This window comes from Cryptomeria japonica, chromosome 11 (assembly GCF_030272615.1).
Source record: "Cryptomeria japonica chromosome 11, Sugi_1.0, whole genome shotgun sequence".
NCBI classification, from domain to species: Eukaryota; Viridiplantae; Streptophyta; class Pinopsida; order Cupressales; family Cupressaceae; genus Cryptomeria; species Cryptomeria japonica.
In genome coordinates, this window is record NC_081415.1 from 643,126,065 (window position 1) to 643,198,153 (window position 72,089).

The window sequence follows — 72,089 nt, forward strand, 5'->3', positions numbered from 1 at the left end:
TCCACTATTGAGCCTAGAATAGAAAAGGAAGCTTTTGGAGATGATCACTGGATCAAGGCTATGGAAGAAGAGCTTGACCAGAATGAGAAGAACAATACATGGACCTTAGTACCCAGACCGGTGAGCAAGAATGTAATAGGTACTAAATGGGTATTCATAAATAAACTGAATGAAGATGGAGTAGTGGTAAAAAATAAAGCCAGACTAGTATGCAAAGGATATGCACAAGAAGAAGGAGAACACTATGGTGAGACATTTGCACCAGTTGCAAGATTGGAAGGTGTCAGGACTCTACTTGCATTTGCAGCATATAGAGGATTCAAGGCATATCAGATGGATGTGAAGTTATTCCAAGGTATGTTAGACTCAATCATAATCTTGATCAGATTATTGGAGATAAAGATGTTGGTGTGTTAACTAGAAGAAGAATAAGAGAGAGTTCTTGTATGATCTCCACTATTGAGCCTAGAATAGAAAAGGAAGCTTTTGGAGATGATCACAGGATCAAGGCTATGGAAGAAGAGCTTGACCAGATTGAGAAGAACAATGCATGGACCTTAGTACCCAGACTGGTGAGCAAGAATGTAATAGGTACTAAATGGGTATTCATAAATAAATTGAATGAAGATGGAGTAGTGGTCAAAAATAAAGCCAGACTGGTATGCAAAGGATATGCACAAGAAGAAGGAGAAGACTATGGTGAGACATTTGCACCAGTTGCAAGATTGGAAGGTGTCAGGACTCTACTTGCATTTGCAACATATAGAGGATTCAAGGCATATCAGATGGATGTGAAGTTAGCATTTCTAAGTGGAATATTGGAAGAGGAAGTCTACATTGAATAGCCAGATGGTTATGCTTTGACTGAAGCAAAGGATATGGTGTGCAAACTACACAAGGAACTTTATGGTTTGAAGTAAGAACCTAGGGCATGGTATGAAATACTACATTCTCACTTGGTGAAGATAGATTTTCAGAGAACTAGTGAAGACAACAATATATATCTCAAGACTGAAGGAGATAAGATACTGGTTAGTGAGGTATTTGTGGATGATATCATTTTTGGAGGCAATGATGACATGTGTGATGACTTTGCAAATGAGATAAAAAGTGAATTTGAGATGTCTCGTGTAGGAGAGATAAAATTATTTATAGGTTTGCAAATTCAACAGATGAAGAATGGTATCTTTATCACACAGTCCAAATATGTGAAAGAAGTATTGAAGACTTTTGGAATGGGAAATTGTAAACCAGTTGGAACACCAATGGTTACAGGTTGTAAACCATCTAAGGACGATGATTCTGCATTAGTGGATGGGAAGGAGTATAGGTCAATGATAGGGAAACTACATTATGTTGTCCATAGCAGACTGGATATTGCTCATGCAGTTGGATTAGTTGCCAAATTTTAGAAGAGGCCGAAGGAGACACGCATGGTAGAAACTAAAAGAATTTTTAGATATCTGAAAGGCATAATTGATTATGGATTATGGTATCCATATGCAGGTAACTTTCATTTGAAAGTCTATACAGATACAGACTAGGAAACAAATGTTGATGACAGGAAAAGTACAACCAGAGGAGCTTTCTTTCTTGGAGGAAGGCTAGTATCTTGGAGCAGCAAGAAACAAAGTTGTATATCATAGTCAACTGCAGAAGCTGAATGTGTTGCAACATATATGAATTGTACCCAGGCAATCTAGATGAAACACATTCTGGAAGGTTTCAAGTTGAAGATTATAGAATCGGTAAGGTTTTTATGTGATAACACTATTGGAATACAATGAATCCAAGAACACTGAGAGGGGGGGTGAATCAGTGTTCAGTCGGTAACATAAGATTTTACCTTATTACAACATACATGGGCAAGTGCAAGGTAATGAGTCACAAATTCGTGGAAGTCCGCGCATTGGAAAATGCGCTCTTATAAACGGGGGCCCATTTTCAAAAAACGGGGGCCCGTTTGTGCTTCGGGCTCCCGAGCCGAAAGGTAACGGGGGCCCGTTTTGTTTAAAAACGGGCCCCCGTTTTGCTATAAAACAGGGGCCCGCTTTTAAACAAAACGGGGGCCCGTTTTTTAGAAACGGGGGCCCGTTTTAAAAAACGGGGGCCCGTTTCTAAAAACGGGGGCCCGTTTCTAAAAACGGGCCCCCGTTTTGTTTAAAAGCGGGCCCCCGTTTCTAAATGGCATTTTTCCTTTTTTTCCACAATCCGCCCTTGTTTGAAAACAGAGGCCCGTTTTGTGGAAGTTGATTCCACAACCCGCCACTTGGCTCGGGATTAGGCCCGGGATAGGCCTGGGATGGCCACACCTGAGACATGGACCTGCAAATTCAAATCTCCATGAATGAAAGCACAAATATGAACTTTAGAAATAGTTTACGCGCCTCTAATTAGAGAATTTTTATACGAAATTAAAACCCATTTCAGATTATACTGTCTAGATTCTAAATATGTAAGTTTATTTAAAAATTGATTATTTTAACTATTTTTCATTTAATTTATACTAAATCGGGTCCATAAATTTGAAATATTAACTAATTTTGTTAATTTAATAACTTTTTTATTTTAAAGAATTTTGGAAAAAAAATTATATGTCATCAATCTACACAAAATTCTTTTGTATTTAAAAAAAAAAAAAATCAAAAAATGTTAAGTTTACATCAAATTATGTGGGTCGTACATGTCAAATTTTTAAAAAGATAATTACGGCCATTAAAAAATTAATTAAAAAAAAAATATTAGAAAAAAAAATACAAAAAAATATGCTCATCAATCTTCAGTGTGTTACAAACCATTTCCCAAAATGGTTTGAGAAAATAATTTTAATTGTGTCAAAAAGTGTGGGTCGTACACATGCATGGTATGGTCCTGAAACAGGCATTTTTAAAACATAGTTTTCAGAACTCCATTTAAAAAGTTATTTTTTATTATGTGGGTATTAAAATAAATTATATATTTGGAAACTACACTCAGAGGGCTATCTTTTATATTACTGACTTTTTCCAAGATTCAATCTCTAAGTGTTTCAAAATTTAAGCTCAAATGAGACAAAATCTGAAAATCAGGGAAAACACTTCCACTTTTTGGCCAAAAAGTGGACTCATCTTCTTGCACTGACCCACATATATAAACTGGTAAATTAAGAAACATATAACATGAAGTAAATAAACCAGTCACATGAATTAACACAATAACACACTGAATTTTATACGTGGAAAACCTCAAAGAGGAAAAACAACAGTGGGAATTATGACCCACAATATCAATTCACTGGCCATATGAAAGATATTACATAGTATGGGGGCCTCCACATGCAGGAAGGCACATTGCCTAGAGCACACTGCTTAACACAAAAGAGTCTCACTGACTACAAGCTTCAGGTGAGATAAAACAGTAATGGTGAACTCACAAGATGCATCTGCAATGCCAAAAAGAGTTTCGATTATAGCTCTGTCCTACACCGGTTCATAAACCCTAAACCTTTTTACTGGTATTGCCTTTCCTCCAAGAATGCTTTACAAACCATCTACAGATCATTTCATGATATAACTTTTGCATACAAATGACCTACATACATATCCTTTGCATCACACTATTCTGCTTCCTCGTCATATCACAAAATGACCTAATAACTAACTTATATACCCTTTACAAACAATATGCCTTATGTTGGCTTATAATACATTACAAAATATATTCAATGTCGGTCCTATACAATAATTATAAAATGATTTTACAAATAAAACCTTTTGGATGCCAAACAGATGTCAGCTCCACTGAAGTGCTAGATGTCGGTACCGGTGCCAGTGATAACCTTGAATACTCCAATGTCGGTATCTGTCGTTGAATGCCTCCAAATGTTGGTGTATGCCTTCTATAGAATCTTGTTGCCATCAATGACAACATATGAATCCAATGAGTGTCAATTGCCAACAATCTCCCCCTTTGGCATTGATGGCAACACTCGTGTGAAAAATGGATTCCCTGTCGGTTCAACTGAAACATGCTCCCCCTGAGCTGATTGACTATGTTTGCAATATACTCTCTGTTTGATATCCTTCCTCTAGGATTGTATACATATTTTTTGCATACATATCTCCCCCTTTGGCATCAATGCCAAAGACCGGTGAAAGAATTGTTATAGATTACTTTACCGGAGTTGACCAATTTCAAGATTTTCGGATAAGCTTTCTCTAGCAACTATGTATAGGTATCCTAGTCGGTTTTGAATGTTTCAGATATGGATACAAATCCACTCAGTAAATGTGTAAGTGTTTCATTCTTAGTGACTTCTATCGGTGTGGGCTTTGCAAGCATATCCATGCATTCTTCCTTATGTACACCAAGTGAATCCAATCTTGGACTCACCAACCCTCTAAGACTCCTTGCTCTCCGAATGATCTTGTCTCTTTCCTTTTCAAAAGAAAAAATTTGGTTCTCCAAAGTTAAAATTTGTCCATCAATAGATGTTGTAAGTGAAGTTAGTCCATTAAAAGAATTAGCAATATTAGCAATCTTTTCTTGTAATTCCTTTATCCTCTTATCTACATTTGTGGTAAGAATCTCTATTTTACAAAAAACCCTGTAGATGTTAGTACATTGTTTCAAAGAATTTTCAATAAGTAAAAGTTTCTCTTCAACCTTCCTCTTTTTTGTCTCAATAATCTGGTCAAAAGCGGCTTTCTTAGCCAAAGTAAATCTTTCAAGTGCTTTCTGGTCAGAAATCTGTTGTAATCATTGAAAGTTTTTAGATATGTGCTCTATCAATACCTTAAGCTTGCCGGAAGGGCTTGCTTTATTTTCAATCATACATTCAGGAATCAATTTGTGCAAAACTGTTATTGATTGATCTATTATTCCTTTGTCTGCAGATCCCTCCTTCATTAGCTTTTGAGCAACTATCATCATTAGCTCTGTGGGACTCATCTCTGTGATTGATTTCTTCTCAACTTGAGAGTGTCAATTGCCAAAAATTTTACTGAGGAATCAACTGTCGGTTCAATCTCCTTTTCCTTTTCTCTCTTCTCCTTATCCTCTCCCAGTGTATCCCTTATCTCAGTCTCTTTTTCACCAGTGGCTTCGCCACTTGGTGCAGTATCTATTACTGTCAGTGGACTATTATCCATAATATTATCTGTATCCTGTACATTATCTAATATACCTTTCTTAGACTGTACAAATGTTGTCTCTATCGGTTTAGTTTGTACATTCTCATCAATTTTAGGTTTATCTGTCAGTTCACTCAAAAATTTGATCTGAACTTCCCAAAATTTATTTTCCTTAAGATTTGTCCGGAATGGTGGGAGCTGTTGCCTTAGTAAATTCTTCTTGAGAAGTAAGGAAATCATGATTCTTTTGGAAGAATTTAGCCCAACCATCTCTGGTCTCATTTATTATTTCATTGAATCTACCCATCATTAAGCTTATTTGTCGGGGTTTGCTACTAAAGATTGTTCTATTTGCAACTTCTATACATCTTTTCATTTCCTCATTATTTATAGTACCACAAATGCCCAAAAGTTCAACTTCCTTAATCTCTTTGTCCCTCTTGATTGCATCTAATCTCCTTGCATCTAACTTATTATACAATGATAAAGGAATTGCCTTCAAAATTTCTACCAAAGCCTTCTTATATATGTCTAAATGTAATAAAATTGCTTCTTCCATTTCATTTTGCTCATTATCATCTAAATATTCATAGAAATTTGACACATTCTTCAGAATTCCATCTTTAGTTACCTCATCCATCAATTTTGCACAAGTCATTTGGGGGATGATGGTAACATTACCAGATTCAATTGCTTCATCTATCGCACTCTTTTTCTTCTTGCTGGGGGTTGCAGGAGAGGATGGAGCAGGCTTCCTCTTCTAAGTAGATTTCCTTGCCGGAGGTGTGGATGTTGTTGTTACCTTTCTTACTAGCTTCCTCCTTGGCTCCACCTTCTTCTCTTCTACCAGAGGCTTGTCAGCTTTCTTCCTCTGTACCCTTCTAAATGCAAGAGGTTTATTATCCTCTGCATCAGAGTTAGAAGTGATAGAAGATATGAAAGATGTTGGCCTTTTTACCATAGGAGCACTAGCCGCTACCGGTTGATCTACTGGTTTAGATCTAGAACCTAGTTCTGTATCTATCCTGTGAATTACATTCTGAATGAAGGAAGACATTTTGTCTATTTTCTTTTCTTTCCTTTTCTTATTGAAGCCAATTTTAACTTTAAGAGCCTTCTCCTCCACAGTACCAAAGTGTTTTGTTGGCATTATGGATGAATTGATTGTGTTGCATTGATGTTTTGTCATTGATGTCAACACTAGCTATTATGGTTGGTTACCGGTAGACTAGTTTTAGTTACCGGTAGAAGATCTAGTGTTATCGACAAAAGAGACTATCTGTTGGACACTTCCGACAAGTTTGGGCAGTGAATTATGTTTGATTTCATGTGTTATATGCTCCATCAGCATGTTTTGGTCAGTTGGTATTGGCTTCGTAATCAGATGCTATCATACACTCTGGTAAACCCTTACCGACACTAGTTTAAGGCTTTACCGACGAAGCTTTCATTGAGGAATCATGACAAGATGCATAATTGGTGTTGGTGCAACTTCTTCATGGATTTCAGGATGTTGAAGATGTTCTTTGATCATGCTTCAACTTCTTGAAGACATCGCTTTGGCATGGTGGACCCATAATAGGTCTGGTACCTATCTAGGTTATGGACTGGTATCATGCTAACATGTACTCTACACATTAGCAGGATGTTTCAAGATGACTTATGGATTTGTTATTGTTTTTTTGGTCTTAAGTCGGCATGGCATATCATTGTAATAAGGAATTATGTAATGATCTTATTGTAATATCTTTTAGGTGGCTGACCTAATTGATTTAGGCCTTAGGGTTGATATAAATAAGAGGTAGAAACTCTTTGTTGAGTATCATGGCTAAGGAGAAGGTCATGGTCAAGGGATGTAATGTGCGAATATTGTAATACCATTCAGGCAGAGGAGTTGGTCGATCATTGGTGATATAATTAAATTTAAAAGAGGATTTACTTCTCTGGCATTGAGCTTAACCAGGATTGTAATCAGGCATGGTAGATGTTATTTCTAGTAGTTCACTCTATTGGATTGTTGTCCATTTATCTTGAGATGGTTGTAGCCTCTCTATAGTCAGTGAGACTCTTTTGTAATGAGCAGTACGCTCTAGGTAGTGTGCCTTCCTACATGTGCAGGCCCCTCATTGTATCACATACTTTCTGTAGAAGTATCATTTGACTGTGGGTAGGCTTCCCATCGTGGTTTTTCCCTTTTTTGGGTTTTCCACGTACAAATCATGGTGTTATGTGGTATTTTTGCTTTGCATTGATTATCTGTTTAATTGTTAAGTTGTATTGTTTACCGGTATCTGTTCCTACCGACATCTGTATGTGCTTTACCGGTACTTGATTTTTTTAAAGGTTGTATTATGGATTAAAAGTTATAATATGTTAACAACTTATTCACCCCTCCCCCCTCTCAGTTGTTCACCGGTTATCCTAACATGTTTAGCTTTATTATCCAAAGGAGAATCAATCAACATTTTAGCATATAGTTCCAGAATGTTGTCATCAACTTCATACCCCAATTTAGTGACCCATATTGTTCTAGGTTCCACTGCTTCCATGAGAGTCTCATTTGTTTTTACCATGAAGCAAATTTTAGTGGAGTATTTCTTCGCAATGTGTTTGGAGATTCTCTCTTTTAGTCTCATGTTCTCTTGAAAAGCTTTAAAGAATCCCCAAAGCTTCTCATCCCTATTGCTGCCAAGATTGGTGATTGCATCTTTAATCTGCATGCCTACCGGTATGTCATGAGCCCATTGTTTCTTTCCCAAACTCGGTAGATCATTCATGAAATACAACATTAAGCAGACAATAAGATTTCCAAACCAGAATGTTCCTTTCTTAACACCTTTTATTTTGCCAAGATTTAACATTAATTCACTTCTTAACCATTCACACAAATCATACTTTCCATTATTCTTTATCATTTGATATGTAGCATGGATAAAGGAACTGACAACAGAGTTCAATCAACTTGATTGTGTTACCTTGTAGTTGATGATCAAGCTAGAAAATTTCACATCTATATCTTTGATGGTGCTGACCCTCAGTAACCTTCCATCATGGGTTGTGTCGGTGAGCTTTTCAACCTCAGTATTGGAGATCTTCTTCCCTAGTTCCTGCCCAACTTTAGGTAAGCCGATGACCGCCTAATTTTCTTCTTTGGTGATCATGTGAGGCCGGTCTAGCTAGATGAATTCATTATGGACCCTGCTCAGAACATATCTGATCATTTCGTCCTTGAATTCTGGTATATATAGGATTCCGGTTAACCCTAGGTCTTCAATGATTTGATATTTTGGCTTGATTGTTCTAGAGCTACCTAGTATCACAGATTGATACATTCCCTTGATTTCTTCAGTGCCTAAATCCTCCAAGGTGTAGTGAATATAAGCCCTGACATCTTCCACATAAACTACACCATTGGGAACCCGCGAGAATGTGTTCATTACAATTTGAGGAACTTCCTTGAAAACAAGTCTAAGCCTATCCTTAACCTCAACAACAATGGGGTTCACAATGAAAGTAGGAGCAGATGATGATCCAGATGCCATTTCAAAGAAATACCTAGATAACAATTGTTGGTTGAAAGATCTTGATCACTTCTCAGATAACTGCTGGAAATCTTTTAGAATGCCTTTGCTCACTCTTGATTGCCTATGATTCACCTTTGCTTCACTCTGGTTTTCTCAAGTGTTGGGTGAGTGAAAATGAGTTCATTTTCCCTTTTTATCAGCGAGCAAACCCTAATTCATCACTGTCATAAATGCTTGGCGGTGTGCCCTACCGGATGTTGGTTTCATAGTTTTATGTTGGATAAACCTCCATCAATGATCAATACCACTCTCTAGATCTCTTTCCAGATCTCTTTCAGGGAATATGCAAGATTTGCAATGAATTTTCCAACCCCTAAGGCGTATGCCTCAATTATTGGTTGAATTTCCTACCGGTGCAAGAATGCTCTATTCTATCGATGGAGTTATTGGTGCAGATACCAGTTTAGTTGCATCTCCACTTGGTTCTTTAGACTTTCTAACCCATCTCTTGGTGTGAACATGTTGTAATTCATCTACCTTCTACTTTCCTTTCTCATTTTCTTTGTCATTGCTAATCGGTTTAGTCTTGCTTTTGCAGTACTTAGCAATATGACCTATTTTGTTGCATGCATAACATGTGACATTGTTCTTTTGAATTGCTTTGACATATTTGGTGTCATTCCTTGATTAGCCAAATGTCCAAACTTTCCACATGCATGACATTTAACATTCATTCTGCAATCTTCTGACTTTGGACCATATTTCTTGTAATTTGTGCATTGACCAGGAACTGAATTGTAGTTTTGATTTGCTCTATTTCTACATTTTTTAGCCATATTCCCAAGTTTATTACAAACAAAGCATCTACCATTGAATTTGTAAGCATTAGATTGCCTTACCAGTTTCCTCTGGTCTGATGAGTTCTATGTACCGGTTAGCTAATCTTCATTTGCAGTACCGGACCTTTCGCCTTGTACAAATCCATGTCCTCTAGAATCTTCACTCTACCTTTGTCTTTTCAATAAATCATCCAACTGTGAAACACTAATCCTAAATTTTTCTTTATACTCACTTGCAGTAGTCAAATCATCTCTCAGAGTTATTATTTGTCTTTCAAGCTCTTGTTCATTATTCCAGGATTGTACCAAATTAGTTTTCAACATATCATTCTCATGAGCCAATTTGCCACATTCTTTAGATTTGTTCTTTGGAGATACAACAAGATTTTCTTCCTTCTTCTTTTTGTCCTCAATATCTTTTGACATCCTCATAGTCAGGTCTTGCATTTCATTCTTCATTAGCATGTTTTGTTGACTCAACTTCTGACATTGTTCCTTAAGTGCATTTTTCTCTTCATCATCTTGGTTTTGCAAAAGTTCCTTCCTCCTAGCTTGAGTAGATGATAACCTTTCTTGCAAAAAAAGAATGAATTCATTAGCAAAATTCAATTCATCTTGCAGTTTTAAGTTCTTCAACCTTTCAACATCATAATCCTCAAGTGCCATCTCAAGTTGCTTCTCCATAGCCATATTCAATGATTCTGGTTTCAGGATCTTCCTCATGTTGTTAAACTTCCTCTGAGGTACCAAGCTCTGATACCAATTGTTGGAATGCAATGAATCCAAGAACACTGAGAGGGGGGGTGAATCAGTGTTCTGCCAATTATTTTGAAAACCACTTTATTCAATACAAAATAGAGCTCTAAAAAGCTAGTATAACCATGCATCGATACAAATAAGAAAAGATCATAAAATTCTTATACAGTGTGGTAATCAAATTGTGTTTAATACATTTTCATGGTATTAGAACCTTCTAGAAATATAGGTTTGTGTAGGCTGTGATATGTGAATTGGGATTTTATTGAATTGGGTGAAAAGTCTGCGGAGAAAGCTATGTTTAAGCTTGAGCTACAATTGTTGAAGATATTGTCTTGTTCTATTTGTCATTTAATAAGAAGATTGAATTTGGTGGTCAGCGTAAATAGGAGCATGTTGCCTGTAGAATGGATTAAAATGACATATGGAACTCAGAAGATGCTGGTATGATGCGACTTGAGCATAGGCCAACTATAACTCGTGGAAATGCAGCCGTGGATTCTTGTAATATAGCACAGTCTGATGACGTTTGGTTCTCAATAAAGAATATCCATAATCAATAAAAAGAATAATTTGTGTTGTGATGCTTCTTATTATTTTTAGTTTCAATGTTGTGTGTTGTTGATTCATATAGCTATTTTATGTACCTTGTTTATGATAGTTCTAAATAAATTCACTTTATCATCCCATCTATATATCTCTATCTCTATATCATTCTATCTCACCATATATATCTCTCTCTATCTCCCCCTCTTCCTCTATAGATCTATCTATCTCTTCCTCTTTATCTCACTCTTTATCCCCCATCTTTCTATCCTTATCTTCTCCTCTACCTTGCTCACTCTATCTATTTTATCCCTCTTTCTCTCACTTCATCTTCATCTCTACCTCTACCTTCCTCCCCCTTTATCTTTAGGCATGTCTCCCTCTATTTGTTTGCCTTTCTCCCTCTACCTCTTCTTAGACCTCTATATCTATATTCCCATATTTCTTCTTTCATCTATCCCTATATCTTTATCTAGTCATCTCTCTATCTCTCTCTATCACATATATCTCCCTCCCTCTCTATATATCAATTCTTATCTCTATCTTTATTTTTTGTCTTTGCCTTTCTCGTCTATTTATTTTTCTCTTCCATCTCTATCTATTCCTCTCTTATATATATATACACACACCTCTCTCTCTCTCCCTCTCACTATGAGTCAGTTGGTAATGGAAATTATTATTTTTCTGATTAAAAGGTTTTATTTCAATTACGATTGGTGTTGAAATAATAGCTAGTTTGGATCAAATATAAGTATTACTTGTATTGGGCTGGACCCAAACACATTATGTAACTTGTAACCATTAAGGATGTTGATATGTGTATGTAACTTGCAAATATGAAAATTGGGTGTGACCCATAATGTAACTTGTGGGTGACTAATTGGCCTATCAGCCTTCATCACATTAAATGTGCAAAATTAAATATAACTTGTAATTTGGTTTCTCCCTATAATGGGTGATGTAACTTGTGGATAGGGCTAACCCTATATTGAACATTGTAACTTGTAAATGCAATGGGGTTGACCCTATATTGGGGCGCCAAGTTTAGGTCATCATATTATTATTAATTGATTATCCTTGTGAGGTGACCTAGGATGAATTAGATGGCTAAGATCACATATATAGACAAGATTCATTCATTCATCATTACACACAATGGAAGACATCAAATTACATCCTTGATCAACAACGAAATTATCCAGTTAGCGAATATAACTACAAGGACAACAAATTGCATCATAAAGATTAGCGAGCATATCCCTATGGCAGTGAATTCATCTCTAAGAACAACAAACTAATTCTGGAGCAGCAATTATCATTCATGGTCAGTGAACTGACTCCTTGATCAATGAATGGTCCTATGATCAGCAGCAACAAATCATTGATCAGTGAATGGTCCTATGATCAGTAGTAGCAAATCATGGTCATATGATCAGCAACAACAAATCATCTTTAGTCAAGTATATTGTAGATAAGTTCATCATATCAAGCTGTGTATATGTTGATGTTCATATTGCTTCAAGTGTTGAATTAAACTTGTAAAGTCACATATTAATTATTGCCTAATATAAACTGAGATTAATTGCTAGGTTTTTCACCTCCAAGAGGGAGGTTTTCCTAGGGTACTCTTGTGTTCTGTGTGTTCATTGTGTTATTTCTGATTATTGCTATCAAGCTGATCTAAAATTAACATGGTATCAGAGCCAAGTTCCTTCTATAAGGCCTAATAGCTTGAAGGAATAACATGTACTTCTCTTGTGCAAATTAGGGCTAAAGAAGTCTATGGTGAATCAGAAAGTTCAACAACAATGTCTTCTTGACAAATTGAAGGCATTGATGGGATGATAGAAATAATAAGATTTCAGGAGTTCTCATTCCTCTATTCTCAATTGTAGGGTCCACTTGGTTTGGAGATTTGCATCTGATTGCCTTATTGTTATCGGTGTCTTATCTAGTGCACAAGGTTATCTTGATTGTTAACTACTTCATCTGAGGGTTCTTTCATATGTCAGTTTGTGCACTTGTTTTTCAGATCTTAGTATTCCTTTTATTCCTTTAAGGGTTGCATAACTATCTTCCTCTAGGGTTTGTAACAATCACCCTAGATCGAGCATTGTTCTTATGTTAAGAATTTGTTCTAATCCAGTTTGAATTATTGAAGTTAGTATTTGGTTATGCCCTACTCTCTACTTTGAGTATGTTTATCTCTCAACCTATTTGATATGGTTTGCTATGAATATGTAATGATCTGAATTGATGCATTGATCTAAATACATCCTTGGCACTTAAGTTTTCAGCATGTGTATTTAGATATAAAAGACTGTTTTCTTAATGTTGTCTATATTGAATAACTAGAAGGTTATGAGAATCAAAATAGAGAATTGCATTAAATAAAATCTCTTTATGGCCTCAAGCAAGCTTCTTGAGCTTAGTATGAGAAGATTGACAAGTATTTGATTAGTTTAGGATCTTGCAAGAATGATGTTGATTCTAACCTTTACTTTAAAAGTATTCAATGGTGAACTTCTAATTCTATTTCTTATATATATGTGGATGATTTATTTCTAACTGTTGGAGATAGTCTCATCATTAGATGTAAGAAAGAATTAGCCACTAAATTTGGAATGAAGGATCTAGGCCTAATGCATTATTGTCTAGGACTAGAAGTATGGCAAAGATCTTATCCTTAGTCAAGAAAATATGTAATTGATATGATGGATTGTAAATCTATGTGTACTCCTATAGAAATTGATTTTATCTACAACTAACTTTGATTTTGCAGATCCATCAGAGTACAGGCACTAGTACATTTGGGGTTGATTTCCGACGGCCTATCATCGAAATTTTGATTTTTTTCATCAAACTGCTAACAAATGAAGTCATAAAAAACTCATCGTCAGTAATTCCAATGGTGCCATCTAACATCAAAATTCTGACGAGATCTTGAACTCTTTCGGTGACGGCCATGATCGCTCATCCAGCCAAAGAATATTGTCGAGCATAAAGCATCCACGTCAGATGGACGTCGGAATTCTGACGCCTACCAGGAACTTGTAGTGACGATGACTACGATGAGCATCCGACAATAAAGTGTCATTGGACATATAAAATCCTCGTCGGATGTTTCTTCAATTGGTGTCGAAATTCCGACACCTGCTAGGAACTATGCGCCGACGAGGATGTTGTTTGTCCGACGATTTGCTCGTCGGTGCAAAGTTCGATCGATGTCGAAATTCCAACGGTGATTTATTTTTTAAAAAAAGAATACGCATGCCAATTACAATGGTGCTTGTTGGTTCCCTTTTAGCATGTCCTACTAGATGGACCCAAGTAGTTCAATTTCAATTATATTGTGATGAATTTCAATGCCATTTGGAATCCCACATGAAGCCACATTGAAATTTTATTGATAAGACTTCCTATGCACTACTTCATACAATACAAAATTGACTTGATTCTCAAATCTCTTATTCCAAATATATCTTTAACACATCATTTTAGGAGAACAAAATCAACACAAAGTCCAAAAATTAGCAAATTCAAGAAGTATCAAGTCAAGTTCATCCTTATGGTAGTTTGATTATGCTTGCACCCAAGAAAGACGACATATGGTGACTCTATATTGACTCTTATGTCTCAACAAGATCTCAATGAAGAACATGTATCTCTTTCTACACATCAACAATCACTTGGGTCATCTCTAGGAACACTAAACCAAATCAACATATCATCAAGTTTCGATCCAATAAAAATAATTGGAAAACTATATTCAAAATGTGAGGACTCTATGAATGGATGGCTATGACTTTTAACAATTTCTAATGCTCTTGTGACACTCGTACTTGATAAAAAATGTTATCATTGTCTACATGGATGACATCCTAATCTTTAACAAGATCTTAAAAGAATGCATGCTACATGTTGCACAAGTACTAAATACACTACATTAACACAAGTTGCAAGCTAACCTTGATAAATGCATTTTGGCACCACACAAAATGAACACCTTGGTTACATAATCAACCACACTTGCGTTCATGTTGATCCAGAGAAAATCAAGGTGATTAAATACTAGCCCATCTCATACAATATTGGAAGAACATATGTTACACATTACACATGTACCACATATGCTATGCCAATACAAGTTGCAAACCAACCTCAACAAATGAATTTTGGCACCATGCAAATTTAGTTACATTATCAAACACTCTCCCATTCAATTTGATCTTGAAAAAATCAAGGTGACATGATACTAGCATACCAATGCAAACTCAAATAATTGCACATCAACATGAGTATGCATTAGGGAGGACCATACATCCATGAAGTAATCATGTTGAAAGCACAACATGATGAGTCAACCCTGTAAAGGATGAAGTATTTAGATAAATTATGAAATATACTTTTGACACATATAGTGCGCAAGACACATAAATACACATAAGATATCGATCAAACATAAATCTTGGATCATACCAATACAGAAGTACATATAAATACATGAATATATTTAAGGCATGATTTGAATAAGGATCATACATGTGAATATATGTATCTTATAAAGCATGGGTTGTTCATTATAACACGTAGAGTGTCCATGAATTCACTTAAGCACACATGTTGTGCATGGAGCATGAAGAATATACTTGAAACATGAGGAATACAAATGAATACACATGAGTCATAAGGCATACAAATAAATACCGTGAAGCATGAAGCATACTATGAGAACTTAAAGCATGAATCATGCAAACAAATACACTTGAATTATGAAGCATACAATGAATACTTAAATCATGAAGCATACTCATGAATATACTTAACACATAAAGCAAGAAGCATACATAAAGCATGAGGCATCTGGATGAATCCACTGAAGTCATAAATCATACACTTGAACATATGTAGAGCATGAATTCTCTTAAGTCATGAAACATACATATCATTACACGCAAGGCAGGAGCATGAAGCATCCATGCAAGACATGAAGCAATACAAACAAATACCCCCTAAGGTACAATGCATATATATGAAAAAGTACATGTATAAATCATATAATGAGGAAATAATGTTGAAGACACAACAGACACATTAATATCCATAATTTATCAAGTATATATACATAAAACATGCATTTAAGAGAAATATACATGAGGCACATGGATGCACTTAAAGCATGAAGTGTGCACATAAAACATAAAGAATACATATAGAGCATACACTTGAATATACTTGGGGCAAGAAGCATTCATGCAAAACATAGAGTGTACACATAAGGCACAAATACATGTAAAGCATGAAGTGTACACATGAATTCACTTAAGGCATGCAACATACACGTAGCATAAAGTATACATAAATACCATAAGATGTGCATACACGTAGCATAAAGTATACATAAATGCCATAAGATGTGAAGTGTACACATAAGGCATAAGATAATGGATACATGTAAGCAAAGAATCATCATACATGAATATATGCAAGGCATGAAGTAATGCACATAAGGCATGAAGGAGCTATGTAAAGTACAAACCATACATATGAATACATGCAAGGCATGAATCATACATGTAAACCATGAATTAATACATAAATACACATAAGGTACAAGCATATATGAGAAAGGTTCTCACAAAGTGGACATGCTGAAAACACATCGATCATGAAGCATACAAGAGAGAGATATTCATGGAATAGACATCTGAAAACATCTCATTCATGAAGTAACACAAATACACATACGATATAAAACACATATGCCAGACACATGATAGACATGGTGCAAGCATGAGGTATACATGAGGGAAGTGTACATATAAAACACCCATGGAGTAGGCATGCTCAAAACATATTAGACACTTAGCAGTTAAAGGCATACTCATAAGAATGCAATGCTGGCTAGATCAATTCAATTTTTGATTTATTTAAGAAGAGGGATAAATCATTAGTTCTAACTAAGTAGTTGTTAAGGCAAGGTCATCCAACAAGCTAGCAGAATCATGCTCTGAATATTGTCAATTATGTTTGACAATATAATTTTCATGCTCTGCATCACAATGCTCCAATGTTGACCTTACCTAATTCTTTGTTGCTCATTGAAGCTTACACAAATGCTACTGAGGATGTCATGGGAGTCATCTTGTTATAAGATGGTAAAATAGTATGCTACTATTCGAAGGTTTTCTTTTCAACAATGAGGGAATATCTAGCTTATGATAGAACTTTATGCATTAGTCTAGGCAATGAGAAAGTGTATAAAAAATAGTATGAGAATGACTCAAATTATGGGGAATACAAATAGCAAGAAAATACATGATCATCAAGGGAAAATATAAGATTGCTTGACAAATATAAGATAGCAAACATGTAGATCTACAACAGTGATAAGGAGAATGCCTAAATAATAGTCCATATGAATCACCAAGTAATAGCAACATATAGTCATAGTAATCCTAACACATAGCAACCATGGAGTCAAAGAACACTGTCTAATGTATAGTTATAGCAGGATAAGAACTTTATATCCATCTATTCTATTGATACATTATTACAGGAGATAAATAGCTATAACAGTCCCAATGATGCTATAGGGAAGTCATACTAGGTTAAGAGCATGCAACAGTGAATGTACCAGTATCAGCATAGTGCCAATGAAAAGATCATGCATGAGGATCATTCATAGCAATCAATGGCACAAAGGATAGTATAAGCCCAAACACAAAGGAAGATCATCGCACAATGTATATTTGTCACAAGCATTAGAAGTCACAAGCAAAATACAATGTTATGAGTCACAATAAGTGCCTTGGAGAGTGAGGAAACACCAAAAAGAAGGTCATCTAGATTGTAGAGCAGCATAAAATCCATAGTTTGGAAGTAGAATACAATCATGAAGGCATTTTTTTGAAAAGACGGGGTTAGAGCCCAATCATGGCAGTATCACAAGCACAATGTTGTCTAGATCATTTGACAGTCAACGGTGAAAATAAAGTCCCACACTTAATAGCTAAAGGACAGTCCCAAAGTCAGGTATATCAAAAGCATAAAAGCAACAGTTACAGTGGCTAAGGGTCCCAAAACCAGGAGATCAGTAATGTATAGAGGATCAGGTGCAAACACCATTATCATGATCATTGTACAAAAGGTCACAGTCCATTCACTGGAAAATAATGAAAAGAGAAACATCAACTTAAGATGCAAAGCACAGTCTTCCATTCATCAAGACAGTGGCATCAAAGTAAATACAATGAAAAATAGTGTCTTAGAAAGGAATCTTGATATTAATGAGGACATTGGAATTTATAGCATTATAACTGATCAAAAGTCACCATCATGGAGGTATCCTTCATAGGCATATGATATAACAAGAATGAATAATGTATTGATAGCCATCAAAGAGTTTGTCATAGTGTTTTATTGTAGTAGAACAATGATCATGATTATAATTTAAATCCAAATACCTTCAAAGGAGCAGCTTCAACATAGGATTAGCAGTCTAAGGACAGTTTGCAGCCATGGAATTTATAAATAGTTAAAAGTCCAACACAGTGAATAATCAAATACTACTACAACAATTCTTCATGGACAATCCATAGCCTTATAAAAAATACACTGATAAGGGAAAAAAGATCACTATTATCATGGGTCTGAGACAATATAAAATGATCAAAATATACAGTTATTAGCATTCATAAACCGCCTTAGAGGATTGGCAAAGAAAAACATAGGTGTTCTCCTCATAGAACATAGAGGTATGAAGCAATAATGAGATGTGATGTAACAATTATATAATTTGGATGAACTCAAAGAGACATTTACAAATACAACCTACCCTTTATAATACCTAATTGAAAAAATGGATGCAATGCAAGTCCTTTTATCAATAATGTCTGGTAGATAGTAAAAAACTAGAAAAATAAATTCCATATAAAAGTGGTTAGACTTAAAATGATAAGGAAAATTAAAAAATGCTAAAGAAAATGTCAAGTAATAAAAAAACTTACAAGGATGAGGCATATTCATAACTTTTGTAGTCCCGCCATGGATATCAACACTAGAAGCAACTCATACTATTAGTGTACATACAAGACAATATGGGAGTTCATTATACCCAACAACTTGTGGTGTTGTTGTTCGTGTTGGCTCTGTTGGACCTTGCAATTAAAATTCAATATACATTATTCAATAAGATTAACGGTGCAACATAATGAAATATTAAAAAGTGTGTTATCTTATTGAGCTTCGCTTGGTTTCAAGAATAGTTTAATATTCTCTATTTAACAGGGCCAACCACGTGAAGGTGGAAGCTCATTTGGCCTCTCTCCCCCCCCCCCCAACATCACTCTAAATTCCCTATTAACATCTAACATTCATTCATTAATATCACATAACGTTCATTAACACATAACATTGATTAACATTAATTAACACACAATATTCATCAATATTGTAGACGTATAAAAATGACCACATTCCTAAATGAATATTTTATGTTCATTTCCCTATTTAATTAAATCCAATTTAATTAAATTATCCACATTCTTCTATTTTATTAAGTAAATTACTCAATTTATTTAAATAAAATTCACTATACCCATTTAATGAATAAATTATTTTATTCAATTAAACCCCCCTATCCACTTTTAATTAAATTCAAATTTAATTAAATAGTTATCCTAAATTGAATAAATCTAATTTATTTAATTTCACCAAATTGCAACCAAATTGAATTAAATTACTTTATTTCAATTAAATCCTATTATCCCTTCATCCACTTGCAAAATCCCAAACCCCTTTCTAATCCCTTCTAGAATCTTCTAATCGCTTCTAATTAACCTAACCCCTCCTCTAAACTTTGTCACATCCCTAAGCAAGGGGAAGTCACTTCTCAAAACCTCAAAGTCTTTGATAAGCATTAAAGGCTTTCAACCTTCAACCACTTAATCCCCAAAGTCTCCAATAACCATTAATGGTTAACTCAAACCTTCCTACATGGTTAAAACATTTGTTTTGACTCAACCTCTACCCAACCCAAGGGTCTCATCAAGACTTTAATGTTTTGACCTTGATTATCTCTTAATCATTTGCACAAAGGTTTATCCTTGGATTAACTCCTAATCCAGTGGGTAATCCTAACTTAGACTTGACCCTTAGCCTCTAGATAACCATGAGGTCTTCTCAGGCATTCAATGTCTCCAACCCCTTCTCTCAACCCAACCCTATGTTGACACTTGTCACCATTTCATTGGTGCAATTTGCAAACATAGATCCCCAACTTTCAAACTCAACCCTTGATTAAACCATTCAATCTTGACCATCCATTACCCTATTTTTGCTATAAATAGAGCTCTCACTCCTCCATTTTCATAAAGAATCCTCCAAATTTGAAGCATTATACTTATGCTCAAATACTTTCAAGTTTTCATATTATTTTTATGCTCATCATTTAGCCTCTTTTTAGAATAGAAATTAGTCTAAATATGCATGTTTAGAATACTTTCTTATCATTTAGCTCAATCATAGACAAAATATAGTATGCTAGGATAGTATTCATACTAACCTTATCATCTTATCATCTAGTTTATTGCATTTCTAGAATCATACATAGCTTAACATCCATTTCATACTAAAATCTATCAAAGCATCCCTCGTTCTTGCATTTGCCATCCCCGAACCATTTTGCTCAGTGATCTGAGAGCAAAAACATTGGTTTGAGGGACATTGTGAGATAAAGAACCATGGGACCCTCCTTGGGAAGCTGAGTAATACTTCCTTACTCCATAGCTTGCACCAAGAAGTCCTGTGTGTGTGTGTGGACTAGTTATCTAACAATATTTTCACATATTAAATTCCATCAGCCCACTTTTCCCGCATACATTTCTAGCGCCCATCGTGGGGCCCGACCCCAAATAACAAACCAGTTTTTCAAACTAATCACTTTTGCAGGTCCGCGAGAAACAGGAATCAGCGAGTGGGAAACATTCCCTAGTGCATCTGATTAACAGTCTAGCGCATCCCGCTCACTGATTAGCGCATGGGGCCCATACTATAGCGCATGAAGACCTTTCTTTAGCGCATAACCCCTCTAATATTTTCCTGTAGGTCTCAACACGGGCGAAACATAGAGTAGCGCATGTAATAAATAGAATAGTGCATCCGATCCACAGTTCAGCGCTTATAGTCCATCATCCAGCGCGTGCAATTCAAACGTTAGCGCATCAAATTTTTAATTTTCCTGTAGGTCTCAGTGCGGGAGAGAGAAAAAAACAGAGCAGCGATTCCAACGCACAGAGTAGCGCATCCAGGAAATAGTATAGCACAGAGAAACATAAGTTTAGCGCATCTAGTTTTTATTGTAGCGCGTGTAGTCCATTCTATAGCGCATCACAGACAGAAAAAAAAAAAAAAAAATTATTGTAACCGAACTGAAATTTTAGACTTGTGGAAGTCCCCCAAATCATCTAACATTTTCTTTTTCTGGTTTGCTTGCAGGACTCTAACAATTTTCTTACAGGTGGAGCGAGCCATTTTCTTTTAACTGATTTCTTTTGTTGACCAAAAACATTGACTTTGCTTTGTTGACCATTTCTTTTGCATAAATCAAAAAATCATTGTTTTGGAGGGATAAAATGAACATCATGTTTTTGTGGAGCAACATCTCTGCATAGATTTTAGCAAATCACTGATTTGAAAGGATAAAATAAACCAAATTGATTGCTTTGTCTCGAAAGTGGAAGGAATATGCTCTCCCCTTAATTGGGCGATCAAAAATCCAGACCATTCTTATAGCTTTCTTTAATTCAAGCAATAAATCCTTTAGCAGGTCTGCCTTCCTGAGGAGTTGCAATCAACTCTTAAAGCCGTTTATGGCCGGTGTGAAGGGAATGACCTAAGTGGGGAACGGCTTTGACGCCAATAATTCCAACCACTATAATCAAATGTGGAAAGCGATGAAAGTCCTTTTCAACGGTTGCGCGCAGTGATTAGCCTTCCCCCAGTATCCTTGAGATACGTAAAGTCTTTGTTCTAAAGGTTGGGAAGCCTCCTGAGGGATTTTATCACTGACAGCCGATTGGGAAGCCTTATTACGAACCATAAAAATAGAAACTTTGAGCCGAGTCAGTAACCAGACATTCATAACATCATAGTGCAAGGGTGGGGAAGAATCTGCCCCCAAGATTACTCACCATATATCTCCCAAGATAACTACTCAACTGTGAAGTGATTCACTTTGGGTTAATTTCTGGCAAAAGGCAAAAAAACAGGCGCCTCCTAGGGGGTGACACAGCTGTTTGAGCTGACAGAGTATCGAGACTAGTGGGCTATGATATTATTTATGACCCTTGACTAAAGAGTCTTTCTGAAGTGTATTACTTGTATCCAAACCTGTTAAAACATTAGGGATTTGAACACATCCTCGCAGAATATACACTTTTGTTAGATTAGGCAAAAATGGTTATACTTTTTGTATCGTGCTTGCATTTATTATTTCAGAAAATCATCCATCAAGTTTGAAAAATCCACAAAAAATTTTAAAATTGACAAAAACCGAACCAAAGAAAAATCATTAGCGCATCAGAGCAATCTCTTAGCATGTGGAATACTTTTGTTAGCGCATCCAAACCTCAAATTAGCGCGTTAGTCCAAAACAGTAGCGTTTTCATCTTAAGGCAAAATAGTGCAAAGTCCTTTAGCGCATCCCAACAATAGTCTAGCGCGTGGAAGCAACATCTTAGCACGTAAAAACCAAAAATTAGCGTATAAAGTCTAAAAGTTAGCGCGTGACAGGCACAGTATAGCACGTAGCTTTTTCAAATTCGACAACAATTTTCAACAAATCCAAACTTTGGCGCGTGGAAGCAACAGCTTAGCGCGTGGCATACAGACATTAGCGCATAAAGTTGAACAGTTAGAGCGTCGAAGACCCAAGATAGCGCATAAACTTTTTCAACTGTTAGACCACCATTTTCAGAAAGTCCAAACTTTAGCGCATGTCTAGGGGCAACTTAGCGCGTGTGCTTATTCTTTTAGCGCATCAAGAAAATTTAGTAGCACATGTAAACTCTATTCTAGCGCGTGATCCAAAATAGAAAAACAGAGGGCAAAATCGAGAAAAATCTTGAAATTTCAAAATCATTTTTAGAAGACTTTTTCATCAAGAACCATTTTTCATCAAACCAGAGTGACAAAAACAAACCACTAAAACTATTTCTTAAGCAAAATTTTTGTCAAAACAAAAGTTGTCAGAATCCTAAACAAATCGCACAACAGAGGATGTCTCTCCTATCATAATCCAGAAAATTTTATCATCAGTATCAACAAAATCCTTTACCATCTTACGGATTTTTATCTCAAAAACACTTATTTAGAATTTTCAAATTGTCAAATCCAGTTTCCAGATCGAGAAGCTTTTATCCATATCATTTGACACACTTTGTCGTGAAGGGGCATCTAAACCTTCACTTTGATAAAGTAAGATTTGGAATTTTTCAAACAAGAATCAACTGAATCCAAATAAATAAAAGGAAACCATTGATTACTCATGCATGACTAATCCCCTTATTCTGAGAAGAAAGAACCTCTATCGTAACATCACGTTGAAGAAACAACAACCTAGTTTTTCCAAATTCATCAAGAGAAATAAGTTTTTATACATCAATCGTCAAACTCTTCAAATCTCATCGGGTATTCCTTCATCACGTCAAAAAGTACATCCAAAACAAATCTAGCGAATTTGAGAAAGAACCCTTGAAGACAAGAGCATACTGTCAAAAGTCTTCTTTTAATCAAACCATAAACCGCGGCAGAAAAATCAATCCAACATTCTTGCCCGACGAGTGCATCACATATAACACATCTTGACCAGAACCACCCACCCCCGAGCAACACATTGAAGAGACTTTTGTCCCTTTCATCACTGAAAGTTTCTACTAAAATGTCTATTACTCGCTCTCAACGAGACAAACAAAGCAAGACACACGCAAAATCAAGTATGAATCAAAGATTATCAAATCCTTTTGAAGTTCCACCCGTAGAAGAACTTGAAATTACTGAAGCACTTTTTTGGGAATGTCAGAAAAACCCCTCATTCCAAAAACTTGTTGAAAAACTCATGGAAAATGACAAAGAAAAGTATCTGCTCATGCTTACAAGTAAAGGCGTTAAACTTCCTGAAGATTTTGACGCAAACATTTTTCAAACTAGGTCTCGGCAATATGCATATCAAGAACAACAAAGAGAAGAAGAAACTCACATACCTGAGCAACACATTCCAGAACAACGCATACCAGAAATGCGTATACCTGAGCTCGAAACTCCAGAACAAAACATACCATTTACCACACATTTTCAACTAAGAACACATACGAGGGAAGAACTCTTTCCTCGCCAAGATAATGCGCCTTTACTTGCTCTTACTCAACAAATGCAAATGTTGCAAAGACAAATACAAGATATGCAACAAGGGACAACAATAAGGTACTCTTTAAACGAAATCTGTCCTTATCCATTTGATAGAAGATTGAACATGGTGCCTTTTCCTCCAAACTCAGACGTTCCCAAATTTGATAAATATGATGGGAAAAGTGATCCCCGAGATCATGTTCGATAATTTTGCACACTAAGCCTTGAATTTGCTCATGATGACACCTATTTAATGAGGTTATTCCCCAAAATCTTGGGAGGGCAAACCGTGCAATGGTTATCCAAAATTTCGCCACCTGTTAGATCCTTTGATGAATTGGTTAACAAATTCATAACCCACTATTCCTACAACATCCAACATGCCATAACCATGCTAGATGTTTGCAACACCAAACAAAAGAACAACGAAACATTCATGGTGTTTCTTCAATGCTAGCGATGCATGGTATCCAGATATCCTCGAGATATTTCAGAAAAGGAGAAAATGGAAATCTTCATCGATAACCTGAATGGCGAAATGAGTTATAGACTAAAACTTCAATGCATACCATCTTTCGCTAAATTAATCGAGAATGGCATTCAAGTAGAAGAAGCATGTGTCAAAAAGGGGACACTCAAATTCTACAAGGAAGGAACAAACTCATCAAATTACAATAATCAGAACAACACCAACCTTGACAAATCTCGATTTTGGACTTGAAACAAAAACAAAGGCAACAATGAATCATATGATCCCAAATCTAAGCAACCAGTGCTTGCATTATCCGAAAATCCTCAAAATACGAAAAATCCTAAAAATGCTACTCCTAGTGCTAACACATATGCACCAAACAATGATCAAGGACAACTCAACACGAACAACACCAACGATACTCAAAGCAAAAACATGAATCCAGGACCTAGCAACAATTCACGCAACAACACGAACAATTTCCAAAAACGTATCTTCACACCACTGGGACAATCATTAGAATCCACATTCAGAGAACTTTTGGCAAACAAGATTCTTTCTTTGCCTCCCATCAACAACTATGAACCCCCAATCAAACCGCCTTGGTGGAATGATTCACACTATTGTGATTTCCATCGCAACAAGGGTCATAGAACAAACGAGTGCATGAGATTGAAACACATAATATAGGACATGATTGATCGAGGTGACTTAACGGTGGATGGTCTAAAAGCAAATTGTGATCATGGAGCCTTCAAAAATCCTCTCCCAAATTACAACAAAGATGGAGCATCCACTTCAGATGATACACGCGGAGCTCGTATTAATCACATCTACAACAACACCATCAACCACATATTAGCTAAAGATCATCAAATCAATGTCATCACCATTCGAGATCGGCATGATCATGAATCTGTCAATGTAACAACCCGAACTCAAAAATATGTCTTGAAGGGACATACTGCACCTACAACTACCACACCAAAAATCCAATATGACTTGGTTAGCCAAATACGCAAGACCCCAGCTCAGATATCTATCCTGGAATTATTGAAACTATCACCAAAACACAAAGACATATTGGAGCAAGCACTATTGGAAACAAATGTACCTCAAAATCTGGATACAGACAGATTTCAAGCCATGGTCGCCCATATGACAGGACCTCATAACCTCACCTTCTCAGAGCATGACAATACTTCCTTGAGTCATCCGCATAATACTCCTCTCCATATTGAAGTCATTGTTTGCAAACACTGAGTGAAAAGAGTCTTAATAGATGGAGGAGCCGGACTTAATATATGTACTTTAAAGATTATCCGTGCATTAGGCTTCTCAAAAGAATCTATTGATCCTTGCAAGAAGATTACCATAAAAGCATATGATGATGAGGAAAGATCCTCTAAAGGAACAGTGATATTACTTATTCAAGTAGGACCAGTACAAAAGGATACTATATGTCAGGTCTTAGATATTGATTTCACCTACAATATCTTGTTAGGACGACCCTGGATACATGAAATGCAAGCAATACCTTCTACATATCACCAGTGTGTCAAGTTTCCTTATGATGGATAAGAAATCTCCATATCAACTAATCACAATCCATTTCAACATTGCAACGCAATGGGGGCAGCCCAAAATAATTTGGTTCCTCATAATAGAGAAAAGCAAAGATCTTCAATATCAGATCCACCAACAGCAAAATCCAACTCCTTATGGGGAGACTTCAAGTAGAAAATGCAAATCAAAGACCAAGGCATGGGAGAATACTCTTTGGAGCCTTTATGTTTGGCCAAATTGCCAACATCACCTAGATCGCATGGTCTGCCTACTACATCAACACATCTAGCAACTCAGCCCATCACTAAATTTGATGGTACCTTCATCCAATTGGGTACTCTAGCACATGAATCAAAAGACAAGGATGTTCTTAGCTGGTTATACAAAGATGAGGAAGAAGATAATAGAGCAGCCACTCTGGACATTGTTCTACCAACACACCTATATGGAAAAGGCTACTTAATCATGAAGCAAATGGGATATGGCAGTAAAGGACCTATTGGGAAACACAAAGGAGTTACTGAACCTATAGATCTTCCTTCACAACTTAGTAGAAACAAAGCAAGATTGGGTTCTAAGCTCACGTTCCTATTGAAACGGTCGCCACACACAACTACAAAACCTCAATGGAAGGAAAAGAAAAAGTACAAAGAAGAATCCTGGCAGGAAGCACTCTTTGAATCAGCAGAAATAATCCACAAGGCACGGGAATGTCAAGATCAAAAGTTACATCAGGGAAAGCTTCTAAGTCATAAGAAGGCCCTATCTACAGCAGTAGCTCATATTCAAATACCAATATCTCAAGAACAAATCATACCCTCTCCAGATACCATTATTCCTCCCCGAGGAAGTACAGTCTATGAACAAATCCAGAAAGTAGAAGACGGATCTGATACAAAATCAACAAAAACCATCAAAATGGTATCCATCATCAAAGATTTGTTTTCACCATACAACATACCTATTTGTAGCACAGATAGAATCTGGGATGATGCCTATGAGACAGATTCCAATGAATATGAATGGGGTATCTGCTCCAATGCTACTACAGATATCCTAGATGATATTGATTCTCTATCCCTTTCTCAAGAAGAACATAATGCAGAAGATAAACCTCTTGAATTTGGACCACAGAATATCTATGACGCCACGGAAAGCGAACATAAACATTATGCGCAAGTCTATGTGGAAGATAATACCATCGAGGACTTTGACAAAATCCTGGATTTCTTTAAAACCAAGACCCATCACGATGAAAACTCTATCCTAACACTTACAGTAGCCAAACTTGATCCACCCAACGATTCCTTACCGCTTGTCTTTCCTAACCTCATCGACTGGGATGAACCTGAAATCCATGATATACCCATTTTCCCAGATGATGCATCTATTATCCATTACCTATGTACCGTAAATCCCGAAACAGGCTCTACCAGTGAACAACATAATGATGTCTGTCAATCAGGGAGTGCCAAGTCTCTCAGTCGCAAAAATACACTAAATAAAGGAGCTGATGCTGAAAACCAATCAATGGCAGCTCTAGATCACAAAAAAGTAAAAATAAAGGATGCTTCTGAGGGTGAAAACCTTTTTAAGGCACCTAACGATAGGAGACTTGACACTCTTCCTGAACACTTTCATGAGAAATCACCGATTTTGATTGAGCCCACTCAATCAATCAACATTGGTACCACAGAAGCAGCCAGAAACATACACCTTGCAGAATCTTTGATCGAGGAAGAAAGATCGGCATTTATTATCTTCTTTAAAGGACAACAAATCAACTTTGCTTGGTCATATGCTGATATGCTCAGAGTAGATCCACACTTAATCATGCATCACTTATCCATTTCTACAGGAGTTAAGCCAGTCAAGCAAAAGCTACAAAAGATGAATCCATAGGTGGCACTCATGGTCAAAACTGAACTGAAGAAACTATTAGACATCGGATTCATTCAACCCATTGACTATGCAGAGTGGATTTCCAACATTGTTCCAGTATCAAAACCAGATGGTAGTATCAGAATTTGCACTGACTTCAGGGATGTCAACAAAGCTTGTCCAAAGGATGACTTTCCTCTGCCCAGTATCGACATAATTGTAGATCTCACAGCAGGCCATGCAATGCTCTCACTAATGGACGGTTTCTCAGGCTATAATCAAATCAAAATAGCTCCAGAAGATCAAGATAAAACAGCATTCACCTGTCCTTGGGGAACGTACTGTTGGAATGTTATGCCTTTTGGCTTAAAGAATGCAAGGGCCACTTATCAAAGAGCAATGACAACAATATTCTATGACATGATGCATACATTTATGGAAGACTATGTGGATGATTTACTAGCTAAATCCTTCACTAGAGCTAAACATATTGGCATCCTAACAAAAAATTTTGATCGATTGGAGAAATTCCAGGTCAGGCTCAACCCTAAGAAGTGTGTCTTCGGGGTAACATCAAGCAAGTTACTAGGCTACATAGTCTCAGCTAAAGGTATTGAAGTTGATCCAGCAAAGGTACAAGCTATTATGGACATGCCACCACCACAGAATATCAGTCAACTCAGATCTCTACAGGGATGACTTCAATCAATCAGGGGATTCATCGCTCAGCTAGCAGATAAAAGTCTACCATTTAACCACTTGCTACACAAAAATGTACCATTCAAATGGGAGATGAAATGTGCGGAATCTTTTTACCAAATCAAACAGTATCTGATGAATCCACCAGTTCTTGTACCACCAGTCGCAGGAAAGCCACTTATCCTATATATCTCAACAACAGATATATCACTGGGGGCACTATTGGCACAAGAAGATCAACAAGGAAAAGAACGGGCTATATATTACATCAGTCAGACATTGAATGGCTATGAACTCAACTATACATTCATTGAAAAGGCTTGCCTAATAGTGGTTTTTGCATCTCAGAAGTTCCAACATTATATGCTAGCACACACCATCAAGCTAATAGAAAAAATTGATCCTCTCAAATATCTACTCAGCAAGGCCACTCTTACAGGCCGATTGGCTAAATGGGTCATGATTCTCAGTGAATTCGACATCCAATACACAGAAAGACAAGCCATCAAAGGACAAGCAATTGTAGATCAAGTAGCTGAAGCACCGCTACCAAGAAAACAAACCATGGAGGTTGAATTTCCAGACAGGGATGTTCTTGCTCTTTCTCCTAAACAATGGACCCTATACTTTGACGAATCCTATACACAACATGGTTCAGGGGCCGACATTCTATTCATCACTCTTGAAGGACACACTATGCCAAGATCATATAGGCTTATGTTTCCATGCACAAATAATGTGGCTGAATATGAAGCATTGGTCATAGGCATCAAAATGGTCGTCGAATGGAAAATCACAGAGTTAAAAGTCTATGGAGACTCACAACTAGTCATCAATCAAATCAACAACAACTATCAGACAAAGGATGACAAGCTACTACCCTACAAGCGAATGGTGGATGACTTCAAACAGTATTTTGTGCACATCACCTTCAAACAAATACCAAGGTTGAACAACAAAGAAGCCGATGCAATGGCTACTATCACTTCATTACTACAAATTCCAGAACAACAGAGTCGTTATGAGTTCCTGGTAGAGCAATTGTTCTCCCCCGCCTATGACCACTCTGAATCCCAGGTTATCTATGCCTTGACTGGTTCAGATTCTCTGTTATATGGACCAATATACGACTACCTCAAACACAATATCTTACCAATTGACCAATCCTGTAACCAAAAACGTAACTTTATCCAACAAGCTGCCCGTTACACCCTTACTGCCGATACTTTGTATCGTCGAGGTCTCGATGGTACTCTTCTTCGTTGCCTTGATCGTAATGATTCTGATTCTGCTTTACACGAGCTTCATGAAGGTATTTGTGGCACACATTCAAGTCGCACTACTCTTGCTAAAAAACTTCTACGGATGGGATACTACTGGCCTACAATGGAAAAAGACTCATACCACTTCGCAAAGAAATGTCCTAAATGCCAGATCCATGACAATCTGATACATGCACCAGCACAGGAACTGCAGCCATTTACAACATCCTGGCCCTTTTGTTAGTGGGGACTGGACTTAGTGGGCAAAATTCACCCTTCATCATCAAATGGACACAAGTTCATTATAACTGCAACAGAATACTTTACCAAATGGATCGAAGCAGTTCCCATGACCACAGTAACTGGGAAACAAATTGCCTCTTTTATCCTAAATTATCTGATCTGCAGATATGGTATTCCAAGTTCAATCATCACAGATAATGGATGGCCCTTCAAGAATCAAGATGTCCTGGAACTATGTGAAAAATTCAAAATCCAACATCGGTTTTCTACACCATACTACCCACAGGGCAATAGTCAAGCAGAAGCATCTAACAAGACAATACTAAAAATCCTCAAGAAAATAGCAAATGATGCAGGCAAAGATTGGCACGTACAACTCAATCCAGCACTTTAGGCATACAGAACCAACATCCGCACACCTACCAGAGCAACCCCATACTCATTGGTATATGGATCAGAAGCCATTTTACCCCTGGAGGTAGAAATCCCATCTCTCAAAGTCTCTTTGAAAGGCTTAATCCCAAATGAAGAGTATCGAGTTAACCGACTACAAGAACTTGAACTATTAGATGAAAGACACTAACATGCTTTATACTCATCTCAAAGCATATCAGCAATGCATGTGCAAGAGCTACAATCACAAGGTCATTCCCCGCAACTTCAAGGTTGGTGACCTAGTCCTCAAAAAAAATCCAAGAAATCAGCAAGATCGAGAAAAGAAAGGGAAATTTGAACCTAACTGGTTGGGTCCCTATGTCATCATCTCAATCTATGGATCAGGTGCCTATCAGCTTACAACTTTAGAAGGAGATGTGCTTGACGACCCAACTAACAGCATTCATCTGAAGAAGTACTATACTTAAAGTAGCCTAGTGCACGGAAAAAGCCAAAAACAAAAAAATAAAAATAAAAATAAAAAATCCAGAAAAAGAAAAAACACAAAGTACAATAAAAACAAATGGTGAAAACCTGGTAAATAGGCGCCCTTGTGAAAGAACGGCTCCTCTATCTATCTCCATGCCATTCCTCAAAACACTATCGGCCATCGCCCAACACTTAGCATATATTCATTCAGGACACACTTAATGTAGTCACTATCCTGGGTTATCCATCTGTATCTATCCTCTTACTACATCCCACCATGGCTTGGTAATCACTATACATATTCATATCAAGAGGCACACTCGGCTAGGGGCATTAAATTTGTTCAATAAACTTACAACCATTCAAGACATCAAGACTATCTACAAAACTCAACAGCTCGACATCCAACCAACAAAACTATACTTCATCGCAAAAACCAAAACAAAACAATTCACACAAATACCAAGGATGGATGATTTTCTGAAGTACTAGATGTTGCATTATCGCATAAAAAATTTAACTAGTTTTGCATTTTGAACTTTTTGACTTATTGGATCTTCTCCCTTTTCTCACTAAAATGCTTCAAAGCTAGAGATCATGGGGGACTTCCAAAATTTTCCTAGTCTTTTGTCTGGGAGGTGATCACTTGTACTGTGTGAATACTTGCCTTGAGACATGATACGTTGAATATCACTAAAGGCCTGATTCCACTTCACACATACAAATGATCAAATCTTGTCTGTTTCTGCAATACGCACTCAGGTCATCTTGGTTCAATTATACCTTGACGCTTGTGCTATCTTGCAAAATCAAAAATCATGTAAATTTTGCTCAGGTCATTATGGTTCAATTATACCATTATGCTTGTATAAATTTTCAACATATCCTAAACAAATCAATGCTCAATGATGATATTTACAAAGAAAGCAAACAAATGGCTATATCGGATGGCAAATACAGAATGAGGATGCTACCAAAAACATAGTTTCATATCATTTTAAAATCATTGCATATCATTTTACTGTTAGTTGCATATCATTTTACTGTTAATTGCCTATCATTTTACATTAATTGCATATCATTTTACATCATTTTAAAATCATTGCATATCATTTTACATTTAGTTGCATATCAAATCATACATCTCATTTTCAAGATACATCTCACAGCATATAAAAGCATACATCCTGCATCATACATTATATCATCTATGTAAGCATTGCCTCATCATAAAGAAAGGAAGTAGCTCACATAACATGCATCCATATACACACATCACATGATCAAAAATGGTGCCATATATATATATATATATATATATATATATATATATATATATATATATATATATATATATATATATATATATATATATATATAAATTTATATATATATATATATATCTCAAAAATGATCCAAATGTACAAAATTTGTCAAAACTGTGTCTAGTACAAAGAATACAATGCTCAAAAAAATACAATGGAGAACATGTCTCTCAAGTATGACTATCCCCTGACGGAGATGGTCTAGCTCCAGATGCGTCCGCCCCTGGATCTCCAGGAGGGTCCTGTCTCGGTGGCCCCGTGACACCTCGGCTCTTTGACCGTGACCCAGTAGCTCGAGATCGGCTGGATCTCGACTGTGCAAAACTCTATACTCACCGATCCCTGGGTACTGCCGCCTCATAGTGTCGCCTGTAATACTCTGCCTCCTGGGCTCTCAGCGCCAGCTCTCTCAGGGTGTCTCTCATGGGACCACCCGCCGCTGCTCTCTGCATGCTGGCCACCACCTCCTTCGCTCATCCCCGCCGCTCTATCTCGATATCTCGCTCAGTGGTCAACTGAGCAATTTGCCGCTGATAGGTCAAAATCTGTGCCTGTAGCTGCTGCACAGTAATTTGTAAGGTCCGGATCTGAGCATCCTCCATATGACCTAGGACTTGAACCCGTAGTGGTACCTGTGCTAGAGGAACCCCTCCCACTCGGCCTGTCCTCGGTACTGGAGGTGAGAGTGCATCCGTCCTCCTCCTCTGAGCTGGTCGACTAGGCTCAACATCACCCCCCACTGCAGCTAGCACCTCCTCCACTCTCCCCTCTCCATTGGCTCCGATAGCCAATCCACCTCTCCCCTTGTCTATCCTCCCCTATCTCACCGCTCTATCTACACCTCTATCTCCTCTCCTCACTATACCTCCCCGCCTCCCTCTAGCTCCTCTACGTCCTCCTCCTCCATCCTCCCCATCATCTCCGTCGTCTCCCCCGTCTCCCTCCTCCTCATCTGAATCAAAGGCTGGCCTCATCTCCTTAGGATCAGATATCCTCGCCACCGCCCGCACAGCAAACAATCAGGCAAACTCATCTGTCATACCCACATCCTGGATCTCTGGGGCATAGTCCCATATCTGCCCAGCCAACCCCACAAACTCCTCCACCGCCACCGCACTATCAATAGTCAGCCCCCAATCCGCCACATCCTACTGTCGCCGTGCATATAGGCACGCTCCCTGAGGAATACCCTGCTGGCACCCGAACTGCCTCAAAACTTGGGTAACCACAAACCTCTTTATGACGAACGGGGTCTGCCCGATCAGGTACCTCGTCATAAATACAAAGGGCATCTCCAGCCCATCCTTAGCCCACACCTCACATCCTGTATACGGTCTCCAGGTGACCGTATCTATGTCATCCAGCACTCTCCTCCAATGCTCTAGTTTGCCCAGCTTACGCTAGACAACTAGGCCCCTATATCCATAGGCGTATGCACATCCTACGGGCCTGTCCCTGTCTGCTAGTGGCCTCGCTGCTGGAATGTGCTCCCAGCACCATACCTATAATAACGTCACACCAGCTGACAAACTACCGTAACCGAGGTATACTACCTCATGCAGACCCTGTATAAATGAGCCAGCATCACTGACCCCCATGCAAACCTCTGCCCCTGTGTCACCATCTCCTCCAAAACCAGCCCCCATCCCACTGAGAATCCCTTTGACCTGCGATCAGGACAAAGGAATCCACCAATGAATCCTACCAGTACTGATGGCAGCGGTGTGTAGTCCAGGTCTAGAAACTCCTGCCATGGGATCTCATAGCTACAGATAGTATCATCCTGAAAAATACAGCGCAGTGCCTCTGTGCCACCCTCCTCTAACTACTCGTATGGTAGTAGTGCACCTACCACAGGAATGCACAGAATTTGGTAACAGTCCTCAGGAGTGACTGTCATCTCTCCCATGGCAAAATGGAAGGTGTTCGTATCACTGTGCCACCTCTCTGCCAAAGCTGTCAAAAGCCCCCAGTTCACAGTGAACCGAGGCATATCCAAGAGAGAGGTCAATCCACATCTCTCAATAATATCCAAGTCAGCCTGCGACAACCGCGGTATCAAAGTCCACGGTCTAAAAAATCTCTCCCGTGACTGTACCACACCCAATCGCTCTTGTCAACAAGCAAAACAAATCCAATATTAGTTTCCACATCAAAACAAAGATATCAAAATCAAACTTACATCAACAACATGAAACAATTTGCTCCTCTATATCAAAATTCAAAATCCTATCATTTCATATCAACTTGTAAAACAACTCAAGTTCTCAAAAACCATATCAAAACTTGTAAAACAACTCAAGTCTCTACAATCACATAAACTTGTAAAACAACTCAAGTTTCCCACCCATATCAGCTTGTAAAACAACTCAAGTTTCCAACCCATATTGGCTTGTAACACAACTCAAGCTTTCACACACATTGAACTTGAAACAGAACACGCAAATAAATCATATTTTGATCAATACAACACATTGATATCTATACATAACTTGGAAAATCGCAAATCAAAACAAGTTAAACCAACACTCATATTGGATCAATCTATCAAATCATGACAGGCAAACAAAACAAATTTTCAAATCGGCCCATCCTGTAAAATTTTTCAGATGCGCTAAAACAGATGCTCAATGCGCTAAAAACCTCCCACACGCTAGGCTGTCTCTCCTACGCGCTATTCTATCTACCCTATGCGCTAGGTTAACCCTATGCGCTAATATTTTCCCCCCATGCGCCACCTAACCTACCCTATGCGCTAGACTGACTCTACGCGCTAATCCATCCCTCCTAGGCGCTACCCGTTTGGCCCTATGCACTAGGTTAACCCTACGCGCTAAACCCCCTTACCTATGCGAACCTCTGCGACCCCTATGCACTAGGTTAACCCTATGCACTAACCTATTGACCCGACGTGCTACCCCATGGCTGCCATGCGCTATTCTACATGTATGTACTAAACTATTAGTTTTGTGTGCTATCCTATTTAGTTCGGACACGACCCCTAATATTAACCTTGATGCACTACTTTATACTTCGTATGCGCTAATCTAAGCCCTAGACGTGCTAAACCATTAAACCCGAACTTTGAAATTCAAAAAATGACTAAAAATGACAAAATAAAAAATCAACAGAGGGTCAAAAACATTGACTTACTGGTGGTCCACGCGCTGCAGGTCTCCGGTACCTCCGAACATGCTCGAAACGGTGTCTGTGATATGGAATAGGCATTTTCTCTGCAGAGCAAATTCTCTTTCTCCAAAGTCAATAACGCACAAATGAATCTAATTCAAGCCCTTTTCCCCTTTTATAGGAGAAAAATGAAATTAGGGTTAGCCAAATGGACCTGTAATATGGTCGTGGTCTCCCCTATACCATAACATTTGTAACTTATCGGGAGATGAATCAATTTGCACACATTATACATGCACGAAATCATACACATCATATGTCATTCATCAAATTAAATCAAAAATTTTCAAAAAATAAAAAAAAATATTGATTCATCTCCCGAGGGGGCATCACCATCAAATCGAATTTGGGGTATCACTGGCAAATCATAAGAGTGACACAAAAAAATTGCATTTGATCATAAATCACAAAAACACATCATTTTCTTTGAAATAACATGTGCACACACGTCACTTCAAAGAGGGGCAAAATGTAGACGTATAAAAATGACCACATTCCTAAATGAATATTTTATGTTCATTTCCCTATTTAATTAAATTATCCACATTCTTCTATTTTATTAAGTAAATTACTCAATTTATTTAAATAAAATTCACTATACCCATTTAATGAATAAATCATTTTATTCAATTAAACCCCCCTATCCACTTTTAATTAAATTCAAATTTAATTAAATAGTTATCCTAAATTGAATAAATCTAATTTATTTAATTTCCCCAAATTGCAACCAAATTGAATTAAATTACTTTATTTCAATTAAATCCTATTATCCCTCCATCCACTTGCAAAATCCCAAACCCCTTTCTAATCTCTTCTAGAATCTTCTAATCTCTTCTAATTAACCTAACCCCTCCTCTAAACTTTGTCACATCCCTAAGCAAGGGGAAGTCACTTCTCAAAACCTCAAAGTCTTTGATAACCATTAAAGGCTTTCAACTTTCAACCACTTAATCCCCAAAGTCTCCAATAACCATTAATGGTTAACTCAAACCTTCCTACATGGTTAAAACATTTGTTTTAACTCAACCTCTACCCAACCCAAGGGTCTCATCAGGACTTTAATGCTTTGACCATGATTATCTCTTAATCATTTGCACAAAGGTTTATCCTTGGATTAACTCCTAATCCAGTGGGTAATCCTAACTTAGACTTGACCCTTAGCCTCTAGATAACCATGAGGTCTTCTCAGGCATTCAATGTCTCCAACCCCTTCTCTCAACCCAACCCTATGTTGACACTTGTCACCATTTCATTGGTGCAATTTGCAAACATGGATCCCCAACTTTCAAAATCAACCCTTGATTAAACCATTCAATCTTGACCATCCATTGCCCTATTTTTGCTATAAATAGAGCTCTCACTCCTCCATTTTCATAGAGAATCCTCCAAATTTGAGGCATTATACTTATGCTCAAATACTTTCAAGCTTTCATATCATTTTTATGCTCATCATTTAGCCTCTTTTTAGAATAGAAATTAGTCTAAATATGCATGTTTAGAATACTTTCTTATCATTTAGCTCAATCATAGACAAAATATAGTATGCTAGGATAGTATTCATACTAACCTTGTCATCTTATCATCTAGTTTATTGCATTTCTAGAATCATACATAGCTTAACATCCATTTCATACTAAAATCTATCAAAGCGTCCCTCATTCTTGCATTTGCCATCCCTGAACCATTTTGCTCAGTGATCTGATAGCAAAAACATTGGTTTGAGGGACTTTGTGAGATAGAGAACCATGGGACCCTCCTTGAGAAGCTGAGTAATACTTCCTTACTCCATAGCTTGCACCAAGAAGTCCTCTGTGTGTGTGTGGACTAGTTATCTAACAATATTTTTACATATTAAATTCCATCAGCCCACTTTTCCCGCATACAAATATTAATTAACACATATCATTCATAACCATTCATTAGCACATAATTACATTCATTAACACATAAAAATCAGCCATTATCAAATAAGGTAGATTACAATCATTTCTTTTTTTGTTTTTTCTTTGAAGCTATGAAAAGACTAAGTGGAGCATCGTTTTCTTCATCATTTCCCCCCTCTTCAGTTGTTTTGCCCTCTGCTTGTGATCTTGATCTATGCCTAGTCCTATACTGAGGATGAGGACACTGAAGCGAAGGGGGGTCCTTTGTAATAACAAAGAAATGGGTTAAATTCAAAACATTTTTTTATTATTGTTACAAGTGTTTCATTAATTTAGAGAACATAATTGTTGTGCTCTTTACCTGATGGGGCCACATCATTTTGTCTAGCCTCAACCTCAACATGTTGAACACCCTCTAGATCCTCTAGAGTTGAAATACTAAAGGTTACATTAATGTTGAACACCAATTGCAATTAAATTTGTCTAAAGGAATAACAATGACCCTCTTTACCTGATTGGGGAACATCATGTTCCTAATGTTGTGTACCTGGATCATGCTCCACTTGGTCACCACCGACTACATGCTCTAAAATATTAACAAAAAAGGTTACATTAATTACTACACTAATTAAAAATTAAGATGTTTAATTGTATTAATAATTACATAAATAAATTTGAATAGCAAATGAATACCTCCACTACTCGGATGCACATTCAGACCTTCATGTGCAGGTGGTGTTTCATGATTAGCAGGTTGCATTCCAATGTCATGCACATTATTATCATTGATTGCTTATTTAAAACAAATATAGTCACTTTATGTTGGAACTCAACATCAATTAGATTATTGGTAAAGTATTCAATTTGAAACAATTTTCATTTAGCTTATTTACTTGTGTGATGGATGCACCAGAATGTTCTATTTGCCCACTCAATTCTCGTAGCTGATCAGCCATTGTTGTATAGCCTTGCTGGTAGGCAATTCTCGTCATCTTCTATGGGTGCTCTACTAAATTTAGAGCCCTACATTTTTGCTTGGTATCATGAATTTTTCTTGCATTGTTTGATAAAAAAAATTTGTTTGCAATTTATAAATATTTTGATGTGATATTTCATTTACAGATACTTACAATTTGTGTGGCAAGTTTCATATAACCACCAGAGCTGAGTTTGTGTTGCTCATGCTTTTCTTGTCTTGCCTTGGTTGCCTTTGATCTATGAAAATTTTGAAATATGTTAGATTATATAAATATAAAGAGTAATTAATTAGTACATAATTACATTCTTAATAGTATCCCAAACCTTCTTTTGGCGTATGGTGGTGTATTTCCTTTTTCCTTTCAATTCTCTCCTTGGCATAAAAAATCAGGTCCTTCCACTCCCTCTCTGGAATCATGGGGGGATGCTTATACTTTACATTCTTCTCTAAATGGATCTTGTATTGGTCCCTCACATACTTTAGATATGTGCTAGCTATTTCAAGGAGCTTGGTTTTGTCAAATGTGCCATTTCCAAACCACTCAACCATACGGTTTGTCAATTCATCTTTTAACCTTTTTTCTTGGCCATTCCACCTTTTAAAGCAAAAACAAACATGTTAGATTCAGAAATGAACTAAAGCTACATTTATTATAGTTCAAGAAATGGATCAAAGGAAAACTATTCTAGCAATGATATGAAATCAAAATAGTGGATTAGGGTTAGTTCACATATGATGTTCCACCTTTTATGTATGGTGGGCCCAAATATCTGCAATGCAATGTCATTAAGATTTTTATTAAAAATATCATTTCTTGCAAAAAATTCATGGGATCATTAGTCCAAAACGAGTGATCAAAAAGAAAATTACAATTAGACTATATATAATAATAATTTTAAAGTACCTGGAACCTTCTGTATCTTTAAGGGAATCATTTCTTCATCTCTCACCACCAATGTGGCCTGCAACGTTCCCGTACTAGCAATACGAGAAGATCCAGGAAATGATGGTATGTTATCAATAGTAGTCGCCTCTGGCGCATCCTCATGTGCATCTCCTACTGCAAAAAATGAATCCACTATGAAATGCCCCCAAGAAAGAACGCTTGAAGGGAAATAAACACATAACAAAAGATAGAGAAAAAGAGGGATCTACCAATAGTGGGCGGGCCAATATGACATGCAGTAGAGGATGTTTGCTTGTTGCGTGTTGTCGACATTGGAGTTGGCAATATAGGTGGGGCTAACCTCTGATGAGGCGCCAATGATATTTGCACAGGAATATTGACAACACCTAAAGAATAATAAATTAAATATACGAAAAGTGTAATAATTGTAAACAAGGATGAACCTTTATTATGAACATTGACAGTATCAAGTATGATGTATTTTGGGTACTCAAAGCGATAAGCTAAGCAAGTGATAAGCCAAGAAAATCATCATCACCTGAACTACCTGCAATACCTCGATCATGGCCACCAGGTTGATGAGGATGCATAAATTGTTGTAAAAACAACACGTACATATTTTAGTTAATGACATAAAAGAGTATAAAATATAAACCATTATTGAACTTTTGTTATAACTAAAGCTTTCATTACTACTTACTTGCAAGTATTTTGTTGTCCAAATCAATTTTTGTGCCCTCTCTCGTATCTCATTAGTCTAAGGCTCCATGGATGCCAAAGCAACAATCTCTCTACTAATTTTTCTAATATAGACTTTTTTATCAATTTCATACGGTTTGTGGAATTTGTAGGGTCGTCATCGCTTAATCCTATTAAGTCCACATCCCTAGAGAGGTGCTCAGGTACTGCAGCTCCCTTTCCCTTTCCCCAAACATCCATCTATGACAAGAATATCATTAACAATTACAAAATTACTCTAAAACACTCAAAAAAAGAATATAATAATGTAACAGTTTGCTTCTATCTAATTTGTACAATTACAATAAGATTTACCTACTAGGTAGAAGTGTCGCAACCTACATCCCTGTCTGTGCTATGTGATGGATTCATGTCACCCTGTGACAAAGAAAAAATATAAAAACGTTAGTAAAATGAAACCAATAGACTTAGCAAAAAAGCTTCATAATAAAATTGTATATTGGAGTCATTGATTGGAGGTTGGTTAATTTAAATGGTATATAGTATTTACTACCCCCATGATAGTAACTTTGTTTGTATGTATATAATTCAAATTGTAATCGATTAGTAGCTCTTCCCCTGCACTTATTGATTTTATCGCACATACGAATACATGATTTCTCTCGCACGCCTCAAATATGTAACTGGGTTGTTTATTAGTTGACCCAGGTCACGTACTATTTATAAAACCTACAATATTCCCTATTGCTTTTGGCCTTCCATAAATGTATACAACCACTTGTTTACTTTGACCATTATCTTTCTGTTGTATATAATTTATTGATAGTGCATACCTACGCATACATTTTTTATATTGAACAATCTACATCCAATTATTGTAATTGTAACAAGGTACGACAAAATCCATCAATTCGGCAACTTTGTTGTAACAGACCTTTATGTCGTCCATGGAAAATAGGCCCAAACCATGTAACGACAAAGGTGTTATGTGGTATATCGTATCGTTAACACAAAAATAGGTGTTTATTGGAGGAAGTTCCTTGGGTACCCATTGTTTCTATAGATGTTTGTACTTCAAGGGCACCTCAATGTCGCCTTTGGTCTCACCATCATAAGAACATGACCCCCCTTGAGCAAGGAAAAATTTCATGCGCTTATTGAATTTTCTTCTAATCTTTTGACCTCTAGTTGATCTCCCTATTGTAGACCTACTACATGTCTCACTTTCATTTTCTATTCCTACATTTCCCTCACTTGAAGAAGACACATCTGACAAATACCTATTTGGTGGTACCTGCACTCCATCAAATGAGAGATTTAGTTGGTAATGAGAGAGATATTTTGCAAATGAGGGTAATGTTGATGAAGAAGTCCACCCTAAAGTTTATGTTGAGATTAAAATTTGAATAAGTCCAATTGGGGCCTCAAGTGTTGATAACTATATTAGATTTGTTGCTAATGTCAAGGTTTGAAAAATTGAGGAAGTTTGTTTTCCAAGTAATTCTTAAAAAATAAATTGTTTCTATAGGGTGGATTGACTTATACCTATCGATCCATGAGATTGTGCAGGATCCTCGTCAAAGGGGTTCAGATTCCTGCACATGTAATTCAATTATCTTATGTTAGCTAAAAATTACATAGTACACAACATGAACTTTGTAGACAAAAAGAGTATTAAATTAAAAAAATATTTTTTCATCATAATCATTGTAAATTTTTTAATTCCTTACCTTTACTTTATGTAGACTATGCAAGATCCTCAACTAAAGGGTTGACGATGTCTATAGTCAATGACCTGTTCCCACCAAGGGTGACAACATCACACAAAATATAGACATGAAATCAACACCATCAATTGAGCATCATAAGCATTACATTTGTAAGTTGATAAACAATAAATACATGTATCATAACCATAATAAGCATCACATATGTATCATCATATATGTAATTGAGCATCATAAGCATCACATATGTTTCATCATAAACATGTAATCCATCACATATGTATCATAAATCACCATCCATTGCATAGATAATAAACAATCCACATTCTATAAATAAACACAAAGTTCAAAAAATGTCACATGTATCATCATAAACATGTAATCCATCACATATGTATTTTAAATCAACATTCATGACATAGCTAATAAACAATCCAAATTCCATAAATAAACACAAAGTTTTAAAAATGTCACATAAATAGTCACTCTCCCTATCTCCATCTCCTCGGGGTGGCATAGTTCTACTATTAGGACCTGCTAGAGGTGGACCATGAATTAAAAACATTAAAAGGTGCATCATGAATTAATTATGTAATGACATTAGAATTCAAAACATAATGAATTAATTATGTAACCATATAAGTCAAATAAATTTCTATCAAGAAATCAATATTAAATAGATAATATACTAACTGCATACCTCATACATTTCATTCATCATCATGACCATCATCATCATCATCATCATCATCATCATCATCATCATCATCATCATCATCATCACCATCACCATCACCACCACTATCATTGTCTTCGTTATCATCATCACCATCATCACCATCACCATCATCATCACCATCATCACCATCACCATCACCATCAACATCAACATCACCATCACCATCATCATCGTCATCGTCATCATCATCAACTTATTCTTCTTCATTATCATCGAGTAATTGTCGATCGTGATCATCTTCTACTTCTTCCATCACATTATACTTTATCAGTCTTCCTCTTGGATCATGTCTAACAACAAATGACCAACCCGGTTTATGTAGAATCTTTGAGTAAAATACCTGCTCACATTGGCTTGGAAGAACATAGGGCTCATCCCCAACTGGTTCAAACGACCTTGTATTAACCATTGTAAAACCATTATCATGTTCAATAACAGCTCTATCAGGATCATTTCTATTCAATCATAGCATGTACCATTTGATGACGAACAAAACTAATTCGAAGGAATTAAAGTCACACTCAAGTATATCATCCAAAATGCCATAGTATTGATTTTGAGACTCTTGAGGATGTATGTCATTTCTCGATGAAATATTTGTCACCTCAAAGACTGCAGTTATCCTAGAATCGTGAGTTTTCTTCGTGTCATCCAACTTTTTGATGTGAAATTTATGACCATTGCAGCACATAGCGTTGTGGTGTTTGACCTGCAATAGGTCAAACATGTAAAGATTATTGCATCGTGAGTTGATAAACATATGGGTGATTAATAAATTTATACATACTTGTTTATCTCTTAAACCATATGCTAAATCAATTTCCCTTTGCGTAACATTGGAATCTCCATTATGATGAGCTTCTTTAACCAATGAAGCCACACCTTCCCATGTTAATGTGTGACCAAAATGTTGACAACGTTCAATCCATACCGTCATCCAATCAAAGATTATTTGCAATATACAAATGTAGTGCATCCCACTCTCGACCAACTGTACAAAAAATAAATAGACGTCTTACACCCGATTTACTTTAAAGATTAAGAATTAATTAACTACAATAACATCTTATAATTACCTCTCACTTTCCTCAATCTACCTTTCCTCGTCAAGTACTCCCCTTCGAATTTGTTAATGGGGTTGGGATCCCAAATGCGATCCACATGGATCTTTGTTGCAAACTTAGGAAGATATTCAGAAATGTACACCATAGTCTGGTATGCCATATATCCCTCCACCATAGAACCCTCAGGATGTGCTCTTTGTCAAACCAAAGCCTTCAAAAATTTCAAGTGCCTCTCAACCATCCACATTGACCTAGTGTGTACAGGTCCACACAATTCAATCTCCTCAACTTGGTGTATGAGGTAGTGTTCTTGTGCATTGAAAAAAGATGAAGGTAGACACTTTTGCATTTCACACATTAGATGAGGAATTTTTCTCTTCCAATATTATATATCTTCTATATGGATTTCTTTACATGACAACCACCTACAAGATATTCAAGATGTAAAAAAATATATTACATAACAAGTAAAACAAATCGCAAATATAATATCTATACAACGAACTGAACAAATATCACTACTTACCTCATGTATTTTCCAAGATCATATATGACTTGCTTGACATTATTGTCGAAGTGGTCTGGGAGAGATAGAGGTAGAATTCACTGCAACAATTATAAAATTATCTTTTCATTTTTTTCTAACATAATACAATGAAAAGTACATGCGCAGTATACAAATATATATTAAATACACAAGAATGTGAATTACCTTAATGAAGGTATGCCAATCATGCGTTTTCATCCCTGGCCCAAATTCACTTTTCTTTGATATGAGATTGTTTATGTTCGCAACAAATACTATGGAAAATCGAATTTTTCATATGGCTTCTTTTATAGAATTGCTTTGCTGGTTCGTTAATAACCAAGGAAGGTCACTATATTAATTTGGTCTCCATGGCTATTTGATTGAATGACATTTTTCATTGCATGATTGGATTCCTGAATGTCACTGCAAATTTTGATAATTTTTTCTTTGTCACGCCTTCCATCCAATATTTTCCATAATGTCTCTATTATATTCTTTCCAATATGCATTGTATCAAACAAATGCACAATTTGTAACTGCTCATAGTAGGGCAACCTACTAAATTGTCGGGGATAACTTTTTAGTCCCTTAGAAAGGTGGTCATTAATGCCTTGACGACCTTCACGATCATCAATCACATCATCAGTAAACAAAACACAATAGAAACTTGATGTTTTATGACATAAACCATTAGATGGAATGGCATTACCTTGACGATTAATTTTATTATATTCCAACTTCCATAGGTGAGGTATCATTCTTCGTGGCTTTGATGTATTCTCTTCTTTCCCATTGAAAAGATGTTTTTCAGTATTTCGATACTTATGATTTTTGTGGAGAAAGTGTTTATATTCATCAAACACCTGCTTTCCTGAACTTTTTGAATGATGAGATTTCATCTTTGGACCACAAACTGGACATGCAAATTTTCCCTTTGTTTGAAGACCTACAAGATAATGTATAATTGGATTAAATATGTTAATTTTTTTAATTATAATTATCATGCGCAACTTGAACACTATAACATACCACAAAAATGTGTTAGCCCTGGAGCATCCTGTATTGTCCATACAAGCATCACATGGAATTGAAATTGTCTTTGTCTTATTGGTCTAGAGACATCATACATAGTGACACCATTCCATAACTCCAACAACTCATTGATAAGAGGCTCAATATATACATTCATATCTTTAACTTGGTACTTACCTAATCGAATGAACAAAAACATTATATAATTATTATGACCATTTTACTGCAATGTTTATAATTAAATGTAGATGACTATTAAATGATAAAATACCTAGAAAAATCATTGCCAACATTATGTGCTCCCTCTTAATTGACATCCATGGAGGAATGTTATTGTTGATAACAAAAACAGGCCACACTGAGTAAACAGATCTCAGTTATCCAAATGGATTGACACCGTCCGCTGCCAATGAAAGCCTGAGATTACGAGGTTCTTCTTTAAAGTGTGGCCACTTTTCCTCTATGTCCATAAATGTTGAACCATCCACAGACATTCGAATATTGTCATCTCGACTTCTATTGCATGCATGGTAATCCATAAATTGTGCCAAGCTAGTGCACTTGAATAATCGTTGCATACGTGGAATAATGAGAATTGTAGACACCCAAAAATGGTCAAACGCTTGCGAGGTCATACTTTAACATTTGCGCATTACCTCATTTTAGGTTTTTGCGTCGCATTAACATTTCTCCTATGTCACGCACTTGGTCTTTATCATTTGCGAACATCGAGTCGTTCTTCTACATTCTTCAATCATCTCGTCCTCAAATTTGGTCTTGTCGACAACATTATCCAGTCATGATTTTGATCAATCTTACCCTGTCGCATCAATGTGCGTATTCATTTGTCATCATTTTGGACATCGTCAATCCTAATTAGGGTTTTGTCCTCCTGTCAATCTTATCAATTTTATCATCAATCTCATCATTTTGGACATCGTCAATCCTAATTAGGGTTTTGTCCTCTTATCGATCCTCTCAATCTTGCGATCGATTTGTCATCGATCGTTGTCCTCTTATCAATCTTGTCGATTTATCATCAATCCTTCAATCTTGTCGTTTTACGATCGATTTGTCATCGATCGTTGTCATGTTCGATCTTGTCATCTTGCGATCAATTTGTCATTGATCGTGGTCATTATCAATCTTGTCATTTTGCGATCTATCTCAATTATGTCAATTTGGATCAATTTGTCATTGTTCCTTGTCAATTGGCGCATCTATCAATCAAATCATTTTGTCGCATTGGTCATTTATCAAATCAGAATCATGACATTAATTATCTTTAATCAAGACCTAATTGTCATTTTCGCATTTCTAATTCGTCTTCTAGGGTTTTATGATTTAGTCATTTAACCTAATGTGTCATTTCTTCCTCTAGGATTACTAAATTATTTATTAATCCTAAGTCTTCTTATTACAATTAAATCTCTATTTAATTGGCTAATTATTCCTCTTTGTGAATTGATTAATAAATGAAAAATTATTAATTAATTCACTAATTCCTCAATCCTATTTTTTTCATCAATTTCTAATTCCAATTTCCTAATTTGTCATCAATTTCAATTTCCTAATTTTCAAATTTCTAATTCCTTTTCCCTCCTATTTCATCTCCTAATTCTATGGGAATGACATTTCAATTTGTCATGAAATTGTCATAATTGATAATCAATCAATTTGACATGGAATTTGTCATAAGTTTGTCATCAATTATCAATCAATCAAATTGTGCATGGAAAGTGCATAATTTGTCATATTTTGTCATGTTGATTGGCAATTTCCATTTGAATTGCATCATGCCAATTTTGTGATCTCTCCAATTTCTCTATAAATTGGATAATTTTCTTCAATCAATGGCTTCAATCACTTCATGAATTCTAAATTGCTAACAAACTACTGAATTTTTGTTCTAGTACTCTTGAGCTTTTTGCTTTCAATTGTGAGAGCACTTGTAGATGAGATCCACAAAACTATTGAAGAGGAAAGAACAACAATGGAGCCACATGGAAGGAGTATTCAATCTTGAATCTGGTTTGCATAATGTTTTCTTTTGAATGCTTTATTTTCATACCTTCATTGAATGTGCTTTAGAATTAGGTTCATTGCAATGAGTATTTCTTTGATTGAGCTATCATGTCTTATGTTTTGATTTGATATACTTATCTTTTGATGAATCCTAATTTCTATGCCACATTAACTGGTGAACCCGATGTGAACACTAACCTTCTAACCATCTTACTGGTTTTGGAGTGCTTCTAAGCTGATTTGCAGGTCAAAACTCAAAAACAGGGCCGTGCAGTGCATTCTAGACACATCCTGCGCCTGTGTAAAGCATCTTGCGCCTGTGTTGAAGAGTCTTGCGCCTGTGTCAAGACATTCTTCACTTGTGTTTGACAACCTGCGCTTGTGTCCTATCTTCTGCGCCTGTGTAAAGTCTAGATCAGAGGGTAAAAAAATGCAGTTTACTTGAAATTTTTGATGTTTTTTGCTTTCTGTTTTCTATGTTTTGGATTTTGGTACTGATTATTTGTGTAGGATCTTGGCATACGCATGACAAAGACTACAAATCAAACTACTAACATGTGCTATGCAGATTCGATGGTCAAAGACAACAAATCAAACATCTAACCAGGGTTTTGCAGGTTGCCTTGGAGAAACAACCAAACTTGTGTGTTTGAGATTTTTAATTAGGCACTTAGTGATTTATAAATAGGTGGAAATGAACCTTTGTTTTCTTTATTTGTTAAGTATTACATTGGAGTAGGAGAGTATGCTCTCATCCTTCATAGGGTGATCAGAAATCCAGATCTTCGATACCATGCTTGTGTTGTTGATTGTTTGTCTCCATTAGAGGGCTTGCCTTCCCGACCACTTTGCTTTTGCAAGCAAGTGATAATTGTGAGAAGGGAACGACCCAAAGTGAGTACGGATAGAATTCCTTGGCATTCTAACTCACTATAAAAAAATGCCCGATGAGCGAAAGCTTTGAAAGAAGTGTTACGTGGGAATTGTAGTTACTTGGGAAGTGATGTCCCTTGAAACTCTTTCTCATATCAACATCTAAGTAGGGCCTTTTGGTCTAAATCGTGCTTGCGCGACTACATTTGTTTGGTATCTCGATGGGCTTAATGTCTCAATCACGCTTGCGTGACATCAAGGAGTAATGCTTAACAGAAATCCTTACTAAACACCTTGTTTTTAGAGGCCAAAAACCCTTCTAGTTGCTTGAGAAGGACAAATTCGGATACTTGGAAGAGATACTAAGTTCGCCATGGGGAGATTCCATGGGGACTGATGCTTGGCTGCCCTGAGAAGTGAGTGCCATGGAGGGGAGCCCGTGGGGTCAAGCATCTATGTATTCTCCTTGAATCCCATAATGAGTCTACCTCTCAAGTACCTAATGTCTTTGCCTACCCTAAGGAATGTGGAAATGAGCATGATTGCCTTGAGTCTAAGTTGTAACATCTTGTATTCTTTGATTGTCAAAAGTTGAATGTTATCCCATTTCAAAAGCAAAACACATTGATCAAAACAAGATTAAACACAAGAGACATTCATCCAACAAAAATTCAACAAGATTCAAAGATCATCTTCCTAAAACATGGTTGTCAAACATTTGTCAAAATCTTGTCTCAACATTCATGTCACTTACATTTAGGTTCATCCTAGGTTTGCATTTTGTAAGATCATTGCCAAGGTTAGGTTTCACCTAAGTCATACTCCTTTGCATATCAATAAGGGTCATCCATTTGCATGTGTCCTCTTACATTAAAGTCATACCATTGTCATACATTTGCATTTGCATATCCCAAGTCTCTTCATTAAGCCTAAGTCATTGTCATATTAAGATCATTTGCATATGTTCTCTTGCATTAAAGTCATACCATTGTCATACATTTGCATTTGCATATCCCAAGTCTCTTCATTAAGCTTAAGTCATTGTCATATCATATTAAGATCATTTGCATATTAATTGTCCTTTTGCATATAGTGTCAAACCTAGGTCTTGTCATCCTTGAGTAATCCAAATCTTTGATAAACCCTAAGTCATTGTTAAGAAGTCTAGACCTTATCAAATCTTTTGTCCTTTTGTCATCAATATCATTTCGTCAAACCTAGCTTAGTATCCAAGCATATAGGGGAGACATTGTCATCTTGTCCTTTGTCACTTGGTCCTTTTGTCCTTTGAGGTCTAGACATCATTTCAATTTCCTAAGGGTCTCTTTTAGATTTGCATTCAAAAGTTTGTCAAAATCTTCAAAAACACCAAAAACATAGATTGCATTTTCATTTATTTAGGTTGCATTTAATTGCATATCATACATTATACTTGAAAAATTCCAAAAATATTGCATTTGCATAGTGACATGTCTATTGAAACAAGGTTCCAAGCACCAATGATGCAACAAAGTTTGACATATCAACCGACAATGCAATCAAATTTTAATCCAAGGCAATCACAATTATATCCAACCCAACAACAAGGCAATATCGGTGAAACTTATCATGATGATTTAAATGTCCAAATACAAAAACTAGAGGAGAAACTAGCTCAAGAAAAGGAGATATTGGAGCAAAAAGTGATAAACAGTGAGAAGATAAGATCTCAAATGTCCAAAATGTTTCAAAAATTTCCAGGTCAAAATCCAAATTTTGAGCCAATTAATGTAAGATCTCTTCTTGAACGATCAGACATACCAGCTCTCCTCTCCCAAATAGAGATGATGAAACAATTACAAGAAAGGAGACAATATCAATTTCAACATTATGTGCCTCCACAACAAGAACAAGAAGGTGTTTACTATCAATCATATTTTCAACCATCACAACCAATGACACAACCAATTGTTCAACATATGCAACCAACACAACCAATGGTTCAATTTCAACAATATGTCCAACCAACTATACAATGTCAACAAATGGTTCAACCAATGGTGGAATATCAATGTCAACAACCACAATCACCAATTCAAAAACAAAACTTGCAACATGCACCAAGCCGAATTTTGAACATGTCAAACCAAAATGATCAACATCTAGTTCAATATCAGAAAATGACATCAAATCAAAAACAATTTCAAGTTCAACCAACATATCAATGTCAACAACTGCCACAAAACATTCAAAAACATAGGTTGCAACACACACCAACCCAAGTTTCAAACATGTCAAACCAATCCGATCAACATCAAGTCCAATATCAAAACATGACATCAAATCAAAAACAAGTTCAAATTCCAAGTCCAATCATGTCAAAACCTAAAAAGAAGGGTGGCCTTATTGCAATGCTCTTAAGGAAACGACTAAGTGAGTCTTTTGAGGAAGATAAAGATAATACACTTATGTCTAGCAATGCCTCATTCCCCCGCAAGAAAATTGACTCTCCAGTGGCATCTATCCCTACACCTTTAAAAGTTTCACAAGAACCTTCCATATTGTCCTCATTAAACAATACACCCAAGGCTGCAATTATCCAAGAGCTATCCATAATTGATTGCCAAGATAATCCAATTCATGATGCACATCCTTGTCATGTTTCAGAAATACAAGACCCAATGCCAACATGCACTTTATTGCCATTACCTATTTTAGAGGACCCCATTCGAAGTCCCTCTTCCTCATGTTCAAGCATTGATTCCTTGCCAGAATCCATCGCAAATGTTCAAAGTGCATCCCCTTCATGCCAAAGCATTGATTCCTTGTCAGAATCCTCCATGCATATCCAAAGTCCAACCTCATGTCAAGAGGATAATTTAGAGCACGAAGAAATGAGTCCTAAAGCAAATCAAGATCAAGATCCTGAAACCTTATCACCCCATCCAATTGTTGACCAAGATCCCATTTCCCCAGACACTCATAATGATTCCCCTATTCTTGTCCATCCTATCCAAAGTACTATTGACACTCCATTCCTTGAGCAAGATCAAGATATCCCAGTTCATCCAATCCCAAACGATCCCATTCCATTTCATGAACCTGATGTCCTTTCAAATCCCATTGACATTCCACTTCCTCAGAAAGATCAAGATATCCCTTCCATTCTTTCCGATGATCCCATTGAAAGTCAAGAGAAAAGCACCTTTAAAGAGGATTCCAATGATCTTCCTCCTTGTCAAGATCAAATCATTCCATCAGATCCTCCACAAGATCCACTTGTTCCTCCATCTCCACGTCCTAATCCAGCATATACACTCCAAGATCATATTTCTTGTGATGATCTCGTTATTCCTCCCATTCCATCTCTTGAAGAGCCTATCATTGAACCATGTCCACTACACAATCCTAGTCTCTCTCATGATCCTAATCCCCCTCATGATTCTAACGTGTTAGTGCAAGATGTTCATGAACCCCTGACATTAACAATGGGTTCTTCCACTTTGGTGAAATCCAATCCACTTCAAGATCTCATTATTTCTCTCATATCACATCCACCTCATAATGAACTCGCGTCTTCTTCCCAAAGAAAAGAGTATCCTATTAGTCAAAATATTGATAAAGGCAAAGGGGTAGACCTTCACAAGCAAGAACCCTTCCATATCAAAGAGTATACTAATGGTCATGGCTACAGAGCTCACACTCAAGGCGTTGGTATCTCTTCAAAGTCAAAATCCAAATGTCCACCTTCCCCATCATCGCTTCCATCCATTCTAGGTCCCTATATCCCTCCATCTCCTATGCAACATCAGCAAAGGCACACATCTTGGAGAACCTTCCATCCATCCCACATGCCTCCATTTCATTCATATCCATCCATGCATTCCTTTCCCCCTCCAAGCAATTTGGATGCCAAGTATAAAAGTCATAAGTCTAGAAATCCACATGTATTCAAGGATCAACATGTCCAATCTAATCGACATGTCAAAACAAAGAACAATCTGATCTATAAAGAAAAAGAAAAATACAAAAGGCCACAAAGGCCCACTGAGCAAAATAAAGCAAGGTCAAAATATATATGGGTTCCTAAATCCCTTGTGCAAGCAATGCACTCCAAGGAACCACAAAAGCATGAAAAATCAAAAACCATGTGGATCCCTAAGAAGCTCCTTGAAGCACAAAAACCTAAAGAAATATCCAACTTGGCATCCAAAGTTGCTATTCCTCCTTCCAAACATTCCAAGTCTATTTCTCCATCACCTCCTTCATCAATTTTGGGCCCTTATGTCCCAAAATCCCATGCTATTCCTCCATCAAAATCTCAATATCCAACACCCACTTTTCCTCCATCAGTCCATCACCCCTCAAGGTGTGTGCCAATGTCGATCTTGCCTTCATTTCCATCCACTCAAGCCAAATTCTTCCAGTACCCTATCCATTATCCAATACATATTTTCCATCCTTCGATCCCTTTGGTCCAATCCTTTGCATAAATCCTTGCCTTAGTGTCATCTCATTTTCCATGTCTTTATCCTACCAACGTCTTTGAGCATACTTTTAAAGGTCATGGTCCATTCTTTTCAAGGATACTATCCAAATAAAAAGACGCTTGAGTCCTTCTTCCATCCCCTATCATGTGTCCATCTTCTTCTGAAAAAGTCAAAATACAAAAAAAAAGTGAAAAAGTCAAAATACCAAAAAAAAAAAAAAAAGGAAGAAAAAAGTAAAGAAAAATAATTCATCCACTGGTGAAAACCTGGCAAACAGGCGCCTTGGGCAAGTACCGTGATGAAAACCTGGCAAACAGGCATCATGCGTAATTTATGAACTTCTTGCACACTACACTTGGGGGCAGGTTTCCTCCTTCATATCCTATTGCCCTTCATTATCCTATCATACCATGTCATTACCCTTCATACCCTATTGTCCTTCATGTCCATTTCCTTTTTCCACCTTTGATCTTGACAAGGTTGAGGATCGTCATGAGCATCATGCATCTTGTTTGCAGCTTTTAGTCCATCATAGCTTTTGGTCTTTATCCATTTGCTTATTACAACCTTTCATCCATATTCCCTGGCTTATTGCAACTTTCTACCATTATCCCATAGCCAATCCTGACCTTCAGTCCATGTCCCTTATCCATTCTTGGTCTTGCTTATCCTATCCATATCTTATCACTATCCATACACTCTTTTTCATTCCTTGATCTTGATCTGACGTAAGGACGTGAAATGCAAAATTTAAACATGGTTTCAAAAATCTCTTGACATGTCCCTCATGCCATGTTCCTGCTTTACATTATCATATCCAGTCTCTTGTCCCATCACGCCATAGCCCTTGAAACTTGCATTTGTATTGTCTCCATAATAAAAGGCCTTTATCTTCCTTCTATCCACCATCATTTTAGCAAGCCTATTTATTCACCTATCATATTCCTTGCCTTGCTAGATACTGGGGGCAAATAATCATAAAATCCTCAAAAAAAATCCAAAAAATGTCTTGAAAAAAATCATAAAAAAATTGAAAAATGTCTTGAAAAAATCATAAAAAAATCAAAAAAATGTCCTGAAATAATCCAAAAAAATCAAAAAAATGTCCTGAAATAATTCATAAAAAATTGAAAAATGTCATGAAAAAAATCCATAAAAATCGAATAATGTCCTGAAAAAATCCATAAAAATCGAATAATGTCCTGAAAAAATTCATAAAAATCATAAAAAGTCCTGAAAAAAAAATGAACAACAAAAAAAATTGTAAAACTCCAAAAACCAAAAACACGCATTTTCGCAATAAAGTATTCCTTTTGTGCATCGACAGCTCACTGAGTATACATCCAACAACTTGCAATCAAACATTGTGCTTTAATGAAATCACGCATTAACAGATGAACTTTTTCAATCAAACCAAACATTCAACCTGATCAAAATTGTCATATCAATCAAATATCAACATCAAAATCATTTGTCCTTGTCTCCATTATCATGGGTCTTATACAGGGTGTGGTATACTCGAAACCAGACTGTGTCCTGTCTTAGACGGGGTACCGCATTTTCCTGAAACCAAACAGCATGATCGTCCTATCAGCACATTCAACTTTTGACAATAAAGATCAAGATGTTTGTTTGATTTGCTTGAATTTGTGAGTCTTATCTTCTTATTGATTTATCTTTGGCTTCGATCATGTTCCTATGTTGCTCGATGAGGTCACTGAGTGATTTAGAGTGATCGGGATGGCTCATGGTCTCTTTCTTTGATTGTGATTGTCGTTTGTCTATGCTGTGTCTGTCTTTCGCAAATCGGGTTGCATTTTAGCTCTGGCCTTCAATGCCATGATGCTACGCATCCATTTTGCTAAATAAAAATAAAGGTTCTCACCTACAAAGTGCATTACTGAAAGCAAAATTTTCATCATCTCTAACTATCTTCTATCTCATTTCTTCTTACTAACATTTCTTCCATCCTGTCGGATAGTCAGTTCGGTCTAGTGCTCCGATATCCAAGCACATATGCTGCATCCTACATCCATTTGGTTAGTACAATTCCATCACACATATTACATCAAGCATTTTATCCATTTCATTTCATAAATACATCATAAAAAAATACATAAAAATGCATCCATACATGTTCATAAACCAGTGCATAAGTCATCCATACATGCAAAAAACCATAAGTCATAACATATTGCATCCATCATATCGATGCATATCATATCACATATCATAATAATGTCGGAGTAAAAAATCGGATTGTCTGTCCTAAGTATGGCCCGCAGGCTGACTACAACATGTCAAACTACATATGTCCACTGTCTGTCATAAGGAGTACGTGCCTCTGTCACTGGGTGCTCCCTCTATCCTCCTCAGCCCCGCAATGTCCCGTAAGCCATCAAAATTCATGAAATTTAAAACATGGGTTTTCGAGATACATACCGCTGCTCCTGCGTCCTCCGGTCGTCTGAATGTGTGTACACTTTCTCCAAGGTGATCCGCTGTTGGAATGCTCGCCATCTGTCTGCAAGTGTCCTTGTCCAGAGCAACAAATCCTCCTCTTTAGCTAGTGCAAATGAGTCATTTTCACCCTCTTGGTCCCATTTATAGCTCTTTGTCATTGCATAGATGGACGTGCGTCTTCTCCATCTTATGTTGGTCGCGGTCTTGTGCACCTTAAATTGCTTGTCCTTCATGCATCCGATCTCCGATTGTCAGTCCGTTCGATCCTGTCATTTTTATCGATCAATTGGCCTCTTTTCCGCATGTTTCCAGCCAATTCCTCGAGGGGGCATGCATATGTCATTGTTATTGTCTGGGGCATTTAGTTATTGTTCTTTGAAACAACGCTCAGAATCGCATTGTCTCAAAGAGGGGCAAAATGTAGACACCCAAAAATGGTCAAACGCTTGCGAGGTCATACTTTAACATTTGCGCATTACCTCATTTTAGGTTTTTGCGTTGCATTAACATTTCTCCTATGTCACGCACTTGGTCTTTATCATTTGCGAACATCGAGTCGTTCTTCTACATTCTTCAATCATCTCATCCTCGAATTTGGTCTTGTCGACAACATTATCCAGTCATGATTTTGATCAATCTTACCCTGTCGCATCAATGTGCGTATTCATTTGTCATCATTTTGGACATCGTCAATCCTAATTAGGGTTTTGTCCTCCTGTCAATCTTATCAATTTTATCATCAATCTCATCATTTTGGACATCGTCAATCCTAATTAGGGTTTTGTCCTCTTATCGATCCTGTCAATCTTGCGATCGATTTGTCATCGATCGTTGTCCTCTTATCAATCTTGTCGATTTATCATCAATCCTTCAATCTTGTCGTTTTACGATCGATTTGTCATCAATCGTTGTCATGTTCGATCTTGTCATCTTGCGATCAATTTGTCATTGATCGTGGTCATTATCAATCTTGTCATTTTGCGATCTATCTCAATTATGTCAATTTGGATCAATTTGTCATTGTTCCTCGTCAATTGGCGCATCTATCAATCAAATCATTTTGTCGCATTGGTCATTTATCAAATCAGAATCATGACATTAATTATCTTTAATCAAGACCTAATTGTCATTTTCGCATTTCTAATTCGTCTTCTAGGGTTTTATGATTTAGTCATTTAACCTAATGTGTCATTTCTTCCTCTAGGATTACTAAATTATTTATTAATCCTAAGTCTTCTTATTACAATTAAATCTCTATTTAATTGGCTAATTATTCCTCTTTGTGAATTGATTAATAAATGAAAAATTATTAATTAATTCACTAATTCCTAAATCCTATTTTTTTCATCAATTTCTAATTCCAATTTCCTAATTTGTCATCAATTTCAATTTCCTAATTTTCAAATTTCTAATTCCTTTTCCTTCCTATTTCATCTCCTAATTCTATGGGAATGACATTTCAATTTGTCATGAAATTGTCATAATTGATAATCAATCAATTTGACATGGAATTTGTCATAAGTTTGTCATCAATTATCAATCAATCAAATTGTGCATGGAAAGTGCATAATTTGTCATATTTTGTCATGTTGATTGGCAATTTCCATTTGAATTGCATCATGCCAATTTTGTGATCTCTCCAATTTCTCTATAAATTGGATAATTTTCTTCAATCAATGGCTTCAATCACTTCATGAATTCTAAATTGCTAACTGTAGTCACACAAATCTGTCCATTTTAATTAAATGAATATTTGCTATTTATTTGATTAAAAATCCACTAGCCACCAGTTAATTAAATTAATATTTAATTAATTCATCCCCAAACATTCTTTTATTAATTAAATAAATTATTCAATTTATTTTAATTAATTCATTAAATCCAATTCCAATCAATTAAATAAATAAATCTATTTATTTAATTAAATCCCCCTTTCCCTCTTTTAAATAAATTAACATTTATTTAAATCATTTTAAAACCCCCCCACTTGCATTTTCCTACAAATGCAACTTGCACATTTATTTGAATAAATGAATTTTTATTCTAAATAAAATCCTATTTTCCCTCACCCACCAAATCCACTTGCAAAATCTAATCCCCTTCTAGATTCTTCTAACCCCTTCCTAATTAACTTACTCCATCCCCTAATTATTGTCACATTCCTAAGCAAAATGGAGTCACTTCTCAAAAGGCCCAAAGTCTTGGATAACCTTTGAAAGCTTCCAACCTTCAACCACCAAAAACCCCAAAGTCTTTGAAAACCATTAAAGGCTTCCAACTTTCAACCACTTAACCCCCAAAGTCTTCCAAGACCACTAATGGCTCTTACATGACCATTTATGGCTCTTACATAACCATTTATGGTTATTTCAATCTTGTCTCCCCAAACATTTATTGTTTGACCATATTCATCCATTTCACATTTGCACAAGAATTTATCCATTGGATAAAAGCTTTTATTCTTTGAATAAAGAGTTTATTCATTCAACCAACCTTGACTCAAAATCCCAAGGTCATATCAGGCATTTAATGCTTATTCCCTCTCCTCTCAACCTATCTCACATTGACACTTGTCATCCTGGGATTGGGTTGAAAGCCCTCACATGGATTTGAAATCATTCAATCCTGACCCTTGTTGAGATTGCTCAATCTCAACCATCCATTGCTCCATTTTTCCTATAAATAGAGCCCATTCCTTCATAATCCAGATCCTGAAAACTTGTAAGCATTTAGACTATAGCCATTTTAGAGAGCATTTAGCATAGCATAACTAAATCTTGTCTTTTTTGTTAAAATACATCATTTTAGCATAAAAATAGCTTTTCATTTCATGTTTGGAGCTATACTACAATCTCAATCCTCCATAAGCATCCATAGTGCAAAAAGCTGTTGAGAGCTACACTATTTTGGAACTTGGAGAGGAGAGGAACAAGGGAGAAGGAGCTAATATCATGCTGAGAGATAGTTGGAGATATCTCATTGTCTTACTTCTTTAGTTAGATTCATTAGCATGTGTTTAGTGTCTCCTTTGGAATGCCTTCATGTGTTTGGTTTTTGATTGACTAACACTAATGTTTTGTATGTTTTTGTGTTCTTTAATCTTAAACTAACATTTGTGCCATTTAGGAGGGCATCACTAACAAACTACTGAATTTTCGTTCTAGTACTCTTGAGCTTTTTGCTTTCAATTGTGAGAGCACTTGTAGATGAGATCCACAAAACTATTGAAGAGGAAAGAACAACAATGGAGCCGCATGGAAGGAGTATTCAATCTTGAATCTGGTTTGCATAATGTTTTCTTTTGAATGCTTTATTTTCATACCTTCATTGAATGTGCTTTAGAATTAGGTTCATTGCAATGAGTATTTCTTTGATTGAGCTATCATGTCTTATGTTTTGATTTGATATACTTATCTTTTGATGAATCCTAATTTCTATGCCACAAGAATATAATGAAGAACCTTGCGAGGCACCCTTTTTGTTATTTGATCTATTCGATATCTACTGATATGACATTTAGGGCAATCAGTTCGAAATTCATGTTGTTTATGATATATAATATGATCATTGGGACAAGCATCTATTGCTTGATACTCCATTCCAATATCTTTCATAATGCAAATAATTCTCAATATGAGCGAGGTAGAATATTTGATGGTGGTAACAAAAACTCACCTATCAATCTACAACCAAAAAAATATAATTTGTTAATATAAAGAATATTAATGGTACATGATTCACCATTTATTAACTATAGTGATATATATGACGTACCTTAACATACATGAGATTGTTATGTTGGATAAACCATTCATAACCTTCAAGTTCACCAACAACAATACATCAGAGAGAAGAGTTATCTGGGAGCCTTCGTAAAGGACCTCAGATGCCTTCTCAAGTAGAGGTAAATCATGAACAACATCAAGGTCATCTTCATCATCATGATCAACTACACTAGTACTAAATGTTTCATGGATCAATGTATGTGTACCATCATCTTCAATTGTGTTTTGTGGCTCATGACCGTCATCTTCCATGGGATCATTATCTTCAGCTTCAATATTCACACCTCCATGTTCCTCCACTTCGAAAACCGGATTCTCCGGGTTGTGTTGATCCATATCATGTGCTTTGGGGTGCTCGACCTATATAAAATTGATAAACATAAATAAACCATGATCATGATCTCATCATCAAGTGATTTCTTATGTATATAAATTGTTAAAACGATATAATGAAAAACTTACCAATGAATGATAATCATGTCCCCCTTCAATGTGACCATGCAACCTACAGTGTTTCTTAGCTATTTTGATTAGAAGTCTTCTAGTCTTTAAACCCTTACAAATTTTGCAGGGACAATAACATTTTCCATCACCTTTTCTTTTCAAGTTAGACCATAATCTAGCAATTGTCTCTTTATTTTGTTGTTCGCTGATATTGTCTGACATGGTCTTTCTTCATAGGAAAAAAAATTGGGCTATAGAACTAGTTATATAGAAGTTGAAATGTTAGTTATGCAATCACGTTTCAATATAATATACCAAATTAAATTACTTAAACATAGAAATTATGCAAATTGAACCAAAACCATTTAACTCTTTTTTTCATCTCTAATGGCTTTGTGGTGATTTAGAGCAGGTGATATGCTAATGGATTTGTGGAATGCAATCCTTGTATCATATCTTAAGCTAACTAATGTCTAATTGGGGTAATCCATGAGTGTCCAATGTGGATTCATTATCAATGTTGTGAAGTCGTCGAGAGTATGGTGATAGTCATCCTTATAGGATCCTCTCAATACTATCCAAATCAGTCTAAAAGGAAATTAACTATCCATTCCCATGCTCATGCATACTTACATGACTAATTCTTCCCTTGTGTATCCTAAACATTGGAGATACCTTATTTGACTTGCCTAATCAATGTGGTTGATGTCCTAATATGAAATACTGAGTTCTACCCTTGCCTTTGCATCAAACTTCTCACATCATTTTTCTTCAACAAAACACACTATTCTGATCCCAATCTTCCTCAATACCCTCAATGGAGGGGCATGTATAATTATTTCAACATACAAAGTCAATGATCATACAGTCCATTCTTCTAGACACCCTTGGATACATTACTTAGCTTCTAGGCTTGGGAAAACTAATATGAATTGAGCCAACACCATGAGGATAGGGTCAAGTATCATGGAAACTAATCATAATACGTGAAGACGGGGTTCACACCTAAGTGTTGGCTCTCAACAATGCCACACTTCCAAAATTGTCAGTCTCAAGACTTCTCCTATTGGGCCAACACTCATTGATGGCCACAAGGCCAAATCAATGTATCTAGGCTTCAAACTCCTTACTCTAGGCTTGGAGGACCCTACACAAGGTCTATGAACACTCAATTTCTATTACAATAGAAAGAGCCTTCCTCTAGAGCTTTGTTTGCAACACACACATCATTGGTAATCATTGTTATGATGGATGGTTTAATAGGACAGTAAATAAAATGCTTTTTCTTTTTCACCCTTTGAAACTACAAGGTATTTGACTTGGCAGGGTCCCCACACATCACTTCAACACCAAACATTAGGCAATTCAACCTTTTGCCTTCTCAATGCATTTTTTTTGTCTTTCACTAGTTTTCTCAATCTGATACATAGGGATATCAGACCTTTCATGGCATCATCACATGCGCAAACTTCCCCATATGTCCCTATAAGTCTAATATATTAAATACATTTCACCTAGCATTATCTAGTATAGATTCTTGTGTCCTATCCATATAGGATGTTTGCACACCACACTATCATCCTTTACTCGTGTGTGATGCAGAGGTAGGGGCATGTATAATGGTTTCAACATACAAAGTCAATGATCATACAATCTGTAAAGCAGAAAATCGTGATCGAACCCTAAGTGTTCCCCCCACCACTCTGAGGAGAGGGGAAGGAGGTCACTAGGGTTGACGGTTTTCACTTAGGGGAGACTTTACATTCAAAAGAGGGTTTGAAACCCACAAGATCCAATCCCACACAATGCAAGATTGGATTCTAAATGAGTTTCAAGGGTTAAGACAGCAAGGCTACCCTCTTTTGTAAAGAATGTAGATAGAAAGATTGAACTAGGAATGCACGTAAAGTGAGAAAGATTCACTTATAAACAGAGATAGGAGTATAGGATGAAGCTGCGGACCTGGAATTAGCAGTAAAATTTTGAGACGACGCTGTCCTGCAAATTTGAGTGAAAGTTGATGGGACGATGGCGCCCGGCGTGCACACGGTCCTCCGAAAATCCGCGAAACAAAGGGGGATCTGTTCGTCTCTGCACAAGGATTCCAGATCTTCAATTACAGCCGCGTACCTACAACCTACGCACAGAAAAAAGAGGATGATTGGGGGGTTAGGGATTAGGGGTTTGCCCTTAGGTCAAACCTCGGTTTTGGAATTAACCAAGAAATGAGAAATGTTGTAAATGTAAATGATTGTAATGTAAACAAGTACCAATACCTTGTTGCAAGAATGTTTGTATTCTTACATGCGAAGGTCTAAATGTTGTTGTATGTTGTATGTTGTATGTGATCTCCTCTTCAATGGTTGAATCCTTGTCTTGAATGCAACACTTAGCCTTGAATGGAGACTTAGAATGATCAATTGCTTGAAGGAATGCTTGAATGCTTGAATGTTTGAATGTCGCTTCTGCCTTTTTTCCATCTCCCTTTTTGAGAGGGGAAATGTAGTTTATACTTGCCAATTAGGGTTAAAAGACTGATTTTTCCGACCTTAGGCCGACCTGGGAAGATTATTTTCCAATTTGCAAACTAAAAGACCCGAAGCCCCATAAGAGACCGGGCCCAAAATAGGGCCAGGGACCAGGGCGCTGGGCGCCATGGTCCCACCTCCAGGGACAACAGTGTGCAAGGAGGATCAGGCCAGGGTGCTGAAAAATGCAGTTTTTGATGTCATGAACAAGTTTCGGGGTCTCCATTCAGGTTCAGTGTTGCGTCGCCATCGTGAAGACCCAAATGCGGTCAAAATTGCAAGTGTCGCAATTTTAGGACGCTACACAATCCATTCTTCTAGACACCATTAGATACATTAATTGGCTTCTAGGCTTGGGAAAACTAATATGAATTGAGCCAACACCATGAGGATAGGGTCAAGTATCATGGCAACTGATCATAATTTGTGAAGACAGGGTTCACACTCATTGATGGTCATTTTGCAACTCACCTTGAGTCTACATGAGCTGCAGAAGCTTGTGATAAGTATGGATTATTGTCTCCTTCTAATATGTAGTCCTTTCATATTTTAGGTGCCTACACACTATTTTGTTGCTAAGTATTGATGTAGTCTTAAGACATCTCATTACTCCATTACATGTCCACACTTGGGTTTACAAACACAACTCTATCAAAACAAAAACAATATCACTATTAAAACTATGACTGTGACAATTAATACCCTTAGGACAGTCATAGAAATTTAATCTATTTCATTTGGTTTTGATCCACAAACCCTTTCGAAGGTTTCATAGGGTCCCCTCACCCCTATCTCTGTCATGAACCACTTCAAAATACCAATCGCTTGGTCTTCCCACCAAATTCTTCACTCTTATTGCCTTTTAATGTCTGATACATAGAGATATCAGACTGTCCTCATGCCCAAACACGTACCGAATCTAATTTGGAGCCCTGCACACAACATAATATGATACATAGCATGATACCCAAGTTAGCAAGATACACCTATGGTTACTCCTACCCAAGTGCAAACACAAGAAGCAATGAAAATGGGTGTGGACCAAGACAACTCAAGAATTATCATGACAATAGAAGACCAATAAAATTTATTTTCGGAGCCTAAGGCCAAACAAAATGAAGAGAGAAGAAACATGGAGTCAAAGAAGCATGGAGAACAAGAAAAAGAGGATCTATCTAGGCCCCCACCCCCAAGATGACTCCGCCAAAATTTTAAACTTAGGTGCACAAGCAACAAGATGAAGAACAAAGGCCAAAGTAGGTTGTAACTACCATGAACCCATCCATCCAAAGTGATGAGAATCTAGATGTTCTTGGCTACAATTCAACTTTGAAAGGATAAAGAAGAGAGTATTGAATAAAGTAAGTTTGCAAACGATGATCGTTGAGGTTGAGGCTGCAAGAAGCCAAAGAATGAAATGACCTTGTGTGCCACCTAAAACTATGCAAAAGGAGAGATAGTTGCAAACAACACTATCCCAATGCCAAATAAGGATGACTGAGAAATGGATCCTTTTGATCATTATGGAACTTGAGTGAAATTTATAAAATAAACTAAATGGGCAGAAGTAGCAACTTTAGATGCAACTGTTGTGACTATAAAGGTAAGGATGCAAAAATGATACCAATCTAAACAAGAAAGGAAGGTTGTTTAGTATCATAGTACATGAACAACTCTTTAAAGATCTTGATTCCCCTTGAGCTTCTCAAGTTTTAGGGTTATTGATGCCTACTTTTCTTCCTAAAAAAGAAATGGAATATTTGTATGCTATGAAGGGTAAAGCTACAATGATGGATACATGGCTTATGGAGCAAATGAATCACATCAGAACCTTCTTTGCTAAGTTCTACAATGTTTATGATGAATCTAGTAAGTTGGAATTAATAATGTTAGCCTGTGCTAATCGATGGGAGAAAGATGTGAGGAAGTGAAATTAAAACATTGAGTGAAAATAAAATCAAAGAAGTTGATGTATTGAGAGATGAAGATAATGGCTTCATTCAAAGTAGTCTAGACGAGCTAATATTCAAGCTAGAAATCACAAAAGGAAAAATAACTAAGATGGTAAAGTGCCATTATCCCATGTTAATTGAGCATTGGGCTTATGATGAATACATAACAATCAATTTGGGGGCTCATCCCTTTAGATCATATAAGGATTGGTTGGACACTATATATGTTATTTTGTCTAAATGGGATAAGAAGGTGGAAGGAAAGTTTGGGTCAAATAGTAAATTTGATGAACAAGTCTTGAATGAATGTATGGGGTTAATTGTGGCTACATATCATGTTGCTAATGTGGTGAAAGCCTTAGATAATTCCATTACCAAACTAAATAAATTTGTTAGAGTTGTTGACTTTCGAATCAAATGGATAGATGGGCCAAATGAAAGATCTTTAGGCTAGTATTTGTATAATTATAAGGAGTATAAGGAAAGGAAAAAGAAGGCTTCCTCCACAAGAAATCCAAGTCCAAATTGATTTGTTTCAAATTTTGATCAAGTAGATGGAAAATAATGGATTCTTAGTTAATTTGAAGTGATGACCTAGCAAGCTTATCTTTATTTAAGTAAGGGCCCATCCAAATACTATTAGTGAACTGCACCCAAATTAGAAAGTTTCCTTCTTTCTACAAGCATTTCAACTTCTTCCTCTACATACATGAAATCCAACTGCAATGTACACAAAGTATAAAGGAAAGTGTGAGTTGTCCACTCTAGTTCGGGCTAGTAATTACTCACTTTCTCTTATTTGGCATATCATACTTACTATTCTGGGGTTATTGGACTAGAATGAAAAAAGTTAGCAACTTGCATGTTGGCTGGACTTCCTAGAGGTTAGGTAATTTTGGGCAAGTTATTTCATAGAATTAAGGAGGTTTCCTCCTATAAATTGATGTTTTCAAGATATTTTAAAGGTTGGAAAATTGATGATTTGAGACCTCTAGCATAGTTTATTTCAATTTGTGTGGCTCTTTATTCTCTTTAGTTCATGATACATTTTATGAAGACAGTGGACTCAAGTGCTAGTGATTTGCTAGTACATGGTTAATATATCAAGTTGTTGTCGATTCATTGTCTCATTGAGTTTTTGGTATTTTTCTAGTGTCTACATCTTCCATGATTTAACAATGATCTAAAAATATTTGTGGTTACTTCATTTATTTGCTAGATTTGATTAATATAGCATGTCAAATGGATTTGAAAACTAACCATGTTGATAATGTATGCTTAGAATATGTGCTAGTAATCTGTTTTCTCTTGCTCCCTACTCTATCTTTCTTGTTAGAGTATAGTTGAGAGGGATCTCAACAAGCAATATATTTGATAATCAGCTTAAGAGACCAACACTTAGCCATCCCAATATAGTTGATAATTAGCTTAAGAGACCTTGGAAGGTCATGATTCCTCATCCCCACCTCTTTCAGGAGAATTCCAGTAGTAATGCTAGGCTTGTGTTGTTTGTACCATTTTGACCATCAACATGAACCTCCACACATAATTGTAGTTGATGAACTTCTTAGGATTTTGAATAACTTAAGTTTTTCATAATGGAAGCTAAGGACAAATTGGTATGGGCTTTATCTAAGGATGGGAACTACTTTGTTAAATTTGGTATTGGTATTGTCCCTTCCTATCAGTCTTCTTTTCAATGTTTTAATATTTGGAACACTAAAATGATCTTGAAGGTTTTCTTTTTTTGGAACACTAAAACAATCTTGAAGGTTTTCTTTTTCTAGTGCATGACCTAGGAATGACAAATCACGAGTAGTTGTGAATCAATAGGTTCAACAATCAAATTTGAAACAGGTTATGGTTCAACAAGAAATCAGAGGGATCCTACAAGCAATTCAGCTACCTCAAATGGTGAAGATTCTACCCAAGCAATTCCTTATATTATGCAAATCCAAAATTCCTCATGCAAATATTATGCAAATCCGAAGATTCAATGAATGAAGGTGCAGATTCAACAATTCCTCATTATGCAAATTCGAAATTAAGGTGAAGATTCTACCTCAAATGTTTAGTGTGTCATTTGATCTTGACAGGGGTTGAAGTCGACGTGGAAGCCTGCACGGGATTGAATGCACAAATGACTTGCCCTCTTTTTTGTTTTTTAAGTAATGCCCGTTGTTGCCGAAATTTCAATGAATGCGAGCACATTTTTGAAAAAACAAAACAAATTTCATTGCTAATGCCTTCTCTGTCAAAACCAAATGTGAAATTACCATCGAAATTCCGATGAATTCGGGCATTTTTTCAAAAAAAAATCATATTTGGTCACAATATACCTTCTCCATCAGAAACCTCCATTGGAATTCTAGACCAAATGTATTAGTGAGGTAGTTGATTGGATCCTCAATGCATCTAGTTAACACTAGACATAATATTTGTTATGCAGTGAGTGCCTTTTAGGCAATTCATAAACAAACCTAAGCATGTTCATCTTGTTGCAACTAGGGATATCCTGAGACATTCATGAGAAACAATTGGCTACGGGCTGAAGTATTCAATCAACATTGTCATCACCCTAGAAGGTTACTCAGATTCTAATTGGGTAGGAAGTGTTAGAACACTTCAAGAATTTGCTTCAACTTGAGTTATGCTCTAATCTCTTGGGTCAGCAGGAATCAGTCCTGAGTTGCATTGAGCACTGTTGAAGTTGAGTACATTGTGAAGCAGTGTGGATTCACAAATCTTCTTGCTAGGTTGTTTGGGAAACCTTGGGAACCCTCAGTCATTAATTGTAACAATCAAAATTGTATTGAGATGTTTGTTAATCTTGTGTTTCATGACAGGCCAAAACATGTGAAAACTCATTATCACTATGTTCATGATATGGTATAGAAAGGTGCCATTCAGCTAAATATGTCAACACCGATGAGCAGATTGTAGCTATTCTCGCCAAGCCTTGTGTTTGAGTGAAGTTTGTGTGCTTTAGAAAGAGACTTGGAAATTGTGGAGAACACAACCTTGGGTGAGAGGGAGTCTTAGTCCTAGTGATGCATTAAGTTGCATCTTCCACCCTCTATAGGCTTGATGCAAGGTGACATTGGATCCTTCTCTGGGAGAAGGTTGAGGTGAAAGACCTCCTCCACCCTCTGTGGGCAATGCAAGGTGGAACCACCCTCTACGGGAAATGCAAGGTGGAGTCACCCTTTGCGGGCAATGCAAGGTGGAACCACCCTTTGTGGAAAGCAAGGTGGCAGGTTATTCTTCTCAGTAGAGAAGTTTTGAGGTGTAAGAACTCTTCTCACCCTCTGCAGGCAATGCAAAGTGGATCCATCCTCAGCGGGCAATGCAAGATGGATATCATGAAAAAAGTTCATGATGTGTATTTATATATTTGTGTGTATTCATTTCTTGCAGGTGTGCATAATAAAGTTTTTGGATCCATCCCGTATGGGCAATGCAAGATGGATATCATGGAAAGGTCCATGATGATTTGTTATTTGGCTAGAATCCTCCCTAGCTAAGAGGGAGTGTTGAAATAATAGCTAGTTCGGATCAAGTATAAGTATTACTTGTATTAGGTTGGACCCAAACACATTATGCAACTTGTAACCATTAAGGATATTGATATGTGTATGTAACTTGCAAATATGAAAATTGGGTGTGACCCATAATGTAACTTGTGGGTGACTAATGGGTGATGTAACTTGTGGATAGGGCTAACCCTATATTGAACATTGTAACTTGTAAATGCAATGGGATTGACCCTATATTGGGGCACCAAGTTTAGGTCATCATATTATTATTAATTGATTATCCTTGTGAGCCGACCTAGGATGAATTAGGTGGCTAAGATCACATATATATACAAGATTCATTCATTCATCATAAAAAACAATGGAAGACATTGAATTACATCCTTGATTAGCAGCGAAATTATCCAGTTAGCGAATATAACTACAAGGACAACAAATTGCATCATAAGGATCAGCGAGCATATCCCTATGGCAGCAAATTCATCTCCAAGAACAGTGAACTAATTCTGGATCAACAATTATCATTCATGGTCAATGAACTTACTCCTTGACCAGTGAATGGTCCTATGATCAGTAGCAACAAATCATTGATCAACGGATGGTCCTATGATCAACAACAACAAATCATTGATCAACGAATGGTCCTATGATCAGCAACATCAAATCATGGTCCTATGATCATCAACAACAAATCATCTTCAGTCAAGTATATTGCAGATAAGTTCAACATATTGTTGTGTATATGTTGATGTTCATATTGCTTCAAGTGTTGAAGCAAACTTGTAAAGTCACATATTGATTATTTCCTAATATAAACTAAGATTAATTGCTGGGTTTTTCACCTCCAAGAGGGAGGTTTTCCTAGGGTACTCTTGTGATCTGTGTGTTCATTGTGTTTTTTCTGATTATTGCTATCAATCTGATCTAAAATTAACAATTGGATCCTTGCAAGTGGATGCATAATTTATTTGAAGCTATCGCTTCTCCATTGAGACCTTTGTTGCACAAACAATATCATTTTATAAATTGCTACCAATTAAACTCATGTAGTACACGAATTTATGCAAAAAATAGACCATTTTTTTCCTAATTGACCTTCCACACCTCTTCGCATACCCATTGCACACCAAGGTACAACTGCTAGTATGGTAGGGGAGAGGGACCAATAGTCATTAGGGCTAACTTTGTCAACATGTAGCCGTCACATGGAATATTGCAAGACTTCCTTTTTTTTTAGAAATGTAAAATGGACACTTAACTATCTACAACTAAGGTTTGAAGGCGTGACTCATCATGCAACTCGTCAAAATAACACGTCTACTGCGAAGTGTCCAAAAAATGACTTTTTAAAGATTCGACCAAAACTTAATCTAAAAATGCCTAGTAATTGAAAAAATATATATCATTTCTTGTTAGTAAAATATCATATTTTTATTTAGAGTATAACTTATATGCAACATTAATGGACCAAATACATATTACTAACCATAAATATTTGTTATCTCTAACTTGTAAATCCAATATAAATGGATCAATAGTTGAACAAAACAATTAAAATTGTTGTTATAGCAAAAACACATTATTATATAAAATACAACTTATATCCAACACAAATGGACCAATACCTAGTTGAACACTAAAACTTGTTGAAAATCCTTCTCATTTCATGGAAAAATACAAAGTATTTTTTGTGCTCACCTTTTATATTTGTGATAGGACAAATTATTAATATGAAATACTTCAATGAATATACACTGCTACCCCAATAGTTGTACACATAGGAATACTATTTTTTCACCATGACAACAATACTTGCTTAAGCAAGTGTAAAATGGAAAATTCAACCCTGGTGATTCCCCACCTAGGAGAGAGAAAGGAAATCACTAGGATGATTTTCACTTGGGAGATAATTTACATTCAAAAGAGGAGTTGAATTCACTAGATCCAAACCCTATAGTGAATAAGGATCTAAATACTAAGTGAATTGCAAGTGTTGGAATGTAATTTGCCCTTTTTTGTAAGTAGAAGAGTTGACTTGTTGACTAAGAGAGATTGAGTGAAATGAGGAGCTACTAGTTCAGGATCGCACTGTAACTTCGGATCTGAGCTAATTAGACTGATATGGATCTTCCCTGCAAATTTGGAGAAAAGTTGTCTAGACAGTGATGATAGTGTACATGGTCCTCCACAAAATCCGCAAAACGAAAAGGGTTCTACCGTCTCTGCAAATGAAGCCCAAAGCTAAATTATAGATACACACCTACAACCTACACACAGAAAAGAGAGAGAGAAGGGTTGTGGATAGGGGTTTGCCTTAGTCAAACCCCGGTTGAGGAATCAACCTTGAAAGAAAGTAATTGCAAATGCTTGAATGTAAACAATGGAAATCTATACCTTCTAGATCTACAACTTGTTGATGATGATTGCTTTTCTTCTTGAATGTAATCACAAGTGTTGCATGAAATGGTATGTAACATGACAAAACCCTAACACACACACATGCTTGCAAATGAATGTTGTAATATTGCTCCCATGGATGAATGAAGAAGACTTGAGTGCTTGAATACTTGATCATGCATATTTTAGCCTATGCTTGCTTATGATCCCTTCACCTGGATTTCGCCTCCCTTGCAAATGAGAAAACCAAATCCCTTTTATACATGCCTCAAAAGATTAATTCATCTCACCAAAGGCTGACATTAGGGAGATTTGGGATCCCGAAGTGCAGATAGGGCCGAGGGGACCTATCTTGGGGCCACCCTAAGAGGGTGGGACAAGGGCACCATGCCCCTATCCTACCCTATCTTGGGGCTCAGATAGAGTCTTGAGGCTATTTGAGGGCTCAAACAAGAAGGGGTCAATGGGGTGAAAATGCAGAAAGAGGTCCTGGTCAGAAAGGAGGATGTCATCGTCAAAGTGAGGACTTCAAATGTGGTTAAAATTACAGGAGGCACATTTTTATGACACTACATTTAGCCCCCACTTTAGCGGGAGTATGACTTACGCCACTAATGTCGGTAAAGTAGAAGAAATAGAGATGAAGATGAGAGATACAGAGCAATACCACAAGGAGCATAAGATGTTACTAATCTTGAGGAACCAAGCCCCCAATATTAGGATCTTCACTCACTCAAACATATTCAAGAACACACAAAACAAAAAGGAACAAGACAAACAAAACAAGACCAAGCACAAAAGACACACAACGAAGACAAGACACAAGACCACAAACAAACTAGCCGAAGAGACCTCAATATACAAATGTCTCAACAACTAATCAGGACACAAAGACCAATGCCATCAAATAAACACAAGTGATCACATAAAAGAGCAAAGCTAACATCATCCATGAACCATCAATAGTAAAACTATGAGTTCATGAGAGGAAGAAGAGAGAGGAAATGAATACACACTTTGGTGATCCATGAGAAGAAAGGCGAACAAGAGAGAAACCATGGATATCTCGCCCCTAGAACTAGGTGATCCATGGAGAGAAGGACATGGAAGTATATCCCCCATAGTTTTTCTGGGTGATCCATGTAAGGGAGGAGAGTGAGAACACCGTTAGTTCCACCAAACCTCATGCATGTGTTTGCAAGTGAGGTTTGAAGTGCCTCATAGGAGTCTATGCCCGAGTACACTACAATCTGTATAAGATGTATAGTACAAGTGTCAAGAAAGGTGTGACATCTCTCTCTAAGAGTTTGTGCTTTGGTTCCATGAATAATCACCTCACATAAGAGAAAAGTGGTGTCATCTCGCTCTAAGAGTCTGTGCTTTGGATCCAGGAATAACCCACTATATAAGGAAAAAGTGATGACATTTCTCTCTAAGAGCCTATGCTCTGGTTCTGAGAATGACCCACTGTACCAGAAAAAAGTGATGACATCTCGCTCTAAGAGTTTGTGCTCTGGTTCTGAGAATGACCCACTGTACAATGCACGAGAGAAGTATGGTACAAAGGAGCGGTGTGGGTGCCCCCCCCTTAAGATGTCAACATAGTTTGATGTTGATATCTTAAGGAAAGTAGAACAAGGATACCTACCTTCAACACAAAGAAGATATTCGTTATGCAACAATGTCATAGATCTATGCAAGAGAGGGAATACTCTTCAAGCAAGGATAAGATAGTTGAAAAGAGATATCTTGCTATAAGTGTAAAGGAGATCCTTGGAGGAGAAGAGATCTTTGCTCAAAAGACATCTACCTCCAACAAGAGTTGTCTTAGACAAGTATAACATCTTCTAGAATAAAGCAAAGAAGAGAGAGAATTCAATCCTTCCTCCTATTGCTAGGTGAAAGGGATTCTTGATGAAGGGTGAATCACTTTTATCCCAATGGGGACGGGTGAATTTATTATAGATGTACATTACCAAGTGTGAAAGAGATTATAGTCAAGGACTTACACCTCTTGTATAAGAGAGAACCCTTGCGTGAACAACAAATATTCCACACAAGCAATGCCATCAAGTAATAAGACTCACACCATCCTCAACATAGGAAAGAGTGGATCCTTAGAGAGAGAGAGAGAGAGAGAGAGAGAGAGAGAGAGAGAGAGAGAGAGAGAGAGAGAGACCATTGCCCCCTAAGTGTAGGTAAATGAGAAGAATTACACAACTTCTAGAGAGAGAGAACTCATAAGAGACACACCGTTTTAAGCAAGGATTACATCCTAACCAAGGAACAAACATGCGCTCGCATGAAGAATAACTCCATTCAATAAAGGACATCAAGTTATGAATAACACAATAGAAGAGGTAGTTTGCAAAGA